The following is a 70,161-nucleotide window of genomic DNA, read 5'->3' as shown; positions in this document are numbered from 1 at the left end:
ATGCAAACGATGCCGAACTATTTTTTCTTCTATTTTTTTTTTAAGTTTTATTTTAGGCCAAATATTGCCAAAACTGCCTTGTTTGTTTTTACAACTTATCTTATCTCATCTAATTATTATAATTTTTCTAAATTTTCACACAAAATAAAATAAACAATTCAATTTTTTCAAATTTCAAAATAAAAATAATATTAAAAAAAATATATTATAATAATATTTTATTTAACTTTCATATCAATTTATCTCATCTCATCTGCAAAAACAAACGAGATATTTAGTGATTATCTTTTCCCACATGGTAGCATTACGCAGGACAGGTTGGTCCTCACATAGCTCAGCCAATTCCTTCTCAGGCAAAGTCACCACAATCAACCCTTCTTCCTCCACATTTCCCACATGATATGAGACATGAACTGGTTTTTCATCGTTGTCAAACATTGCTTATATCGATGATGACCTAGCAGGGCTTCCGGCCACCGTGCTAGGGACAATCATGTTTTCCAAGTCAATACAGATCAATTCAAGGCCAAACACCCTAAAGGGTTGTGCTAACTTTCCTTTCTCTATCTGTCAGACCATTAGGCTGTCAATCTACCTAAAATCAATTGGTATTAAGAAAGAAACACACAAATTTTAATGACATTCAACATCCAATGCTATTTTAAGAGCAGTCGATCGTAAGGAGTTTAGCTTGCAATATATTTACATACACATTAAATAACATACCTCTAAAAAGATAAAATAACGCTTGAATTTGGAATGCGCTGCCTAGTCGTACTTGGACCTGTGTAGAATCCACCAAGAACCAAAATAACTAATAATAACCTAAGCAATGACGAAGAGGAGGTTGGATAAGTATATTTTAGGCGTGGCGAGCTCTCATTCTTTGACTGTTACCAAACAAAATAAATTTTGAAAAGGTAATTTTTCGATGTATAAAGAGATTATACAAAACAAATTTATAAATTAATATGATTTAATGTCAAATGTGAAATCTAATCTAAAAAAAGAAATATCGTATCATACGAAGTTATATCAATTTCTAAATTTATTCTTATCCTATATTTTGTAACCCAAACATTTTTATTTTTGAAATTCTTTTACAAAAAAAATAAAATTAAGATGAGATTTCCCGTCACGAGTACTTCAACCTCTATTTTAAATTTCTATCCTTAAAAAAACACAATCTTATATTAAGATAAAAAGAAAATGAGCAATTAAAGTTATTATTATTAAGTTGACATGGTACTATTAAATTGGCCTCATTAATTAATAATATAAATAAAAGACAGTTAAAAAGTGATACATAAGCCATTAATGTAACACGTTCTAAAAATACTAAAAAAATGTATGTACGCACTTGCTAATGGTGAGAGATGGTAGAAAATCTACCTTCAAAATTAATATCGTTTTATATTTGGGTTTAAAATATTCAAAACTAACACGTTCTATTTGTTTATTATAATTACACAGGAATAAGGTCCATTTAATATGTATATTATGCAGCTAAAAACAAGGCTATAAATCGATTGGTCAATGAATGAGAGTCACTGGCGGCTTCTCTCTATTTGTGTCTTGTCCTACTCCCCCCCGCCCTCTCTCTCTCTCCCTCTTAAGTTCTCTGTATATATATAAGTGCAAGACACATTGAGACATCTTAAATCTTGAGGAGAGATACGCAAGTAATACAAAGATGGCAGAAGGAAACGTGATCCAAATTCCAAGGGTGAAAATGGGCAATCAAGGCCTTGAGATCACTCCCAATTTATAGAATAATGTTACATATAATCATGAAGTGCATAAGTGTTGTGCAGTCATTTTGAAAATGAGTGAAATTTATTATTAAAAAATTAATTTCTTTTTATGTAGATCCCGTATTTATTTATTTTTTTTAAAATGATTGCACGATACTTACACAGTTATGACTGCAACAATCATTTCTCAAATTTATAATCTCATTTCAAAATTTTTTTTCCAGCATATGGCGGCAGCATTTTTTTTTAATGGCAAATCCGAGCATTTCTGTTGATCAAATAAGTGTGCCGGATTGCCCATATCAAAGAGTTATGATATTACTTATCTTTAAGCTTTAATACTCTTAAGACACGCACAATTATGTGTTATATTTCAAGTGATTTTTTCTATCAAATATTTAAATGATAATCATTTAAAACATGTCATATCAAGTGATATAGGACTTATAATGACAAGAATTAATTAGCTTGAAAAATATAATTACTCATTTTAGAAACGGATCGCTCCTCTTTTTTTCCCTTTTTTTTATTTTTATTTTTATTTTTTTTCTGAATTTCAGTTTGCTCGGGGACATCCATACTTCGAATATCATTAAGTTATACTTATAAAATTACTTTATTATACTTCTTACACACTTTACTTATGTGATTGTTTAAATAAATTATTTTATATTAAAAAAATGATGTAACGAATCATATTAATAGAATATATAAAAAGCATGCAAAAGTGCAAACAGGGAATAACGGTATTTAGGTGATTCGGTCCACGTCTAACCAGTTGACTTGACTTGAGCCACGTTGTGATTTTGTTGAGTGACTTTGAACTCGGCTTTGGTTAATTTTATTGGCATGCGGTAATTGGTTTCGGCCCAACGCCAATCTACATAGTTTGAGATTCTAAGATCCCAATAATCGAAAACTTTGTAGACTGAGGACAATTCTGTCTTTTTCTTTTTATGATGATGATAAGGAAAATTCTGATTTCAGATTGTAATTAGCTTCTTGGAATTCTAATTTTTTTATTTTTTATTTTTTATTTTATATATTCCCAGGTCTCAAAGTTGGGATTTGGATGTATGGGCCTGACTGGAGCCTACAATTCTCCTCTCTGTGATGAGGATGGAATCTCAATAACAAAGTATGCTTTCAGTAAGGGAATTACTTTCTTTGATACAGCTGACGCTTATGGGCCTCATGCCAATGAGATTCTGATTGGGAAGGTGATTGTTACTGATGGAAACTAAATTTGCAGTTTTTCATGTTGTTCTGTTGTTAGCAAACTGATTAACATTTGAGGAACACATTAAAACTTTACTGACATTAACTGATCAAAGTACTTTATGTCCATCCTTCAGGCCTTGAAACAACTGCAAAGAGAGAAAATCCAAATAGCCACCAAATTTGGCATCGAAAAAGCAGTCATTTCTGATATGATTGTGAATGGAAGTCCAGATTATGTTCGCTCATGCTGTGAGGCGAGCTTGAAGCGCCTTGATGTGGCCTATATTGATCTGTATTATCAGCATCGCGTAGACATAAATGTACCTATTGAAGAAACTGTAAGTGTTTCAGCTAGATGCAGGCCTGTAATGGGCGGCTTTGCTAATTATCTTTTTTCTTTTTTTTTTTCAATCTGAAATGGTCGATTTTTCTTGAAATTCATTATTTCAGTCTAATTATGATGGGACTTAGGTGGCAAAACTGATCAGATACTTCTTATTGGTTTGTAGATTGGTGAACTTAAGAAACTGGTAGAAGAGAGAAAAGTCAAGTATATTGGTCTATCTGAAGCCAGCCCTAACACAATAAGGAGGGCACATGCTATCCTCCAATCACAGCTCTACAAATGGAGTGGTCTCTCTAGACACATGATACTGAGGAAGAGATAATTCCACTTTGCAGGTTTGTTTAATTTATAGCTCAAGTATTTACTAATTATGTTATCCAAAATTATGACTTGATGGTTTTGTGCATGCAGGGAACTTGGAATTGGAATAGTTCCATACAGTCCTCTTGGTCGTGGCTTTTTTGCTGGCAAAGGAGTCGTGGAAAGTTTGGCCACAGATAGCAGCTTGGTATAAATTTCACCAATATTTTCCCATCCATTTATTAGCTTTTAAAAATGTTTTTTTTTTTATAAGTAAATAAGTATCTTTATTGAATAGAATGAAACTAGGCAATGCTCAAGTAGACAGGAAGTATATAAAGTGAGATACCTAATTACATTCTAGTGAACTGAAAAGAAGATAGAAACTCATGAACAATCCCACCTTTCATTACAATAGCAGAAAATCACTCTAAAAGAGTGAGTATAAAAAAGTTCTAAATTTTCCCCAATGCACGCTCCTTGTTAAAATACTTATTATTCATTTTTGACCATAGACACAACATTAAGTACAAGGTATCATTTGCACGCTGCTGCCTATTCAGTTGCCTTTAGAAGGACTTGATTCCACGTGTTATTGATTCTTTTTCTTAGAGAATCTCTTCCTTAAAAGAACTTTTTGTGTAAATGCATCACTTTCATCTGTTTTTGTAAGTTGTTACATGTCTTTTAGCAATGCTTTGTGTTTTATTTTAAGAACCATACTATAATACAGAGTACTCGAGGATTCCAACACTTTTGCCTTTGAGCAAAAATATTCCCAAACTTAATTGAATCCATCTCTTTTTTTTTTTTTTTGAAGGCCCATCATCCTCGGTTCCAAGGGGAGAATTTGGACAAGAACAAGGCCAGGTCAATAGAAAGCCTTGCTAGAAAGCATGAATGCAATCCTGCCCAGCTAGCAATAGCATGGGTTCTCGAACAAGGGGATGATGTTGTACCTATACCTGGTGAGTGAATTTCACATTTTAGCCCTGACGAGTTTAAATTGGTCTAAAGTTCGCTTTGTATGATCTTTTTTCCTTAAAAAATGTGGTGGAAACAGAGTGACAATGAAAAATAATTAGCTGAAGTTCTATCAGATGCCTGCTGTAATGTTGGAAAAGCCACAAAGAACCTAGTGATATATATATATTTTTTTTCTCAACATAAATGTTCGCTCAAATCCAAGTCCTCCATTACCCTTCTCATCAATTTTGTAAACAGAAATATTTGTCTCTCAGTTATACCCTCATAGTTTGTTAGAATTGCACCTTGAGAGAAGAGAAAATGAGAAAGAAAATCGAGAGAGCAGCTGAGGCCAAAAACTGTTTGACTCCTTTCATTAATTGATGTTCTACATTACACACTATCCCTTTATATATTGCACAAACCATATGGGCACAAAGATTAAGGAAAGAGGAAAAAGACAACTAAGTTTCTATTTCTAGTATACAATCAATTCTACAAAATGTACATCAACGGTTAAAGCAACATTCTGGCACCAAAAGCATACTGCAGGTTGCTCTTGCTTTATCATGCTGGTTGCTGGTCCAACTTTTGCAGCTTGTTAGCTGCATATCCCTCTGTTGCAGTATTGACAGAGTAGCCTTTTGTTGCAGTAATAAGGTTGTATTGCTTCTCCATGGACCTTAGGACATTCGAGTTTTGTGACTCCCCCTCAAGATGGACATAGATATTTAAGATGCCCATCTTGGACAATAGAAACTGGAAATTTGCAGTGCTTAGTGCCTTAGTGAAAATGTCTGCAAGTTGAAACCTTGAAGCAACATGTAAAGGAGTGATAACCGCCAACACTTTTTCTCTAACAAAATGACAATCTAGCTCGATGTGTTTGGTCCTTTCATGGAAAACTGAGTTCTTGGTTATGTGCAAAGCAGATTGGTTATCACAGTATAGGGTGGCAGGCTTGATATGCATAATGTTAAAATCTTTTAATAAGGAAATTAACCATACTAGCTCATAGCTTGTGTGAGCTAGTGCTCGATATTCTACTTCTGCAGAAGAATGTGAGACAGTTGCTTGTTTCTTTGATTTCCAGCTAACCAAGGAATTACCAATGAAGACACAGAAACCTATTATGGATCTCCTTGTTTCTGGGCAGGCTGCCCAATCTGAGCCACTGAAGGCCTTGAGGTGTAGATCACATTGAGAGGAGAAGAGTACACCTTGCCCTATTCACCCTTTCACATATCTCAAAATTCGATGGGCAGCTTGGATGTGCACCTCACTTGGTCTGTCCATAAATTGACTGAGTATGCCTACTGCATAAGTGATGTCAGGTCTGGTTATGGTGAGGTAAATCAGTCTTCCCACAAGCCTTTTGTAGCTTGAGGGATCATTTAGTGAATCTGAAGCTGAGTGTGAAAGTTTGTGATTTGTTACTGTGGATGTTAATGAAAGAACAAGTGCTCTTATTTATATACCAAAATACTACCGTATGAAAATATGACTGTTAGGAAAATGATAAAAATTATTACCATTGAAAATTTAACCGTTAGAAAATGACAAAATACCTTACGAAAGGACAAAATTTGAAAATATGACCATTGGAATTATTCAAAAATGTTACTGTTGAGATGATCTTGATTTTCAATGAAATCTTATCACTTTGGAGAAGGCGGATTTTGAAAAAGAATCTTATTATTAAGAATGGATAACATTTGAACCTATATCATCTCTGAAAAAAAATTAATTTTTCTTACAAATCTTTGCTAGAGATCAATAGTTCAAAACATAAGAAAAAAGATTAAAAAAAAAGTCGAGTAGTTAAAAATGTAAAAAGAAATGAGTTAAAAAATGATAAAGAAAGAATAGAGAGATTATTTTAATAGAATATAGAAAGAGTATGGAACGAGATATAGGAGTTTTTGAAAAAATGAGCAATTAAAATAGGAAAAGATCATTTTGAGTAAAATTTGACAAAGTTTTTGTCTAGCCCAATGCAACTACTCTAAGGTAGAAGAACTCACCAGTTACATTACCACAAATAAACTATAAGGCATTTAGCAATAAGATTGAACTTGTCATGCATAGGACCCAACAAGAGATATTGATTCGACAAAAGACCGAACCAAGGGCTTGGGGTTGACCGAGGCAATTGCAATTGAGTATACATGATTCTCAATTGCAAACTAGTGGGACAAGCCAACAAAGGCAATCATGAACAATTGATAACAGAAAAATATTTTTACAGTTTTAAAATGTGCAAATTCCACGGAATTAATTTTTAAAAAGTTGGCAAATCTAAGATTCATATGAAAAAAATAACTTTTTAATAGTGAACTCTACTTTTTTTTTTTCAAATAGAGTATATGAGATTGTAATGAACCCAGTTAATTCATGTAATATTTCTTAAGCTTCTTTCTCTGTGTTGTAACGAGCTGGTGTAGAAATGGAAATGGTTATGCGTGGGTTGAGTAACAAAGTGCACGAGAAGTGTCTGTTGAAATGTGTAAACAAGATACAAAAGAAATGAATACTACAATGGCTATGCCTTGGGGATATTCGAGGTTCCCCAATTCCTCCAAGAAGATGAAAATGCCTTTTACAATAATGGTCTCAATCCTCAACCACGACCCCCTTCCCTTTCATACACTAGAAGATGATCTAAGGCCACGGGTCAATTCTAACTAACATTATCTAAGCCCATGGGCCACTAAACCACTTTTATTTATCGACCTAACCCACTTACTGGGATTCATAACAAATTTTCTATGGCGCTCCCTGCTTGGGATTGGACGTTGACTGAAACGCCAAGACATGCAACATAAGACTACATACCCCTCGTACATGACAGATAAGATGCAATGCACCTATGTATACTAGTAGTATGTAAAAAATAGGAGCGAAATAAGTCTTTTATATGTTGTACCAGAATAAAACTAATAATCCCAACTTCTTCATTCATAGCCTTAAATCACACTTTTTAGCAATAGAGTATTAAGCTCTTTATACACTTAACATAACAAGTATTCTATAAAGGCCTTAACAAATAAATTATTAAAGCATCTTTCTAATCTCAGCTGTTTTCAAGTGGGTCATGACTAAATCCGTTCTTTCTTCGAGTTTGAGCACATCCTTAACCTTCATCATCATCCTGACTCACTACTCCTGATCCTGCTAAAGGTTCTACCATTTCAGATTGGGAATGGTAGTGGAAACTACCACAGTGAGATTTCGAAAAATCTCAGCAAGTAAATACGCAACATACAATAGTCAACACAAGCATACAAGAGGTATATCACGAAATGTGTGCATGGACATGTACTTGACATATGCACTTGACCAAAACTTGACTTATGCACTTGTCCAAAACTTGACTTGTAACAAAGACTTTAGCTTTTTCAGAAAACTTCTTTGACTTTCTTTTTCATGTGGATCTTAATCAGAACTTGTTTTATCAAAACATATTACAAGATTTGCATCGAGTGATCCTTATCATATCACGAGATTTTTATCAAGTGATCCTTATCTTATCATGAGATTTTCATCAAGTGATCCTTATCTTATGAGCACTTATTCTTATTCAGAGGGTGGACACAACAAGGTTCCCCTTAGCACAGCGTGTTCCTGTTAGTTAACACACCATTAACTGTTTTTGCACCGTGATGAACGCATCATAAATAGAGATTCATATTAACTTGACCTTATTTTGTTGGGTTACATGTCTTATGCACCCACTAGCATTAGGCGCTTCCTCATTTTGGTATTCTTTGAAAAGAATCAATTCAAGGCTAGTCAATGATACTTTGTCAATCTAGGGATTACCACTCTATTATTAAGCACTCCATAGTGGACAGAAGAGTTCTACTAGGACATTCTCTCAATCTAGCACTTGCGATTGTGATAAAACTTTTAACCATTTTCTTTGAAAACACTTTTTCTCAAATGTATATGACATGAGACATAACCGAGCATAACATGTTCAATTCATGGCATGATAACATAGATCACATGAACTATCAAAACACATACTTGGAACTATGAAAAAGTGCCTTGGCCGAAACATATAAGTGTAAAAATATGAACAAACATCACTTAAACATGCTTCAAACTTCAAACATATTGCTAGTAATCAAATCAATGAAACAAAACATAAAATCATGGTATTTGTGTAAGATCCAAAACTTCCAAGGCATGGTATACTCGAAACATCAAGTATCACAAATTAACAAAAATGTTCTCCTTATAACCAAAACATGCTAAGGGCATTATTGTCATTTTTATCTTAAACCGAATCATACCATTCATATGTATTCATGTTCCAAGATCATATAAGCATATTCAAACAAGTAAAAAAAAGAAATAGCAATCAAAACAACCATAACAATGAAAAGATTTACATAAATATATATGAGTATTAACCAAGAGCAAGTTGAGTGTATACTTATCAACTTTTATTTGCTTACAAAGAATATGTCGAAAATCTTGAAGAGAGGCTCGGTTTGCATTGTTCTAACCAACAACTCTCGATTTTCACAATTTTAGTGTGTTAGACTCTTGATTCGAATGTGGTGTAGCTAGAGTTTAGGGTGTGTACATGAATGGAGAGGAAAAGAAGAGAAGAGGGTGAGAATTTCGTGTAAAACCTCAACTCAGAAGATGAATGGGTGTTTTTATACTAAAAAATAGCCCAAACTCTATTTTTTCTTGCTTCAGCTTTATTGCCAAGTGGATGGCCTTAGATTTTTGGCAATTGCATATTGTACAAGTGGCATAGTTGGTGCATGTGGGACAAGTGGTGCCTTTTCTGATGCATGTAGGACAAGTGGCACATTTTCTGATGCATGTGGGATAAGTGGCATCTTTTCTGATGTAGGTGGGACAAGTGGCACACTTGGCTTGGCTATAGGGAGCACAAAAGTATTCTTGAAAAGAATAATCTAGCCAAGTGGCTTGGCTCCTTGGAAAATCAAAATCCTTTTACTTTCATAGGAAATCTAAAGAATTTCCTTGCATGGGCACCATTTGTCAATGCCCCTCCATTTGTCTCTCCTTGGGAAATCCAAAAGATCCTCTGCATGAGTGACATGTGGGGTAGTATCTTGTCAAAATTTGAAATCCTAAGAGGCTCCTTGGGCATGCTCCCTCATATTGTCCAGATTCAATGAATCTCTATGACAAAATTGTCATTTGATAAATCCTAACCCTAGGCTTGAACCTTGTAGACTTGTGCATGCTTGCCAAGTGGCAAAAAATACATGTAGGATATGGGTGCGTGTTCCCCCTGCGTCCTTTTCCTCATGCACCTTTTTATTTTTTCATGTGTCTTTTCCTTTTTCCCATGTATATTTTCCTTTCTCCTGTGTTTTTTCTTTTTTACATGCATGTCCCTTACTTTTCCCTAAGCAAGAAGCTTCTTCTTCCTATGCATGTTCCCCTATGCATGTTCCCTAGGTAGCTCTCCCATTTCCTTATGTTTCTCAAGAACTTAAAACATGACATGTGGTGATGTGGTGGCTGAAACCCAAGGGTACAAGGGTAATTTTTGTGCATTGTCTTTTCCACACCCTTTTAGAACTTTTTCCTCTACTTATGCATGAATGACAAATGACAAAATGTCAGAAAATAACTTGGGTGGGCGTGTGGCTTAGGGATCCGAAAATCTCTTAGTGTTCCAATGTAAATACTTTAGAAAATCTCACATTTGTCTTCCTTATGCAAAATCTTCTTGGAACTCTTCACTAAGAATAAGTGGAGTGCACAACTCCTGGGAATTCACAAAAATTTTGTTGTGCTTGTGTAGTCTATTGGGGTTCCTGAAACTATGTCCCCCATTTTTCTCATCCATTTTTACATCCAAGTTCAATGTATCTAGATGTGAGATGTGCATGTGAGATATGTGGCATGTGAGGAGTGTGTAAGTGTGTGGTGGCTGAAAAGTTCATCTCTTCCCAAGAAGATCTTCCTTCTTCCAATGTCTTAGATATTGTGTGATTGGTCATTGTGGGTGGCAAAATGCACAAATCCCCTTTGCCCTTGCCTTGCCCTTCACAAGATTCTTCTAGAATCCTCATAGGCGTGTAGGTCATTCTTTTCTCAAGCAAGATTTTGTCATTTCCCAAGACAAAACTTTTCACCTTTCATTTGTATGCATGACACTTGGCCAACTCTCCTAGAAACCGAATCCTCACTTGCTTGTTCCACTTTTTCTTCTAGAAATCCAATGCATGCTTGACAAGTGGCATCCTTGTCTTTTCCCAAAGTTCCAAATGAGAAGTGATTTTTCAAAAATGACCAAAAGCCCATTCTTGAAGCCAAGTGGTGCCATCTCCTTGCCTAGAGGGTAAACTTGGGCTGTCCAAAGCCAAAGTCCTTAATAGGCCGAATTCATATTGGCATTTTCTTCTATTTTTCTCTTGTGGGCTTTTTTAACTTAGAACTCCAAGATCCAATCCAACAAAAATAGAAAGTGGCCTAAAGAATTCTTCCAACACTTAGCCAATAACCCAAATAAATAAATCAATAGATAAATAATATCTATAAGAGTTACAAATGGAAGCGAAAATCCCGGGTCTCACATTTCCCCCTTTAAAAAAACCTTGTCCTCAAGGTTCCTTTTCAATAAACAACTTATATAAAGTGAGGTTGTATATTCTATGGCACCAATTATAAATTCAGAAGCTCGGTAAAATTGTGAACACATGTATAACATGTTAACTTCGCCTTTCACTAGCATTCTTGCACTTCCAGAATTGCAAGGCTTAACTTGGTGAGTGAGAGGATCGACCAAAGATTTTGATGCTTCACATTCCCATGGCCAACTCCAATACTCGTGTGTATAAGCCAACTCCCAAAAAAATCTTATACAAGTACATGTCCACGTTTGATGAGCTCAATGTCTTTGTGTCTAGGTTTCTCAGAAATTAAAGAGAGGGCATCATCTAGTATTGATCTGAGGTCAAATGGGACTGCTTCCAGCTCTAACTTGCCAACCTCATTAATTAATGCTATAAGTGCCTTCCCACAGGCTTGTGTAGTTTGAGCATTATCCCTTTGAGTTGAACTCAGCTCTGTATCTAAAAGCATTGCAAGCATTCCTAGGATGCCATTCATGGGGGTTCTAATTTCATGAGAAATAGTAGCTAGAAACTGCGATTTCACAACATCTGCAGCTTTTGCTCGAACCTTCAACTCTTCTGTTTCCTGGGATTCATCTTCGACTTTAACAATGTGAATTCTTACACCATATAAGATATAACCTATTAGTAAACCAATCATAAAGAACAAAAATGCCGTGCTGAGTGTTGTCCATGACACATGTGCCTTCTGATGGTATCTACATATTATTTGATGCTTCTAGAAAAGATCTCCAAAATCAAGCTTGCTCTCATGTATACTGCCATTTTCAGAAAGAAAAATGTTTCCTATCAATGAGCAGAATTGTAAAACTAATTTAAGAGCGGTGAGTGCAATAGGGCAGTCAATCCAATAACCTTCACAAGAAAACTTCGTTTTAAGTGCCACATATAAGCTGAGGGGCCATCCTATATGGTCACTTGAATTCAAAATATCATGCCACACAGGAACATTTTCTTGACTTAGAGATGATAATTTTGTAACCTCAGTTACTACCATCTTCAATGTAATATTTGATGATGAAATGCAGCATCTGGAATTAGCAAGACCGTAGACCAAGCTGGGCCACTAGCAGCAAAGGGATTCCAAGATCCATACTCAAGTATAATTAGACCCTCCACACCATTAGCATCATTGAAACCATCAAACATCCATTCAACAAGCTGAATGTTGGCCATAACAGCACCAGGTCCACCATGAATTCCGAGGCCAAGTTCCATTTTCCCTAGACCCAAACGTTTAGATGTAACCTGCCCAGCTAATGTGCAAACATATAGGGTAAAATTCATTGTTCCAACCATTTCTAATCCACATCTTGCTTCAACATCAATATCAACACTAACCATCTTGTAAGGATCTTCGTCATCATTTATCACCACAATTAAGATTGAGAACATGACATTATCTGGTTGTAATACTCTCTCAGACCATTCATCACACATGTTACAAGAAACGATGATAGTTAACTGCTGAGGAGTACCCATAATGATCTCTCCAAATTGTGTAAATAAGTTCCTGAACTCACATTTTTTTCATGGTGGTAGGGATTCCCTCCATCATTATTTTTTTCCTTCCTTTATCAAAAGGCCTAAAAATAATATTAAGGGGCAAAACATCAAATAGCTGAGGAGCAAGATTCTTATTTACTAAAAACTTGCAACCCCATAGAAATTTCCCATTTCTCGTCACCAAAGATTGCATACTAGGTAAAAGGAATCTCATATACCTTGTTGGAAGCTCCAATTCCAATGGAAGAACCTTGACTTCTTTCTGAAATGGTCTTCTTTGAATCAACAATTGCTCCACCACAAATGAAAAGGATATTTTTATCCATCTGAATGTGATCACCACGAAGATTCTTCCAAGCTCCTTTATTCCCAGGTTCTGTACCTGACTTTTGATTGAACGAGGCATCATATATCCTTTTGTAATGGTTGTAAACAGCCACAAAAAGTACTTCAAGATGAACTTCATTTGTATAATGGTTGTCCAATATTCTGCGGCCCCAATCGAATACATTTTGGATGACGGCGCGTTGCCCTTGGTCACTCAAGGCTCCCACACTTAAGGCTTGCACCAGAGGAGTCAAGAAGCCGCCTACATTTTGGATGGCTTCCATGGAAGATGCCAAACTAGATGTGGCCCTTTGTAGTACAAGAGCACACTTTCTTCAAGAACGAATTCTTTGGAGATGGGTGGTGCTGTGGTGTTAGTACCAGTAGACCCCCACTGGAACAACCTACCGTCGTGGTGAGTGGTGAGAAAGTTGTGGCTGCTAGTGACCAGGGCCCAAACAAACTATGAGTCTAGGTATGTAATGGGGCGAACCCATTCGCCCTTCATTTCTAGAGTTGGCATAAGGTGGTTCGGTGAGCAGCTAAGGCTTGTATTTTTGGGGATGGTGGGGTCTCTGATATGTGACTGTGTTGAATATGGAGTGCCAAGCAAAAGAAAGTTTGTTGAAATGAAATAGGAAAAAATGGGTGTTGAGATAGATACCATGGGCACTGCCCTTATCTCCTTCACTTGGATTGCCTTTTTGTTTCTTCCTTCACGATTTCATCTTCATCCTTCATTCTATTTCCCTGATTCACTTTCAATTTTTGTGTTTCTTCAGTTGAATTCGTAGCTGCCAAGTCTTCTTGGTCTCGGCACTCCCCGAGAGATTGCTGCATCCTCTCGTAATTTTGCTGGATTCCATCGAGCCTTTCTGTCACCCTCAGCAATTTCTCCAAAAAATTTTCCATCAACTGTGTTGTTTGTTGAATCTTACCCCATCCATGAAGAATCGGTGACTCTAGATACCAATTGTAATGAACCCAAATAATTCCTGTAATATTTCTTAAGCTTCATTCTCTATGTTGTAACGAGCTGGTGTAGAAATGGAAATGATTATGCGTGGGTTGAGTAATAGAGTGCACGATAAGTGTTTGTTGAAATGTGTAAATAAGATACAAGAAAAATGAATACTACAATGGCTACGCCTTGGGGATATTTGAGGTTCCCCAAATCCTCCAAGAAGATGAAAATGCCTTCTACAATAATGTTCTCAATCCTCAACCACAACCCTTCTTCCCTTTCATATACTAAAAGATGATCTAAGGCCACAGGTCAATTCTAACTAACATTATCTAGGCTCCTGGGCCACTAAACCACTTTTATTTATCGGCCCAACCCAGTACTTATTGGGATTCATAATAGAGACTTGCACTTCCTAGAACTGTATCTAACATTGCTCGTTGATAAATCCCTAATTTTATTTTTTTTTCATTTGAGTCATCTCTAAGAACATTTATTCAATCATGAGAGTGTTCCCCGATCTTCACGAGCTAAAGAATTTCAATAGTTCTTATCTTGCATGTAAGAGAAGTTGAATACCGATCCTACTAATCACTGGTTAGTGGTTTGAATAATATTTTAACATCATCAGTTACTTATTGCGTAGTTTTTACATGCAACCAAAAAGCATTTGTAAGATATAATCGTACTTTTCATAATTTTTTTACATTAGAACATAAGAATTGCCTTATCAATAAAAGCAATGATAACTAAATATCAATATATAACTTTTAGTGAATTAATCAAGTAGGGAATCTATTTATAACAAGAGAAATGATATTTAAAGTTATGGAGTGCGCAAGTGTCGCACATTACTTTTAAAACAATGTCTAAGTATGAAAATTATTTTTTAAGGGTGCGAAGCACTTGCACAACTTATGACTATATTTAGCATTACTTTTAGAACAAATATATTTTAGAATTTAATGGCTTTTGTACTGCATGCATGCATTGTAAGGGTAGTGTAGTTAAAAGATAATTATTTTTTCTTTTATTTTGTCCAGGGTTCATTTGTAGTTAAAGACGGGGGTCCCTCCAAGGTCTCGAGTATTTTGGAAGAAACAGTCGAGCCTCTTTTAGAAGATGCAAATAGAGCAACAAATGGTAGTGCTTCCCCTCTTGAGGAAGCAATAGGGTCAGACAAAGTGGCATGACAAGGATCATCGAGGGGTGGAGCATATACACAAAATGTTGATGAAGGGGAGGAACCTGTAATGGTAACAGATGGAGGGGAAAACAATCATATACCTGTCAAGCAACCATTTGGCGAGAAGAGAATTATTGATTTGTCATTGGTGCCTTGTGTGGGGGAAGATTTAGAATTGTCGTTGGTGCCTTGTGTGGGGGAAGGTTTAGAGTCGGGAGTGCAGTCGGGTAATGTGGCTAGGGATAATATCATTCCCCTGGTTTCTCTTCTTCCAATTAACGATATAACGGTTCAACAACAAATTAGATTTTGAATAAAGATAATGAGTTTCTACAAACTCTGAGACTTTCATATGGAGAACATGGAGAATATGAAGACCAATTTAAAGCACTACTCACTGCAATCGAGGCGAGTCACACTATTAAAACCAAATCTAAGTTTAAGAAAAACAAGGAGTTAAAGAATCTTTCTTGGACAATCAACTATGATACTAAGGGAGCTAGCTCAAGTCGAGGGAAGGTTAAAGGGAGGGTTTTGTGAAGACGTTCTCATAGTGGGATGTTCGGGTAGAGGATTATTTTCACGGAATCTAGGGGATGGGGTCGGAGAGGTGTATTGATAGTTTTCCAATTCGGGCTTTGTGTATTTTAGGTAGGTTTTCATGGGCTTTTGGGTCATTAGGGGCTTTCTTGTATGAGCTAGGTATTTTTCTTGTATACATCTAGTATACTTGGTTGTTCCTATTGATATATATATATATATAATATTATTACTTATAAAAGAAAAAATCATGGTTCGATTTCTAATATTAAGAAAATATTTAGAATGAGAGTTTTTTTTTTTGACAGTTTTTAAAAGCACGATAGAGTGCACTGGAAAATATAAAAATAAAATTTTGTGAAATTTATTTATTTTTATTATCTATAAATAATTTTAGTGTATTTTCTTTTTTTGTCACGAAAATTATAAGAGCTAACGAAGAGATGAAAGAAATTTTGGAAGATGAAACTTGTATTTAGTTCTCACAAGGTACGGATTTGTTTAGATAGTGAGATGAGATAATATGAAATGAGATAATTTTAAATGAATTAAATAAAATATTATTATAATATTATTATTGAATTTGAAAAATGAATTACTTATTATATTTTATATAAAAATTAAAAAAAATTATAATGTTGAAATGAGATGAGATGAAATCATTTTTCTATAGATTTTATTTTCCTTGAAAAAGCTGAAAATTTCTCTTCAGTAATTTCCTCATTGTCGGACTCATTTTCTGAGTTTTGGCAAAAGAGGACTTCACTGCACTTTTTCAAATTACTAATTGTTTTTAAGCAAAACAGAAAATTAAACAACAAACAAAAAATGCAAAGATGGTAATGACATAATCGATGACGAAAAGAGAGGCTGAAAAGTGGTAGCCACTTATGTGATCACAGATTCGCGAGGTATCGGTTCCCCACGTGCTAATCACCTGCTGGCATAAGCAATGATCCCAGAGCAAAAAATATGAACAAAGACACATAAGCAATGACGAAAGGGAATCTGGATAAGAAAAATAATTGATTGGTCCATATATAAAAATATTAAATTTTTTATATTATTTTTTATAATTGAAGTGATTTCACAATAAATTATATATTTTATGCACTCAAATTATTAATTATATTAAATAGAATCTTAGGATGTTGAAATTTTGCGTATTTCTTTATTATTAAAAAATAAATTTTTTATATGTATCTAATTTTTTTAAAAATAAAAAGTACATAAATTTTAAAACCATAAATATTATTTCTCTCGTAAAAGAACGGTACGGGGGAGAAGGAATCGAGTTTCGAGTTTCGACAGTCAAACACACCATGACCTAAGCAATGACGAAGGGGAGGTTGGATAAGGATATTTCAAGTTATTACGGTATTACAAAGCTATTGTAAAGTCATAAATTTATAACGAAAAGGACAAAAACATCCTACTTCCTACTATTACTAAGAAAGGACAGATAAGAGTAGTGGCTTCTCTCTCACTCCTGTCGCTTCTCCTGCTCTCTCTATATATATACACGCACGTCTGAGACGCATTGAGACATCGAATCTTGAGTACAGAAACACTACTTCTAAAAAGATGGCACAAGGAAACGAAGTCCAAATTCCAAGGGTGAAACTGGGCAATCAAGGCCTTGAGGTAACTCCCAATTTCATTCCTTGCATACCCGTTTCAATTTTATTTTTCAAGCATGTTCAACTTGCATCTGCTCAAGTCGCATTTCTTTGAATACCAATCTGCATAGTTTGAGATTCTAAAGTCCCAAAAATTTTTGAGAACTTTGTAGACCAATGATGACAATTTTGCTATCAGATTGTGATTAGATTGTTGGAATTCCTGATTTGTTGGAACTGGCAGTATTGAATAGTTTTTAGACCATTTTTATTTGGTTGAGATGATCTTTGATGGACAAACTTCCCAAGTTTTTATTTGGTTGAGGTGGTCTGTGATTGTGAAAATGCTATATGCATGCGTGTAGACACTGGCATATGAATGGTTTCAAATGAAAAACTATGTGAATCCTTCTTTCTGCTTTGTTTCGTTTCGTTTTGTTTTTCTATTGCAAATTGATCGATTGAAATAGTGGCATATAGTCCCATACGGTGAGATAATGACATTATGACACAAGAAATGATGAGACTAGTTGGGAAACATGTATTTCTTTCTGGTCCCAAAATCAGCTTAAACATGTGCTGCAAAATTTACTTTTCCAAAAAAAAAAAAAAAAAAAAAAAAAAAAAAAAAAAAAAAAAAAGAGTAATGCTAGAGAGAAGCCACTGTAGCAGTGCACACTTTGCACTCACTACATGGCTATTTTTAGTTCTCTACTTTTTTATTTTAGACTTGGGAGATGTGTGGTCTAGATGATGCCACATCATGTGTGCAAAATGGTTGCTCCCAACAGTGGCTTCTATCTATATTTATTCTTCACTGATATATGAAAGCTGACCTTATACCATCAGCACTAAAATTCATTTTCTTCAACAGAATTAGTCTGAATGATGAAACAAATATGGAATGTATGATACATTGAATTTAAACTTCCATGGGATTTACAAATGTGCATGTCCATTGAATGGCTTAGTTCTGATGATAGTTTTATATCCCTAGCCATTATCTTTTGGAAGACATGAATTTACTCATTAACCATGAGTTTGAATGTGAAATCCCTTATCTTTGAATGAAGGAAAGGATAAAGGAAAATTAAAACTGATTTTTGGAGTTTCCAAGTTACTTTTCAGTGATCAGGATTTTCATTTGTTATTTTTATGAAATTATGGTCAAATCATGAGCCTGCAATGGCCGAGCTTCTATAGGTGCTTTTAATTGTATCAACCTCAGGGAAGAGATATGATTTAGTAGGAGGTAATCTATATAAACTTTGGCATTGTGACAAAACCCCCATGACGTTTTAGTGGAATGAAAAAGCAGTAGTGTTTATGGACTTTGTATAGATATAAATTTTGCTAAACAGATTGAGGTTGTCAAACTATTGAGGTAAAGTTGTAAGTCGTAATAGTCTCGTAATACATTTGATCAAAGGAGATCATGTGGAGTTGCGGTCTTTAAAAGAGTAGTTATTATTCTGTAATCAACGAACACCTCTTCCTTCACCAAGCCTCAATATAAGTTTGGACCTGCAGAAATAACTTCTAATCATGGAAAGACTTATTAGTCGATTTAAGTGAAAATATATATCCTTGTGTCACTAACAAGTTCTGGAAATCATGATATTAGTCTTTCATAATGTTCAAGATGCAGAATAGGTTCTAAATAATAGTTTTCTTTATTGGAATAATTTTTTGGTGCTGTTTATCACTCCAATTCATTAATTTTGACTAAATGTTGTTCATTTCTTTGTAATTCTTATTTCTTTTGTTCATTTATTCCCAGGTCTCAAAGTTGGGGTTTGGATGTATGGGCCTGACTGGAGCCTATAATTCTCCTCTCTCTGATGAGGATGGAATCTCAGTAATAAAGCATGCTTTCAGTAAGGGAATCACTTTCTTTGATACAGCCGACGTTTATGGGCCTCATACTAATGAAATTCTTCTTGGGAAGGTGTTTATTACCAAGTTTTACTTTTAGTTTCTCAAGAAGTTGGATTTTTTTAGTAGTAAACGGAGAATAAATTTGTGGTTTTTTATGTTGTTCTGTTGTTAGCAAATTGATTGTTAACATTTGAGGAACGCAATACAACTTTGTGACATCAACTGAAAAAATTATATATCCTCCAGGCCTTGAAGCAATTGCCAAGAGAGAAAATTCAAATTGCCACCAAATTTGGCATCAAAAGACTGTTGTTATCTTCTGGTATGGATGTGGACGGTAGTCCGGAATATGTTCGCTCATGCTGTGAGGCGAGCTTGAAGCGCCTTGATGTGGAATATATTGATCTGTATTATCAGCACCGGGTAGACACAAAAGTACCTATAGAAGAAACCGTACGTGAATTTTCTCTGTAATGGGTGGTTTTGCTTCTTAATTTTTGTTTTGCAGATTGAACCCGTCAAGTATATTGGTCTATCTGAATCCATTAGGTGGCAAAACTCATTGGGTGTATCTTATTGGTTTGTAGATTGGTGAACTTAAGAAGCTGGTAGAAGAGGGAAAAGTCAAGTATATTGGTCTATCTGAAGCCAGCCCAGACACAATAAGGAGGGCACATGCTATCCATCCAATCACAGCTGTACAAATGGAGTGGTCTCTCTGGACTCGTGATCTCGAGGAAGAGATAATTCCACTTTGCAGGTTTGATCAATTTATAGCCCACGTATTTACAAAAGTTTGTCTCATGTGTGCTTTCACTTGAAAGAAACCTTTGAAGAATTCCTTACCGACATGTTTATCCATTCTTGATATGAGAAATCCCATCTAGCGCTGCTTACTTGTTCAGTAGCTATTGTCTGTTAAAGTTCTGATTTGGACATTAGATTGTTTGTATTTTAAATGTGTTCTGTATCCTTTGGTTTCTGATGGGGTGTGTGTGTGTGTGTGCATGTGAGATTATTGCTTGTATTGAAGGTGTGTTTGTGTAGATTTTGTATTTCAATATATTATAATCATCTTATCCAGAATTAGAACAATACTTTTGTGCATGCAGGGAACTTGGAATTGGAATAGTTCCATACAGTCCTCTTGGTCGTGGTTTTTTCGCTGGCAAGGGAGTTGTTGAAACTGTGGCCACAAATAGCAACTTGGTATCGATTTCCCCACTATTTTTCCCCTCCATTTTTTAATTTTCAATGAATAATAATTGCCAGCATAATTCTTCTTGCAAGTATGATATTCTTCTTTCAGCGGTGCTTTACTCTTCAAAGTTGATTTGAACACACAATTTATGCATATAAAAATGTCCATTCAGTTGCCTTTAGAAGCACATCATTCTATCTGGTATTACTTATTTTTCTTAAGTTACATTTCTTTCTTAAGAGAATTTCTTCCTCAAACAACTTTTCATGTAAATGCATTGTTTTTTTCTTTTCTTATCGTCAAGTTGTTATGATTCATTTACCAATATTCTGCACTTTATTTGAAGAACCCTCTTACTTGAGGATTTCAGGACTTTTGCCTTTGGGCAAAAATGTTACCATCAATAATAAAAATTCTCAACTGAATCCAGTTCTTTTTGGTTTAAGGTCAATCATCCTCGGTTCCAAGGTGAGAATTTGGATAAGAACAAGACCATTTATACTCGAGTAGAAAGCCTGGCTAGAAAACATGAATGCACTCCTGCCCAGCTAGCACTAGCATGGGTTCTTGAGCAAGGGGACGATGTTGTACCTATACCTGGTAAGTGACTTTCACCTTTTAGCCCTAATTAGTTAAACTGATCTAAAATTCGCTTGGTTTGATGTTTTGCTTACAAACTTGGTGGGAGAAGAGAGACAGAGAAAAACAAATGCCTGAAGTTCTGTCCAATGCTATTAATACTGTTTCCTTTCCTAGTGTCTTTTTCCTTTTCCTTTCTTAAGCCATTCAAATCCAAGTCCTCCTCCATTACCCTTTTCATCAATTTTGTAAACAGAAAATTTAATTCACAGTTATACCCTAGTAGTTTTCTTTATTCTCACCTGTGATAGAGGAATACCCTCATAGTTCCTCTCCTCTCTACCCATCGTTATATGTTCTAATGGTATTAGATTTCGTTTACGTCGAGTGTGTTGGAAAATGTTACAAGAATGAATAGCATGAAAGAGATTATAAGTTTCTGTCCAATGACTTTCACCTTCTTCTCTTTCTCAAATAGATTACAATACTAAGCTATAAGTTTCCAATCATATTCATTTAGTACACACACACACACACACACACACACACAGTAGCTTCAGATTCCAGAACACTTTTGAACCGTTTTGCTGGATGAATTATCCGACGTGCCAAATCTCCTCATGGTCCATGGAGTTCTAATGCAATTTCTGCAGGAATTGTGATACTAATGCATATATCACCTTTTAAAAGATCAAAGCAAGTTGAGACAATATTACCTGCATTTTCCTCACTATTCATTGGCCTTGAACTTTTATAGGGACAACCAAGATCAAGAACCTGGATAACAATATTGGCTCTTTGAAGGTGAAACTTACAAGAGAAGCTCTAAAAGAGATATCTGATGCTGTGCCTATCGAAGAGGTAGCTGGTGGTAGAAGCTTTATAAACACGAATCATTTACAATGGAAGTTTGCCAACACTCCACCAAAGAATTAATAGTACTCTTCTACTCTGTAATCTCTACTTACACTTCAATGTATCATCACCGATAATATCTTGTATGTTAATAACTAATTGTGCCCTTCACGCTGCACAATTATCAACATGATTATGTAAACTATTTGAGAGTGATATTATTTTTGCTTGCTTTATATCACACGTTATTAGATGTTTCGGAAGTTTGTTAAGGAGTGGTTTGGATTCAGAGATTAGTTGAGATGGGTTGAAATGGTTTGTGAATAATATAATAAAAGTTGAAAAAGTTATTATATTTTGTGTTAGAATTTGGGAAAGTTGTTTTGGGATTTGAAAAAGTTGAATTGTTTATTATATTTTGTATAGAAATTTGAGAAAGTTGTAATGATGAGATGAGTTGAGGTAGATTTTGAATGCAAACGATGCCGAACTATTTTTTCTTCTATTTTTTTTTAAGTTTTATTTTAGGCCAAATATTGCCAAAACTGCCTTGTTTGTTTTTACAACTTATCTTATCTCATCTAATTATTATAATTTTTCTAAATTTTCACACAAAATAAAATAAACAATTCAATTTTTTCAAATTTCAAAATAAAAATAATATTAAAAAAAATATATTATAATAATATTTTATTTAACTTTCATATCAATTTATCTCATCTCATCTGCAAAAACAAACGAGATATTTAGTGATTATCTTTTCCCACATGGTAGCATTACGCAGGACAGGTTGGTCCTCACATAGCTCAGCCAATTCCTTCTCAGGCAAAGTCACCACAATCAACCCTTCTTCCTCCACATTTCCCACATGATATGAGACATGAACTGGTTTTTCATCGTTGTCAAACATTGCTTATATCGATGATGACCTAGCAGGGCTTCCGGCCACCGTGCTAGGGACAATCATGTTTTCCAAGTCAATACAGATCAATTCAAGGCCAAACACCCTAAAGGGTTGTGCTAACTTTCCTTTCTCTATCTGTCAGACCATTAGGCTGTCAATCTACCTAAAATCAATTGGTATTAAGAAAGAAACACACAAATTTTAATGACATTCAACATCCAATGCTATTTTAAGAGCAGTCGATCGTAAGGAGTTTAGCTTGCAATATATTTACATACACATTAAATAACATACCTCTAAAAAGATAAAATAACGCTTGAATTTGGAATGCGCTGCCTAGTCGTACTTGGACCTGTGTAGAATCCACCAAGAACCAAAATAACTAATAATAACCTAAGCAATGACGAAGAGGAGGTTGGATAAGTATATTTTAGGCGTGGCGAGCTCTCATTCTTTGACTGTTACCAAACAAAATAAATTTTGAAAAGGTAATTTTTCGATGTATAAAGAGATTATACAAAACAAATTTATAAATTAATATGATTTAATGTCAAATGTGAAATCTAATCTAAAAAAAGAAATATCGTATCATACGAAGTTATATCAATTTCTAAATTTATTCTTATCCTATATTTTGTAACCCAAACATTTTTATTTTTGAAATTCTTTTACAAAAAAAATAAATTAAGATGAGATTTCCCGTCACGAGTACTTCAACCTCTATTTTAAATTTCTATCCTTAAAAAAACACAATCTTATATTAAGATAAAAAGAAAATGAGCAATTAAAGTTATTATTATTAAGTTGACATGGTACTATTAAATTGGCCTCATTAATTAATAATATAAATAAAAGACAGTTAAAAAGTGATACATAAGCCATTAATGTAACACGTTCTAAAAATACTAAAAAATGTATGTACGCACTTGCTAATGGTGAGAGATGGTAGAAAATCTACCTTCAAAATTAATATCGTTTTATATTTGGGTTTAAAATATTCAAAACTAACACGTTCTATTTGTTTATTATAATTACACAGGAATAAGGTCCATTTAATATGTATATTATGCAGCTAAAAACAAGGCTATAAATCGATTGGTCAATGAATGAGAGTCACTGGCGGCTTCTCTCTATTTGTGTCTTGTCCTACTCCCCCCCGCCCCTCTCTCTCTCTCCCTCTTAAGTTCTCTGTATATATATAAGTGCAAGACACATTGAGACATCTTAAATCTTGAGGAGAGATACGCAAGTAATACAAAGATGGCAGAAGGAAACGTGATCCAAATTCCAAGGGTGAAAATGGGCAATCAAGGCCTTGAGATCACTCCCAATTTATAGAATAATGTTACATATAATCATGAAGTGCATAAGTGTTGTGCAGTCATTTTGAAAATGAGTGAAATTTATTATTAAAAAATTAATTTCTTTTTATGTAGATCCCGTATTTATTTATTTTTTTTAAAATGATTGCACGATACTTACACAGTTATGACTGCAACAATCATTTCTCAAATTTATAATCTCATTTCAAAATTTTTTTTCCAGCATATGGCGGCAGCATTTTTTTTTAATGGCAAATCCGAGCATTTCTGTTGATCAAATAAGTGTGCCGGATTGCCCATATCAAAGAGTTATGATATTACTTATCTTTAAGCTTTAATACTCTTAAGACACGCACAATTATGTGTTATATTTCAAGTGATTTTTTCTATCAAATATTTAAATGATAATCATTTAAAACATGTCATATCAAGTGATATAGGACTTATAATGACAAGAATTAATTAGCTTGAAAAATATAATTACTCATTTTAGAAACGGATCGCTCCTCTTTTTTTCCCTTTTTTTTATTTTTATTTTTATTTTTTTTCTGAATTTCAGTTTGCTCGGGGACATCCATACTTCGAATATCATTAAGTTATACTTATAAAATTACTTTATTATACTTCTTACACACTTTACTTATGTGATTGTTTAAATAAATTATTTTATATTAAAAAAATGATGTAACGAATCATATTAATAGAATATATAAAAAGCATGCAAAAGTGCAAACAGGGAATAACGGTATTTAGGTGATTCGGTCCACGTCTAACCAGTTGACTTGACTTGAGCCACGTTGTGATTTTGTTGAGTGACTTTGAACTCGGCTTTGGTTAATTTTATTGGCATGCGGTAATTGGTTTCGGCCCAACGCCAATCTACATAGTTTGAGATTCTAAGATCCCAATAATCGAAAACTTTGTAGACTGAGGACAATTCTGTCTTTTTCTTTTTATGATGATGATAAGGAAAATTCTGATTTCAGATTGTAATTAGCTTCTTGGAATTCTAATTTTTTTATTTTTTATTTTTTATTTTATATATTCCCAGGTCTCAAAGTTGGGATTTGGATGTATGGGCCTGACTGGAGCCTACAATTCTCCTCTCTGTGATGAGGATGGAATCTCAATAACAAAGTATGCTTTCAGTAAGGGAATTACTTTCTTTGATACAGCTGACGCTTATGGGCCTCATGCCAATGAGATTCTGATTGGGAAGGTGATTGTTACTGATGGAAACTAAATTTGCAGTTTTTCATGTTGTTCTGTTGTTAGCAAACTGATTAACATTTGAGGAACACATTAAAACTTTACTGACATTAACTGATCAAAGTACTTTATGTCCATCCTTCAGGCCTTGAAACAACTGCAAAGAGAGAAAATCCAAATAGCCACCAAATTTGGCATCGAAAAAGCAGTCATTTCTGATATGATTGTGAATGGAAGTCCAGATTATGTTCGCTCATGCTGTGAGGCGAGCTTGAAGCGCCTTGATGTGGCCTATATTGATCTGTATTATCAGCATCGCGTAGACATAAATGTACCTATTGAAGAAACTGTAAGTGTTTCAGCTAGATGCAGGCCTGTAATGGGCGGCTTTGCTAATTATCTTTTTTCTTTTTTTTTTTTCAATCTGAAATGGTCGATTTTTCTTGAAATTCATTATTTCAGTCTAATTATGATGGGACTTAGGTGGCAAAACTGATCAGATACTTCTTATTGGTTTGTAGATTGGTGAACTTAAGAAACTGGTAGAAGAGAGAAAAGTCAAGTATATTGGTCTATCTGAAGCCAGCCCTAACACAATAAGGAGGGCACATGCTATCCTCCAATCACAGCTCTACAAATGGAGTGGTCTCTCTAGACACATGATACTGAGGAAGAGATAATTCCACTTTGCAGGTTTGTTTAATTTATAGCTCAAGTATTTACTAATTATGTTATCCAAAATTATGACTTGATGGTTTTGTGCATGCAGGGAACTTGGAATTGGAATAGTTCCATACAGTCCTCTTGGTCGTGGCTTTTTTGCTGGCAAAGGAGTCGTGGAAAGTTTGGCCACAGATAGCAGCTTGGTATAAATTTCACCAATATTTTCCCATCCATTTATTAGCTTTTAAAAATGTTTTTTTTTTTATAAGTAAATAAGTATCTTTATTGAATAGAATGAAACTAGGCAATGCTCAAGTAGACAGGAAGTATATAAAGTGAGATACCTAATTACATTCTAGTGAACTGAAAAGAAGATAGAAACTCATGAACAATCCCACCTTTCATTACAATAGCAGAAAATCACTCTAAAAGAGTGAGTATAAAAAAGTTCTAAATTTTCCCCAATGCACGCTCCTTGTTAAAATACTTATTATTCATTTTTGACCATAGACACAACATTAAGTACAAGGTATCATTTGCACGCTGCTGCCTATTCAGTTGCCTTTAGAAGGACTTGATTCCACGTGTTATTGATTCTTTTTCTTAGAGAATCTCTTCCTTAAAAGAACTTTTTGTGTAAATGCATCACTTTCATCTGTTTTTGTAAGTTGTTACATGTCTTTTAGCAATGCTTTGTGTTTTATTTTAAGAACCATACTATAATACAGAGTACTCGAGGATTCCAACACTTTTGCCTTTGAGCAAAAATATTCCCAAACTTAATTGAATCCATCTCTTTTTTTTTTTTTTGAAGGCCCATCATCCTCGGTTCCAAGGGGAGAATTTGGACAAGAACAAGGCCAGGTCAATAGAAAGCCTTGCTAGAAAGCATGAATGCAATCCTGCCCAGCTAGCAATAGCATGGGTTCTCGAACAAGGGGATGATGTTGTACCTATACCTGGTGAGTGAATTTCACATTTTAGCCCTGACGAGTTTAAATTGGTCTAAAGTTCGCTTTGTATGATCTTTTTTCCTTAAAAAATGTGGTGGAAACAGAGTGACAATGAAAAATAATTAGCTGAAGTTCTATCAGATGCCTGCTGTAATGTTGGAAAAGCCACAAAGAACCTAGTGATATATATATATTTTTTTTCTCAACATAAATGTTCGCTCAAATCCAAGTCCTCCATTACCCTTCTCATCAATTTTGTAAACAGAAATATTTGTCTCTCAGTTATACCCTCATAGTTTGTTAGAATTGCACCTTGAGAGAAGAGAAAATGAGAAAGAAAATCGAGAGAGCAGCTGAGGCCAAAAACTGTTTGACTCCTTTCATTAATTGATGTTCTACATTACACACTATCCCTTTATATATTGCACAAACCATATGGGCACAAAGATTAAGGAAAGAGGAAAAAGACAACTAAGTTTCTATTTCTAGTATACAATCAATTCTACAAAATGTACATCAACGGTAAAGCAACATTCTGGCACCAAAAGCATACTGCAGGTTGCTCTTGCTTTATCATGCTGGTTGCTGGTCCAACTTTTGCAGCTTGTTAGCTGCATATCCCTCTGTTGCAGTATTGACAGAGTAGCCTTTTGTTGCAGTAATAAGGTTGTATTGCTTCTCCATGGACCTTAGGACATTCGAGTTTTGTGACTCCCCCTCAAGATGGACATAGATATTTAAGATGCCCATCTTGGACAATAGAAACTGGAAATTTGCAGTGCTTAGTGCCTTAGTGAAAATGTCTGCAAGTTGAAACCTTGAAGCAACATGTAAAGGAGTGATAACCGCCAACACTTTTTCTCTAACAAAATGACAATCTAGCTCGATGTGTTTGGTCCTTTCATGGAAAACTGAGTTCTTGGTTATGTGCAAAGCAGATTGGTTATCACAGTATAGGGTGGCAGGCTTGATATGCATAATGTTAAAATCTTTTAATAAGGAAATTAACCATACTAGCTCATAGCTTGTGTGAGCTAGTGCTCGATATTCTACTTCTGCAGAAGAATGTGAGACAGTTGCTTGTTTCTTTGATTTCCAGCTAACCAAGGAATTACCAATGAAGACACAGAAACCTATTATGGATCTCCTTGTTTCTGGGCAGGCTGCCCAATCTGAGCCACTGAAGGCCTTGAGGTGTAGATCACATTGAGAGGAGAAGAGTACACCTTGCCCTATTCACCCTTTCACATATCTCAAAATTCGATGGGCAGCTTGGATGTGCACCTCACTTGGTCTGTCCATAAATTGACTGAGTATGCCTACTGCATAAGTGATGTCAGGTCTGGTTATGGTGAGGTAAATCAGTCTTCCCACAAGCCTTTTGTAGCTTGAGGGATCATTTAGTGAATCTGAAGCTGAGTGTGAAAGTTTGTGATTTGTTACTGTGGATGTTAATGAAAGAACAAGTGCTCTTATTTATATACCAAAATACTACCGTATGAAAATATGACTGTTAGGAAAATGATAAAAATTATTACCATTGAAAATTTAACCGTTAGAAAATGACAAAATACCTTACGAAAGGACAAAATTTGAAAATATGACCATTGGAATTATTCAAAAATGTTACTGTTGAGATGATCTTGATTTTCAATGAAATCTTATCACTTTGGAGAAGGCGGATTTTGAAAAAGAATCTTATTATTAAGAATGGATAACATTTGAACCTATATCATCTCTGAAAAAAAATTAATTTTTCTTACAAATCTTTGCTAGAGATCAATAGTTCAAAACATAAGAAAAAAGATTAAAAAAAAAGTCGAGTAGTTAAAAATGTAAAAAGAAATGAGTTAAAAAATGATAAAGAAAGAATAGAGAGATTATTTTAATAGAATATAGAAAGAGTATGGAACGAGATATAGGAGTTTTTGAAAAAATGAGCAATTAAAATAGGAAAAGATCATTTTTGAGTAAAATTTGACAAAGTTTTTGTCTAGCCCAATGCAACTACTCTAAGGTAGAAGAACTCACCAGTTACATTACCACAAATAAACTATAAGGCATTTAGCAATAAGATTGAACTTGTCATGCATAGGACCCAACAAGAGATATTGATTCGACAAAAGACCGAACCAAGGGCTTGGGGTTGACCGAGGCAATTGCAATTGAGTATACATGATTCTCAATTGCAAACTAGTGGGACAAGCCAACAAAGGCAATCATGAACAATTGATAACAGAAAAATATTTTTACAGTTTTAAAATGTGCAAATTCCACGGAATTAATTTTTAAAAAGTTGGCAAATCTAAGATTCATATGAAAAAAATAACTTTTTAATAGTGAACTCTACTTTTTTTTTTTCAAATAGAGTATATGAGATTGTAATGAACCCAGTTAATTCATGTAATATTTCTTAAGCTTCTTTCTCTGTGTTGTAACGAGCTGGTGTAGAAATGGAAATGGTTATGCGTGGGTTGAGTAACAAAGTGCACGAGAAGTGTCTGTTGAAATGTGTAAACAAGATACAAAAGAAATGAATACTACAATGGCTATGCCTTGGGGATATTCGAGGTTCCCCAATTCCTCCAAGAAGATGAAAATGCCTTTTACAATAATGGTCTCAATCCTCAACCACGACCCCCTTCCCTTTCATACACTAGAAGATGATCTAAGGCCACGGGTCAATTCTAACTAACATTATCTAAGCCCATGGGCCACTAAACCACTTTTATTTATCGACCTAACCCACTTACTGGGATTCATAACAAATTTTCTATGGCGCTCCCTGCTTGGGATTGGACGTTGACTGAAACGCCAAGACATGCAACATAAGACTACATACCCCTCGTACATGACAGATAAGATGCAATGCACCTATGTATACTAGTAGTATGTAAAAAATAGGAGCGAAATAAGTCTTTTATATGTTGTACCAGAATAAAACTAATATCCCAACTTCTTCATTCATAGCCTTAAATCACACTTTTTAGCAATAGAGTATTAAGCTCTTTATACACTTAACATAACAAGTATTCTATAAAGGCCTTAACAAATAAATTATTAAAGCATCTTTCTAATCTCAGCTGTTTTCAAGTGGGTCATGACTAAATCCGTTCTTTCTTCGAGTTGAGCACATCCTTAACCTTCATCATCATCCTGACTCACTACTCCTGATCCTGCTAAAGGTTCTACCATTTCAGATTGGGAATGGTAGTGGAAACTACCACAGTGAGATTTCGAAAAATCTCAGCAAGTAAATACGCAACATACAATAGTCAACACAAGCATACAAGAGGTATATCACGAAATGTGTGCATGGACATGTACTTGACATATGCACTTGACCAAAACTTGACTTATGCACTTGTCCAAAACTTGACTTGTAACAAAGACTTTAGCTTTTTCAGAAAACTTCTTTGACTTTCTTTTTCATGTGGATCTTAATCAGAACTTGTTTTATCAAAACATATTACAAGATTTGCATCGAGTGATCCTTATCATATCACGAGATTTTTATCAAGTGATCCTTATCTTATCATGAGATTTTCATCAAGTGATCCTTATCTTATGAGCACTTATTCTTATTCAGAGGGTGGACACAACAAGGTTCCCCTTAGCACAGCGTGTTCCTGTTAGTTAACACACCATTAACTGTTTTTGCACCGTGATGAACGCATCATAAATAGAGATTCATATTAACTTGACCTTATTTTGTTGGGTTACATGTCTTATGCACCCACTAGCATTAGGCGCTTCCTCATTTTGGTATTCTTTGAAAAGAATCAATTCAAGGCTAGTCAATGATACTTTGTCAATCTAGGGATTACCACTCTATTATTAAGCACTCCATAGTGGACAGAAGAGTTCTACTAGGACATTCTCTCAATCTAGCACTTGCGATTGTGATAAAACTTTTAACCATTTTCTTTGAAAACACTTTTTCTCAAATGTATATGACATGAGACATAACCGAGCATAACATGTTCAATTCATGGCATGATAACATAGATCACATGAACTATCAAAACACATACTTGGAACTATGAAAAAGTGCCTTGGCCGAAACATATAAGTGTAAAAATATGAACAAACATCACTTAAACATGCTTCAAACTTCAAACATATTGCTTAGTAATCAAATCAATGAAACAAAACATAAAATCATGGTATTTGTGTAAGATCCAAAACTTCCAAGGCATGGTATACTCGAAACATCAAGTATCACAAATTAACAAAAATGTTCTCCTTATAACCAAAACATGCTAAGGGCATTATTGTCATTTTTATCTTAAACCGAATCATACCATTCATATTGTATTCATGTTCCAAGATCATATAAGCATATTCAAACAAGTAAAAAAAGAAATAGCAATCAAAACAACCATAACAATGAAAAGATTTACATAAATATATATGAGTATTAACCAAGAGCAAGTTGAGTGTATACTTATCAACTTTTATTTGCTTACAAAGAATATGTCGAAAATCTTGAAGAGAGGCTCGGTTTGCATTGTTCTAACCAACAACTCTCGATTTTCACAATTTTAGTGTGTTAGACTCTTGATTCGAATGTGGTGTAGCTAGAGTTTAGGGTGTGTACATGAATGGAGAGGAAAAGAAGAGAAGAGGGTGAGAATTTCGTGTAAAACCTCAACTCAGAAGATGAATGGGTGTTTTTATACTAAAAATAGCCCAAACTCTATTTTTTCTTGCTTCAGCTTTATTGCCAAGTGGATGGCCTTAGATTTTTGGCAATTGCATATTGTACAAGTGGCATAGTTGGTGCATGTGGGACAAGTGGTGCCTTTTCTGATGCATGTAGGACAAGTGGCACATTTTCTGATGCATGTGGGATAAGTGGCATCTTTTCTGATGTAGGTGGGACAAGTGGCACACTTGGCTTGGCTATAGGGAGCACAAAAGTATTCTTGAAAAGAATAATCTAGCCAAGTGGCTTGGCTCCTTGGAAAATCAAAATCCTTTTTACTTTCATAGGAAATCTAAGAATTTCCTTGCATGGGCACCATTTGTCAATGCCCCTCCATTGTCTCTCCTTGGGAAATCCAAAAGATCCTCTGCATGAGTGACATGTGGGGTAGTATCTTGTCAAAATTTGAAATCCTAAGAGGCTCCTTGGGCATGCTCCCTCATATTGTCCAGATTCAATGAATCTCTATGACAAAATTGTCATTTGATAAATCCTAACCCTAGGCTTGAACCTTGTAGACTTGTGCATGCTTGCCAAGTGGCAAAAATACATGTAGGATATGGGTGCGTGTTCCCCCTGCGTCCTTTTCCTCATGCACCTTTTTATTTTTTCATGTGTCTTTTCCTTTTTCCCATGTATATTTTCCTTTTCTCCTGTGTTTTTTCTTTTTTACATGCATGTCCCTTACTTTTCCCTAAGCAAGAAGCTTCTTCTTCCTATGCATGTTCCCCTATGCATGTTCCCTAGGTAGCTCTCCCATTTCCTTATGTTTCTCAAGAACTTAAAACATGACATGTGGTGATGTGGTGGCTGAAACCCAAGGGGTACAAGGGTAATTTTTGTGCATTGTCTTTTCCACACCCTTTTAGAACTTTTTCCTCTACTTATGCATGAATGACAAATGACAAAATGTCAGAAAATAACTTGGGTGGGCGTGTGGCTTAGGGATCCGAAAATCTCTTAGTGTTCCAATGTAAATACTTTAGAAAATCTCACATTTGTCTTCCTTATGCAAAATCTTCTTGGAACTCTTCACTAAGAATAAGTGGAGTGCACAACTCCTGGGAATTCACAAAAATTTTGTTGTGCTTGTGTAGTCTATTGGGGTTCCTGAAACTATGTCCCCCATTTTTCTCATCCATTTTTACATCCAAGTTCAATGTATCTAGATGTGAGATGTGCATGTGAGATATGTGGCATGTGAGGAGTGTGTAAGTGTGTGGTGGCTGAAAAGTTCATCTCTTCCCAAGAAGATCTTCCTTCTTCCAATGTCTTAGATATTGTGTGATTGGTCATTGTGGGTGGCAAAATGCACAAATCCCCTTTGCCCTTGCCTTGCCCTTCACAAGATTCTTCTAGAATCCTCATAGGCGTGTAGGTCATTCTTTTCTCAAGCAAGATTTTGTCATTTCCCAAGACAAAACTTTTCACCTTTCATTTGTATGCATGACACTTGGCCAACTCTCCTAGAAACCGAATCCTCACTTGCTTGTTCCACTTTTTCTTCTAGAAATCCAATGCATGCTTGACAAGTGGCATCCTTGTCTTTTCCCAAAGTTCCAAATGAGAAGTGATTTTTCAAAAATGACCAAAAGCCCATTCTTGAAGCCAAGTGGTGCCATCTCCTTGCCTAGAGGGTAAACTTGGGCTGTCCAAAGCCAAAGTCCTTAATAGGCCGAATTCATATTGGCATTTTCTTCTATTTTTCTCTTGTGGGCTTTTTAACTTAGAACTCCAAGATCCAATCCAACAAAAATAGAAAGTGGCCTAAAGAATTCTTCCAACACTTAGCCAATAACCCAAATAAATAAATCAATAGATAAATAATATCTATAAGAGTTACAAATGGAAGCGAAAATCCCGGGTCTCACATTTCCCCCTTTAAAAAAACCTTGTCCTCAAGGTTCCTTTTCAATAAACAACTTATATAAAGTGAGGTTGTATATTCTATGGCACCAATTATAAATTCAGAAGCTCGGTAAAATTGTGAACACATGTATAACATGTTAACTTCGCCTTTCACTAGCATTCTTGCACTTCCAGAATTGCAAGGCTTAACTTGGTGAGTGAGAGGATCGACCAAAGATTTTGATGCTTCACATTCCCATGGCCAACTCCAATACTCGTGTGTATAAGCCAACTCCCAAAAAAATCTTATACAAGTACATGTCCACGTTTGATGAGCTCAATGTCTTTGTGTCTAGGTTTCTCAGAAATTAAAGAGAGGGCATCATCTAGTATTGATCTGAGGTCAAATGGGACTGCTTCCAGCTCTAACTTGCCAACCTCATTAATTAATGCTATAAGTGCCTTCCCACAGGCTTGTGTAGTTTGAGCATTATCCCTTTGAGTTGAACTCAGCTCTGTATCTAAAAGCATTGCAAGCATTCCTAGGATGCCATTCATGGGGGTTCTAATTTCATGAGAAATAGTAGCTAGAAACTGCGATTTCACAACATCTGCAGCTTTTGCTCGAACCTTCAACTCTTCTGTTTCCTGGGATTCATCTTCGACTTTAACAATGTGAATTCTTACACCATATAAGATATAACCTATTAGTAAACCAATCATAAAGAACAAAAATGCCGTGCTGAGTGTTGTCCATGACACATGTGCCTTCTGATGGTATCTACATATTATTTGATGCTTCTAGAAAAGATCTCCAAAATCAAGCTTGCTCTCATGTATACTGCCATTTTCAGAAAGAAAAATGTTTCCTATCAATGAGCAGAATTGTAAAACTAATTTAAGAGCGGTGAGTGCAATAGGGCAGTCAATCCAATAACCTTCACAAGAAAACTTCGTTTTAAGTGCCACATATAAGCTGAGGGGCCATCCTATATGGTCACTTGAATTCAAAATATCATGCCACACAGGAACATTTTCTTGACTTAGAGATGATAATTTTGTAACCTCAGTTACTACCATCTTCAATGTAATATTTGATGATGAAATGCAGCATCTGGAATTAGCAAGACCGTAGACCAAGCTGGGCCACTAGCAGCAAAGGGATTCCAAGATCCATACTCAAGTATAATTAGACCCTCCACACCATTAGCATCATTGAAACCATCAAACATCCATTCAACAAGCTGAATGTTGGCCATAACAGCACCAGGTCCACCATGAATTCCGAGGCCAAGTTCCATTTTCCCTAGACCCAAACGTTTAGATGTAACCTGCCCAGCTAATGTGCAAACATATAGGGTAAAATTCATTGTTCCAACCATTTCTAATCCACATCTTGCTTCAACATCAATATCAACACTAACCATCTTGTAAGGATCTTCGTCATCATTTATCACCACAATTAAGATTGAGAACATGACATTATCTGGTTGTAATACTCTCTCAGACCATTCATCACACATGTTACAAGAAACGATGATAGTTAACTGCTGAGGAGTACCCATAATGATCTCTCCAAATTGTGTAAATAAGTTCCTGAACTCACATTTTTTCATGGTGGTAGGGATTCCCTCCATCATTATTTTTTTCCTTCCTTTATCAAAAGGCCTAAAAATAATATTAAGGGGCAAAACATCAAATAGCTGAGGAGCAAGATTCTTATTTACTAAAACTTGCAACCCCATAGAAATTTCCCATTTCTCGTCACCAAAGATTGCATACTAGGTAAAAGGAATCTCATATACCTTGTTGGAAGCTCCAATTCCAATGGAAGAACCTTGACTTCTTTCTGAAATGGTCTTCTTTGAATCAACAATTGCTCCACCACAAATGAAAAGGATATTTTTATCCATCTGAATGTGATCACCACGAAGATTCTTCCAAGCTCCTTTATTCCCAGGTTCTGTACCTGACTTTTGATTGAACGAGGCATCATATATCCTTTTGTAATGGTTGTAAACAGCCACAAAAAGTACTTCAAGATGAACTTCATTTGTATAATGGTTGTCCAATATTCTGCGGCCCCAATCGAATACATTTTGGATGACGGCGCGTTGCCCTTGGTCACTCAAGGCTCCCACACTTAAGGCTTGCACCAGAGGAGTCAAGAAGCCGCCTACATTTTGGATGGGCTTCCATGGAAGATGCCAAACTAGATGTGGCCCTTTGTAGTACAAGAGCACACTTTCTTCAAGAACGAATTCTTTGGAGATGGGTGGTGCTGTGGTGTTAGTACCAGTAGACCCCCACTGGAACAACCTACCGTCGTGGTGAGTGGTGAGAAAGTTGTGGCTGCTAGTGACCAGGGCCCAAACAAACTATGAGTCTAGGTATGTAATGGGGCGAACCCATTCGCCCTTCATTTCTAGAGTTGGCATAAGGTGGTTCGGTGAGCAGCTAAGGCTTGTATTTTTGGGGATGGTGGGGTCTCTGATATGTGACTGTGTTGAATATGGAGTGCCAAGCAAAAGAAAGTTTGTTGAAATGAAATAGGAAAAAATGGGTGTTGAGATAGATACCATGGGCACTGCCCTTATCTCCTTCACTTGGATTGCCTTTTTGTTTCTTCCTTCACGATTTCATCTTCATCCTTCATTCTATTTCCCTGATTCACTTTCAATTTTTGTGTTTCTTCAGTTGAATTCGTAGCTGCCAAGTCTTCTTGGTCTCGGCACTCCCCGAGAGATTGCTGCATCCTCTCGTAATTTTGCTGGATTCCATCGAGCCTTTCTGTCACCCTCAGCAATTTCTCCAAAAAATTTTCCATCAACTGTGTTGTTTGTTGAATCTTACCCCATCCATGAAGAATCGGTGACTCTAGATACCAATTGTAATGAACCCAAATAATTCCTGTAATATTTCTTAAGCTTCATTCTCTATGTTGTAACGAGCTGGTGTAGAAATGGAAATGATTATGCGTGGGTTGAGTAATAGAGTGCACGATAAGTGTTTGTTGAAATGTGTAAATAAGATACAAGAAAAATGAATACTACAATGGCTACGCCTTGGGGATATTTGAGGTTCCCCAAATCCTCCAAGAAGATGAAAATGCCTTCTACAATAATGTTCTCAATCCTCAACCACAACCCTTCTTCCCTTTCATATACTAAAAGATGATCTAAGGCCACAGGTCAATTCTAACTAACATTATCTAGGCTCCTGGGCCACTAAACCACTTTTATTTATCGGCCCAACCCAGTACTTATTGGGATTCATAATAGAGACTTGCACTTCCTAGAACTGTATCTAACATTGCTCGTTGATAAATCCCTAATTTTATTTTTTTTTTTCATTTGAGTCATCTCTAAGAACATTTATTCAATCATGAGAGTGTTCCCCGATCTTCACGAGCTAAAGAATTTCAATAGTTCTTATCTTGCATGTAAGAGAAGTTGAATACCGATCCTACTAATCACTGGTTAGTGGTTTGAATAATATTTTAACATCATCAGTTACTTATTGCGTAGTTTTTACATGCAACCAAAAAGCATTTGTAAGATATAATCGTACTTTTCATAATTTTTTTACATTAGAACATAAGAATTGCCTTATCAATAAAAGCAATGATAACTAAATATCAATATATAACTTTTAGTGAATTAATCAAGTAGGGAATCTATTTATAACAAGAGAAATGATATTTAAAGTTATGGAGTGCGCAAGTGTCGCACATTACTTTTAAAACAATGTCTAAGTATGAAAATTATTTTTTAAGGGTGCGAAGCACTTGCACAACTTATGACTATATTTAGCATTACTTTTAGAACAAATATATTTTAGAATTTAATGGCTTTTGTACTGCATGCATGCATTGTAAGGGTAGTGTAGTTAAAAGATAATTATTTTTTCTTTTATTTTGTCCAGGGTTCATTTGTAGTTAAAGACGGGGGTCCCTCCAAGGTCTCGAGTATTTTGGAAGAAACAGTCGAGCCTCTTTTAGAAGATGCAAATAGAGCAACAAATGGTAGTGCTTCCCCTCTTGAGGAAGCAATAGGGTCAGACAAAGTGGCATGACAAGGATCATCGAGGGGTGGAGCATATACACAAAATGTTGATGAAGGGGAGGAACCTGTAATGGTAACAGATGGAGGGGAAAACAATCATATACCTGTCAAGCAACCATTTGGCGAGAAGAGAATTATTGATTTGTCATTGGTGCCTTGTGTGGGGGAAGATTTAGAATTGTCGTTGGTGCCTTGTGTGGGGGAAGGTTTAGAGTCGGGAGTGCAGTCGGGTAATGTGGCTAGGGATAATATCATTCCCCTGGTTTCTCTTCTTCCAATTAACGATATAACGGGTTCAACAACAAATTAGATTTTGAATAAAGATAATGAGTTTCTACAAACTCTGAGACTTTCATATGGAGAACATGGAGAATATGAAGACCAATTTAAAGCACTACTCACTGCAATCGAGGCGAGTCACACTATTAAAACCAAATCTAAGTTTAAGAAAAACAAGGAGTTAAAGAATCTTTCTTGGACAATCAACTATGATACTAAGGGAGCTAGCTCAAGTCGAGGGAAGGTTAAAGGGAGGGTTTTGTGAAGACGTTCTCATAGTGGGATGTTCGGGTAGAGGATTATTTTCACGGAATCTAGGGGATGGGGTCGGAGAGGTGTATTGATAGTTTTCCAATTCGGGCTTTGTGTATTTTAGGTAGGTTTTCATGGGCTTTTGGGTCATTAGGGGCTTTCTTGTATGAGCTAGGTATTTTTCTTGTATACATCTAGTATACTTGGTTGTTCCTATTGATATATATATATATATAATATTATTACTTATAAAAGAAAAAATCATGGTTCGATTTCTAATATTAAGAAAATATTTAGAATGAGAGTTTTTTTTTTGACAGTTTTTAAAAGCACGATAGAGTGCACTGGAAAATATAAAAATAAAATTTTGTGAAATTTATTTATTTTTATTATCTATAAATAATTTTAGTGTATTTTCTTTTTTTGTCACGAAAATTATAAGAGCTAACGAAGAGATGAAAGAAATTTTGGAAGATGAAACTTGTATTTAGTTCTCACAAGGTACGGATTTGTTTAGATAGTGAGATGAGATAATATGAAATGAGATAATTTTAAATGAATTAAATAAAATATTATTATAATATTATTATTGAATTTGAAAAATGAATTACTTATTATATTTTATATAAAAATTAAAAAAAATTATAATGTTGAAATGAGATGAGATGAAATCATTTTTCTATAGATTTTATTTTCCTTGAAAAAGCTGAAAATTTCTCTTCAGTAATTTCCTCATTGTCGGACTCATTTTCTGAGTTTTGGCAAAAGAGGACTTCACTGCACTTTTTCAAATTACTAATTGTTTTTAAGCAAAACAGAAAATTAAACAACAAACAAAAAATGCAAAGATGGTAATGACATAATCGATGACGAAAAGAGAGGCTGAAAAGTGGTAGCCACTTATGTGATCACAGATTCGCGAGGTATCGGTTCCCCACGTGCTAATCACCTGCTGGCATAAGCAATGATCCCAGAGCAAAAAATATGAACAAAGACACATAAGCAATGACGAAAGGGAATCTGGATAAGAAAAATAATTGATTGGTCCATATATAAAAATATTAAATTTTTTATATTATTTTTTATAATTGAAGTGATTTCACAATAAATTATATATTTTATGCACTCAAATTATTAATTATATTAAATAGAATCTTAGGATGTTGAAATTTTGCGTATTTCTTTATTATTAAAAAATAAATTTTTTATATGTATCTAATTTTTTTAAAAATAAAAAGTACATAAATTTTAAAACCATAAATATTATTTCTCTCGTAAAAGAACGGTACGGGGGAGAAGGAATCGAGTTTCGAGTTTCGACAGTCAAACACACCATGACCTAAGCAATGACGAAGGGGAGGTTGGATAAGGATATTTCAAGTTATTACGGTATTACAAAGCTATTGTAAAGTCATAAATTTATAACGAAAAGGACAAAAACATCCTACTTCCTACTATTACTAAGAAAGGACAGATAAGAGTAGTGGCTTCTCTCTCACTCCTGTCGCTTCTCCTGCTCTCTCTATATATATACACGCACGTCTGAGACGCATTGAGACATCGAATCTTGAGTACAGAAACACTACTTCTAAAAAGATGGCACAAGGAAACGAAGTCCAAATTCCAAGGGTGAAACTGGGCAATCAAGGCCTTGAGGTAACTCCCAATTTCATTCCTTGCATACCCGTTTCAATTTTATTTTTCAAGCATGTTCAACTTGCATCTGCTCAAGTCGCATTTCTTTGAATACCAATCTGCATAGTTTGAGATTCTAAAGTCCCAAAAATTTTTGAGAACTTTGTAGACCAATGATGACAATTTTGCTATCAGATTGTGATTAGATTGTTGGAATTCCTGATTTGTTGGAACTGGCAGTATTGAATAGTTTTTAGACCATTTTTATTTGGTTGAGATGATCTTTGATGGACAAACTTCCCAAGTTTTTATTTGGTTGAGGTGGTCTGTGATTGTGAAAATGCTATATGCATGCGTGTAGACACTGGCATATGAATGGTTTCAAATGAAAAACTATGTGAATCCTTCTTTCTGCTTTGTTTCGTTTCGTTTTGTTTTTCTATTGCAAATTGATCGATTGAAATAGTGGCATATAGTCCCATACGGTGAGATAATGACATTATGACACAAGAAATGATGAGACTAGTTGGGAAACATGTATTTCTTTCTGGTCCCAAAATCAGCTTAAACATGTGCTGCAAAATTTACTTTTCCAAAAAAAAAAAAAAAAAAAAAAAAAAAAAAAAAAAAAAAAAAGAGTAATGCTAGAGAGAAGCCACTGTAGCAGTGCACACTTTGCACTCACTACATGGCTATTTTTAGTTCTCTACTTTTTTATTTTAGACTTGGGAGATGTGTGGTCTAGATGATGCCACATCATGTGTGCAAAATGGTTGCTCCCAACAGTGGCTTCTATCTATATTTATTCTTCACTGATATATGAAAGCTGACCTTATACCATCAGCACTAAAATTCATTTTCTTCAACAGAATTAGTCTGAATGATGAAACAAATATGGAATGTATGATACATTGAATTTAAACTTCCATGGGATTTACAAATGTGCATGTCCATTGAATGGCTTAGTTCTGATGATAGTTTTATATCCCTAGCCATTATCTTTTGGAAGACATGAATTTACTCATTAACCATGAGTTTGAATGTGAAATCCCTTATCTTTGAATGAAGGAAAGGATAAAGGAAAATTAAAACTGATTTTTGGAGTTTCCAAGTTACTTTTCAGTGATCAGGATTTTCATTTGTTATTTTTATGAAATTATGGTCAAATCATGAGCCTGCAATGGCCGAGCTTCTATAGGTGCTTTTAATTGTATCAACCTCAGGGAAGAGATATGATTTAGTAGGAGGTAATCTATATAAACTTTGGCATTGTGACAAAACCCCCATGACGTTTTAGTGGAATGAAAAAGCAGTAGTGTTTATGGACTTTGTATAGATATAAATTTTGCTAAACAGATTGAGGTTGTCAAACTATTGAGGTAAAGTTGTAAGTCGTAATAGTCTCGTAATACATTTGATCAAAGGAGATCATGTGGAGTTGCGGTCTTTAAAAGAGTAGTTATTATTCTGTAATCAACGAACACCTCTTCCTTCACCAAGCCTCAATATAAGTTTGGACCTGCAGAAATAACTTCTAATCATGGAAAGACTTATTAGTCGATTTAAGTGAAAATATATATCCTTGTGTCACTAACAAGTTCTGGAAATCATGATATTAGTCTTTCATAATGTTCAAGATGCAGAATAGGTTCTAAATAATAGTTTTCTTTATTGGAATAATTTTTTGGTGCTGTTTATCACTCCAATTCATTAATTTTGACTAAATGTTGTTCATTTCTTTGTAATTCTTATTTCTTTTGTTCATTTATTCCCAGGTCTCAAAGTTGGGGTTTGGATGTATGGGCCTGACTGGAGCCTATAATTCTCCTCTCTCTGATGAGGATGGAATCTCAGTAATAAAGCATGCTTTCAGTAAGGGAATCACTTTCTTTGATACAGCCGACGTTTATGGGCCTCATACTAATGAAATTCTTCTTGGGAAGGTGTTTATTACCAAGTTTTACTTTTAGTTTCTCAAGAAGTTGGATTTTTTTAGTAGTAAACGGAGAATAAATTTGTGGTTTTTTATGTTGTTCTGTTGTTAGCAAATTGATTGTTAACATTTGAGGAACGCAATACAACTTTGTGACATCAACTGAAAAAATTATATATCCTCCAGGCCTTGAAGCAATTGCCAAGAGAGAAAATTCAAATTGCCACCAAATTTGGCATCAAAAGACTGTTGTTATCTTCTGGTATGGATGTGGACGGTAGTCCGGAATATGTTCGCTCATGCTGTGAGGCGAGCTTGAAGCGCCTTGATGTGGAATATATTGATCTGTATTATCAGCACCGGGTAGACACAAAAGTACCTATAGAAGAAACCGTACGTGAATTTTCTCTGTAATGGGTGGTTTTGCTTCTTAATTTTTGTTTTGCAGATTGAACCCGTCAAGTATATTGGTCTATCTGAATCCATTAGGTGGCAAAACTCATTGGGTGTATCTTATTGGTTTGTAGATTGGTGAACTTAAGAAGCTGGTAGAAGAGGGAAAAGTCAAGTATATTGGTCTATCTGAAGCCAGCCCAGACACAATAAGGAGGGCACATGCTATCCATCCAATCACAGCTGTACAAATGGAGTGGTCTCTCTGGACTCGTGATCTCGAGGAAGAGATAATTCCACTTTGCAGGTTTGATCAATTTATAGCCCACGTATTTACAAAAGTTTGTCTCATGTGTGCTTTCACTTGAAAGAAACCTTTGAAGAATTCCTTACCGACATGTTTATCCATTCTTGATATGAGAAATCCCATCTAGCGCTGCTTACTTGTTCAGTAGCTATTGTCTGTTAAAGTTCTGATTTGGACATTAGATTGTTTGTATTTTAAATGTGTTCTGTATCCTTTGGTTTCTGATGGGGTGTGTGTGTGTGTGTGCATGTGAGATTATTGCTTGTATTGAAGGTGTGTTTGTGTAGATTTTGTATTTCAATATATTATAATCATCTTATCCAGAATTAGAACAATACTTTTGTGCATGCAGGGAACTTGGAATTGGAATAGTTCCATACAGTCCTCTTGGTCGTGGTTTTTTCGCTGGCAAGGGAGTTGTTGAAACTGTGGCCACAAATAGCAACTTGGTATCGATTTCCCCACTATTTTTCCCCTCCATTTTTTAATTTTCAATGAATAATAATTGCCAGCATAATTCTTCTTGCAAGTATGATATTCTTCTTTCAGCGGTGCTTTACTCTTCAAAGTTGATTTGAACACACAATTTATGCATATAAAAATGTCCATTCAGTTGCCTTTAGAAGCACATCATTCTATCTGGTATTACTTATTTTTCTTAAGTTACATTTCTTTCTTAAGAGAATTTCTTCCTCAAACAACTTTTCATGTAAATGCATTGTTTTTTTCTTTTCTTATCGTCAAGTTGTTATGATTCATTTACCAATATTCTGCACTTTATTTGAAGAACCCTCTTACTTGAGGATTTCAGGACTTTTGCCTTTGGGCAAAAATGTTACCATCAATAATAAAAATTCTCAACTGAATCCAGTTCTTTTTGGTTTAAGGTCAATCATCCTCGGTTCCAAGGTGAGAATTTGGATAAGAACAAGACCATTTATACTCGAGTAGAAAGCCTGGCTAGAAAACATGAATGCACTCCTGCCCAGCTAGCACTAGCATGGGTTCTTGAGCAAGGGGACGATGTTGTACCTATACCTGGTAAGTGACTTTCACCTTTTAGCCCTAATTAGTTAAACTGATCTAAAATTCGCTTGGTTTGATGTTTTGCTTACAAACTTGGTGGGAGAAGAGAGACAGAGAAAAACAAATGCCTGAAGTTCTGTCCAATGCTATTAATACTGTTTCCTTTCCTAGTGTCTTTTTCCTTTTCCTTTCTTAAGCCATTCAAATCCAAGTCCTCCTCCATTACCCTTTTCATCAATTTTGTAAACAGAAAATTTAATTCACAGTTATACCCTAGTAGTTTTCTTTATTCTCACCTGTGATAGAGGAATACCCTCATAGTTCCTCTCCTCTCTACCCATCGTTATATGTTCTAATGGTATTAGATTTCGTTTACGTCGAGTGTGTTGGAAAATGTTACAAGAATGAATAGCATGAAAGAGATTATAAGTTTCTGTCCAATGACTTTCACCTTCTTCTCTTTCTCAAATAGATTACAATACTAAGCTATAAGTTTCCAATCATATTCATTTAGTACACACACACACACACACACACACACACAGTAGCTTCAGATTCCAGAACACTTTTGAACCGTTTTGCTGGATGAATTATCCGACGTGCCAAATCTCCTCATGGTCCATGGAGTTCTAATGCAATTTCTGCAGGAATTGTGATACTAATGCATATATCACCTTTTAAAAGATCAAAGCAAGTTGAGACAATATTACCTGCATTTTCCTCACTATTCATTGGCCTTGAACTTTTATAGGGACAACCAAGATCAAGAACCTGGATAACAATATTGGCTCTTTGAAGGTGAAACTTACAAGAGAAGCTCTAAAAGAGATATCTGATGCTGTGCCTATCGAAGAGGTAGCTGGTGGTAGAAGCTTTATAAACACGAATCATTTACAATGGAAGTTTGCCAACACTCCACCAAAGAATTAATAGTACTCTTCTACTCTGTAATCTCTACTTACACTTCAATGTATCATCACCGATAATATCTTGTATGTTAATAACTAATTGTGCCCTTCACGCTGCACAATTATCAACATGATTATGTAAACTATTTGAGAGTGATATTATTTTTGCTTGCTTTATATCACACGTTATTAGATGTTTCGGAAGTTTGTTAAGGAGTGGTTTGGATTCAGAGATTAGTTGAGATGGGTTGAAATGGTTTGTGAATAATATAATAAAAGTTGAAAAAGTTATTATATTTTGTGTTAGAATTTGGGAAAGTTGTTTTGGGATTTGAAAAAGTTGAATTGTTTATTATATTTTGTATAGAAATTTGAGAAAGTTGTAATGATGAGATGAGTTGAGGTGGATTTTGAATGCAAACGATGCCGAACTATTTTTTCTTCTATTTTTTTTTTAAGTTTTATTTTAGGCCAAATATTGCCAAAACTGCCTTGTTTGTTTTTACAACTTATCTTATCTCATCTAATTATTATAATTTTTCTAAATTTTCACACAAAATAAAATAAACAATTCAATTTTTTCAAATTTCAAAATAAAAATAATATTAAAAAAAATATATTATAATAATATTTTATTCAACTTTCATATCAATTTATCTCATCTCATCTGCGAAAACAAACGAGATATTTAGTGATTATCTTTTCCCACATGGTAGCATTACGCAGGACAGGTTGGTCCTCACATAGCTCAGCCAATTCCTTCTCAGGCAAAGTCACCACAATCAACCCTTCTTCCTCCACATTTCCCACATGATATGAGACATGAACTGGTTTTTCATCGTTGTCAAACATTGCTTATATCGATGATGACCTAGCAGGGCTTCCGGCCACCGTGCTAGGGACAATCATGTTTTCCAAGTCAATACAGATCAATTCAAGGCCAAACACCCTAAAGGGTTGTGCTAACTTTCCTTTCTCTATCTGTCAGACCATTAGGCTGTCAATCTACCTAAAATCAATTGGTATTAAGAAAGAAACACACAAATTTTAATGACATTCAACATCCAATGCTATTTTAAGAGCAGTCGATCGTAAGGAGTTTAGCTTGCAATATATTTACATACACATTAAATAACATACCTCTAAAAAGATAAAATAACGCTTGAATTTGGAATGCGCTGCCTAGTCGTACTTGGACCTGTGTAGAATCCACCAAGAACCAAAATAACTAATAATAACCTAAGCAATGACGAAGAGGAGGTTGGATAAGTATATTTTAGGCGTGGCGAGCTCTCATTCTTTGACTGTTACCAAACAAAATAAATTTTGAAAAGGTAATTTTTCGATGTATAAAGAGATTATACAAAACAAATTTATAAATTAATATGATTTAATGTCAAATGTGAAATCTAATCTAAAAAAAGAAATATCGTATCATACGAAGTTATATCAATTTCTAAATTTATTCTTATCCTATATTTTGTAACCCAAACATTTTTATTTTTGAAATTCTTTTACAAAAAAAATAAAATTAAGATGAGATTTCCCGTCACGAGTACTTCAACCTCTATTTTAAATTTCTATCCTTAAAAAAACACAATCTTATATTAAGATAAAAAGAAAATGAGCAATTAAAGTTATTATTATTAAGTTGACATGGTACTATTAAATTGGCCTCATTAATTAATAATATAAATAAAAGACAGTTAAAAAGTGATACATAAGCCATTAATGTAACACGTTCTAAAAATACTAAAAAAATGTATGTACGCACTTGCTAATGGTGAGAGATGGTAGAAAATCTACCTTCAAAATTAATATCGTTTTATATTTGGGTTTAAAATATTCAAAACTAACACGTTCTATTTGTTTATTATAATTACACAGGAATAAGGTCCATTTAATATGTATATTATGCAGCTAAAAACAAGGCTATAAATCGATTGGTCAATGAATGAGAGTCACTGGCGGCTTCTCTCTATTTGTGTCTTGTCCTACTCCCCCCCGCCCCTCTCTCTCTCTCCCTCTTAAGTTCTCTGTATATATATAAGTGCAAGACACATTGAGACATCTTAAATCTTGAGGAGAGATACGCAAGTAATACAAAGATGGCAGAAGGAAACGTGATCCAAATTCCAAGGGTGAAAATGGGCAATCAAGGCCTTGAGATCACTCCCAATTTATAGAATAATGTTACATATAATCATGAAGTGCATAAGTGTTGTGCAGTCATTTTGAAAATGAGTGAAATTTATTATTAAAAAATTAATTTCTTTTTATGTAGATCCCGTATTTATTTATTTTTTTTAAAATAATTGCACGATACTTACACAGTTATGACTGCAACAATCATTTCTCAAATTTATAATCTCATTTCAAAATTTTTTTTCCAGCATATGGCGGCAGCATTTTTTTTTAATGGCAAATCCGAGCATTTCTGTTGATCAAATAAGTGTGCCGGATTGCCCATATCAAAGAGTTATGATATTACTTATCTTTAAGCTTTAATACTCTTAAGACACGCACAATTATGTGTTATATTTCAAGTGATTTTTTCTATCAAATATTTAAATGATAATCATTTAAAACATGTCATATCAAGTGATATAGGACTTATAATGACAAGAATTAATTAGCTTGAAAAATATAATTACTCATTTTAGAAACGGATCGCTCCTCTTTTTTTCCCTTTTTTTTATTTTTATTTTTATTTTTTTTCTGAATTTCAGTTTGCTCGGGGACATCCATACTTCGAATATCATTAAGTTATACTTATAAAATTACTTTATTATACTTCTTACACACTTTACTTATGTGATTGTTTAAATAAATTATTTTATATTAAAAAAATGATGTAACGAATCATATTAATAGAATATATAAAAAGCATGCAAAAGTGCAAACAGGGAATAACGGTATTTAGGTGATTCGGTCCACGTCTAACCAGTTGACTTGACTTGAGCCACGTTGTGATTTTGTTGAGTGACTTTGAACTCGGCTTTGGTTAATTTTATTGGCATGCGGTAATTGGTTTCGGCCCAACGCCAATCTACATAGTTTGAGATTCTAAGATCCCAATAATCGAAAACTTTGTAGACTGAGGACAATTCTGTCTTTTTCTTTTTATGATGATGATAAGGAAAATTCTGATTTCAGATTGTAATTAGCTTCTTGGAATTCTAATTTTTTTATTTTTTATTTTTTATTTTATATATTCCCAGGTCTCAAAGTTGGGATTTGGATGTATGGGCCTGACTGGAGCCTACAATTCTCCTCTCTGTGATGAGGATGGAATCTCAATAACAAAGTATGCTTTCAGTAAGGGAATTACTTTCTTTGATACAGCTGACGCTTATGGGCCTCATGCCAATGAGATTCTGATTGGGAAGGTGATTGTTACTGATGGAAACTAAATTTGCAGTTTTTCATGTTGTTCTGTTGTTAGCAAACTGATTAACATTTGAGGAACACATTAAAACTTTACTGACATTAACTGATCAAAGTACTTTATGTCCATCCTTCAGGCCTTGAAACAACTGCAAAGAGAGAAAATCCAAATAGCCACCAAATTTGGCATCGAAAAAGCAGTCATTTCTGATATGATTGTGAATGGAAGTCCAGATTATGTTCGCTCATGCAGTGAGGCGAGCTTGAAGCGCCTTGATGTGGCCTATATTGATCTGTATTATCAGCATCGCGTAGACATAAATGTACCTATTGAAGAAACTGCAAGTGTTTCAGCTAGATGCAGGCCTGTAATGGGCAGCTTTGCTAATTATCTTTTTTTTTTTTTTTTTTTTTTTTCAATCTGAAATGGTCGATTTTTCTTGAAATTCATTATTTTAGTCTAATTATGATGGGACTTAGGTGGCAAAACTGATCAGATACTTCTTATTGGTTTGTAGATTGGTGAACTTAAGAAACTGGTAGAAGAGAGAAAAGTCAAGTATATTGGTCTATCTGAAGCTAGCCCTGACACAATAAGGAGGGCACATGCTATCCATCCAATCACAGCTCTACAAATGGAGTGGTCTCTCTGGACACGTGATATTGAGGAAGAGATAATCCCACTTTGCAGGTTTGTTCAATTTATAGCTCTAGTATTTACTAATTATGTTATCCAGAATTATGACTTGATGGATTTGTGCATGCGGGGAACTTGGAATTGGAATAGTTCCATACAGTCCTCTTGGTCGTGGCTTTTTTGCTGGCAAAGGAGTTGTGGAAAGTTTGGCCACAGATAGCAGCTTGGTATAAATTTCACCAATATTTTCCCATCCATTAATTAGCTTTTAAAAATGTTTTTTTTTTATAAGTAAATAAGTATCTTTATTGAATAGAATGAAACTAGATAATGCTCAAGTAGACAGAAAGTATATAAAGTGAGACACCTAATTACATTCTAGTGAACTGAAAAGAAGATAGAAACTCATGAACATTCTCACCTTTCATTTCAATAGCAGAAAACCACTCTAAAAGAGAGAGTATAAAAAAGTTTCAAATTTCCCCCACTGCACGCTCATTCTTGTCAAAATACTTATTATTCATTTTTGACCATAGACACAACATTAAGTACAAATGTATCATTTGCACGCTGCTGTCTATTCAGTTGCCTTTAGAAGGACTTGATTCCACGTGTTATTGATTCTTTTTCTTAGAGAATCTCTTCCTTAAAAGAACTTTTTGTGTAAATGCATCACTTTCATCCGTTTTTGTAAGTTGTTACATGTCTTTTAGCAATGCTTTGTCTTTTATTTTAAGAACTATACTGTTAAGAGGTGGCTTGAATTTAGATGGAACAGTGCATGTGTCGTAGGTTCGCTCGAGTGAAGGTTCACTTGGCTCGAGCAAAGTCAGACAGAGAGCTTCGCTCGACATTCGCTCGACACTCAGCTCGAGCGAATTCAGGCAGAGAGCTTCGCTCAACCCTCACTCGACATGCAGCTCGAGCAAAATCCAAGTCAGAGAGCTTCGCTCGACCCTCGCTCAACACCCAGCTCGAGCGAGTTCAGGCAGGGAGCTTCGCTCGACTCTCGCTCAGCTGTTGGCTTGGTGAAGTGCAGAAAACCTACATTCGCTCGACACTCGCTTGAGTGTTCACTCGAGCCAATGTTCACAGAAGGGAATTTTACTGTTCCTATAAATACCAAACGGCGCCCACTTCTTCCAAAGACTTCAGAAATCACTTTTTTGTCTAGTTTTTAGTGTTTTCTTGAGAGAGAAGTCTAGAGTGAGTTTGAGAGATAACTTCCTTGTGAAGTTTTGTTGTATTCATCTATACTCCATCTTTGTTGATAGTGAAATCTCCGATACCGACCCCACCAGTGGACGTAGGCTCATTTTGAGTCGAACCACTTAATTCTTGGTGTTCTTTCTGTGTGATTGTCATCAATTTCTTTTGTTTATTTCCACTACTATACTTCGAGTTAGTCTTAGATCTATAGTTATTCCCAACAAACTGGTATTAGAGCTTGGCTCAGGGTGATCTGGAGGGATGGCTATGGCTAAGTTTAAAGTGGAGAAATTTGACGGTCAGAACAGTTTCAGTTTATGGCGCATCAAGATGAAGGCTTTACTGCGACAACAGGGCTTGTCAAAAGTATTAGAAGTGTCGGTATCTGACGATTCTCCGGCTCATTCGAAAGAAGAAGAAGAAAAGGTACACAGTACTATTCTTTTGTCACTATCTGATGGAGTTTTAAAGAGAGGTTGCTGACGAGGAGACTGCAACTGGTCTCTGGTAGGCACTAGAGAATCTATACATGAAGAGATCTCTCACCAATCGGTTGTATTTGAAACAACGGTTATACACTCTCAAAATGAAGGAAGGTACTCTTATTTCTGAACACCTAGATGAATTTAATAAAATCATTATGAATTTGAGGAACATAGATATTAAGCTTGAAGAAGAAGATCAAGCGTTAATTATTTTATGTTCATTACCCACATCTTTTGAGAACTTTGTGAATTCCATGTTGTATGGTAGAAATACAATTTCCTTGGTAGATGTAAAGTCTGCTTTGAATTCTAAGGAGTTGAGGAATAAATTGAGTGTGAAGAACACTAATGAACAAGCTAGTGGCTTGTTTGTTAAGGGGTCCTCAAGCAGGGGTAGATCGAATGACAGGGGTTCAGAGAAGAATAAGGGAAAATCCAGGGGCAGTTCACAAACAACGTTTAGTAAGAAAAACGTCAAATGTCATTATTGCCATAAGTTTGGTCACTACAAGAATGAGTGTCCAAAATTGAAAAACAGAGAGGATGACACTAGTTCATCTAATGCCATTAGTGTTGCTGATGATAGGTCTAACGACCTAGATCTTGTTCTAGCAATTAGCGACTCAAGTAGTCGCTTTAGTGACAAGTGGGTCATGGAATCAGCTTGCACTTTCCATATGTGTCCCAAGAGGGACTGGTTCACTAACTATGAATCGGTCAACGGAGGCTCCGTTTTGTTAGGGAATGATATGGGTTGTAGAATTGCTGGAATTGGTTCAGTCAGAATTAAGATGTTTGATGGAATTGTCCGGACATTGTCTAATGTTCGACACATTCCAGAGTTGAAAAAGAATCTTATTTCTTTGGGTACTCTTGATTCTCTAGACTACAAGTACACTAGTGAAGGTGGAGCTATCAGAGTCAGTAAGGGCTCTATGGTTGTGATGAAAGGAGATAAGACAAATGGTCTTTATTTCCTTCAGGGCTCTACAGTGATAGGTGCAGCTGCAGTGTCAGTTTCAGATGATCCAGATTCAGATGTCACCCGTTTGTGGCATATGCGTTTGGGTCATATGAGTGAGAAGGGGATGTCAATTTTGAGTAAGCAGGGTTTGCTATGTAATCAGAAGATACGGAAACTGGATTTCTGTGAACACTGTGTGTTTGGAAAACAGTGCAGGGTTCAGTTCTCTACAGGGGTTCACAGAACCAAAAGTTCTGTGGACTATATTCATTCTGATCTTTGGGGCCTATCTTCCGTCTCGTCAAAAGGTGGAGCTCAGTATTTGCTTACGTTCATTGATGATTTCTCACGGAAGATTTGGGTTTACTTTCTGAAACAGAAAAGTGATGCATTTGTTAAAGTGGAAAGTTTTGATTGAAAATCAAACGGGCAAGAAAATCAAGCGACTTCGCACTGACAATGGTATGGAGTTTTACGGAGGTGAGTTTGATGAATTCTGCAGAAATGAGGGTATTGCCAGACATCGTACAGTTAGACATACTCTACAGCAAAATGGGGTAGCTGAACGGATGAACAGGACTCTCTTGGAGAGAGCCCGCAGCATGCTTTCTAATGCAGGCTTGGCTAAGGATTTCTAGGCTGAAGCAATCAACACAGCCTGCTTCTTGGTCAATCGTTCTCCAGCCACAGCGATTGGTTTGAAGACTCCGAATGAGGTATGGTCTGATACTCCTGCTGATTATTCAAATTTGAAAGTTTTTGGTTGTCCTGCATATTTCCATGTTAATGATGGAAAACTTGAGCCAAGGGCAAAGAAGGGCATATTCATTGGGTATGCCAGTGGGGTGAAGGGATTCAGGTTGTGGTGTACTGATCCTAAATCACCCAAGTTTGTGATCAGTAGGGATGTCACTTTTGATGAAAAATCCATGCTTAGTCCGAGAAAGGAGATTACTGAGTCTACAGGACAAAAACATGATGTTAGAAAGCAGGTGGAGTTTCAGGTGGAAGCACCACAAGGGCTGCCCAGTGGCGCCCAAGATCATGCTATTGTAGATGAGCATGATTCTGATTCGAGTAGCGGCGCACAAGGTGAGCAAGACTACAATATAGCGACTGGTAGACAGAGGAGGCAGATTAGACCACCTCAGAGATATGCTCATGCAGATATGGTGATGTATGCTCTTACTACAGCAGATAATTTTGTTGGTCAGGAGCCTTCCAGTTATTCAGAAGCTGTCAAGAGCGCAGAATCTGCACAGTGGTGCGCAGCTATGACTGAAGAGATTGAGTCTCTTCATAAAAACCAAACATGGGGTTTGGTTTTGTTGCCAAAGAAGGTGAAGACTGTTGGCTGCAAATGGGTCTTCAAAGGAAAAGAGGGAATCCAAGGTGATACAGATGCAAGATACAAGGCACGCTTAGTTGCTAAGGGCTTCAGTCAGAGAGAAGGCATCGACTTCAATGAAGTCTTCTCTCCAGTGGTGAAACACAGTTCGATCAGATTACTACTTGCTTTAGTAGCATTGTATGACTTAGAGTTGCAGCAACTTGATGTTAAAACAACGTTCCTCCATGGTGAGCTTGATGAGACCATTTACATGCATCAGCCATAGGGATTCATTGTTGAAAACAAGGAAGATCATGTGTGCAGATTGAAGAAATCTTTATATGGTTTGAAGCAGTTGCCAAGGCAATGGTATAAGCGGTTTGATTCCTTTACGATTGATCATGGTTATTTGAGAAGTAACTGTGATAGTTGTGTTTATCATAAGGAATTATTTGATAAGTCTTTCATTTATTTGCTATTATATGTTGATGATATGCTTATTGCTGCTAGAAGCATATCTGACATAGGTTTGTTAAAGACCCAACTCAGAAATGAGTTTGAAATGAAAGACTTAGGTGCTGCGAAGAAGATTTTGGGAATGTAAATCTTCAGAGATAGGAAAGCTGGAAAGTTGTACTTGTCCCAGGGAAAGTACATTGAGAAAGTGCTTCAGAGATTTGGGATGTTTGATTCCAAACCAGTAAGTATACCACTTGCTACGCACTTTAAGCTTTTAGCTAGCCTATCTCCTCAGACAGATGAAGAGGAACTGTTCATGGCTAGTGTTCCTTATTCAAGTGCAGTCGGCAGCATCATGTATGCAATGGTTTGCACCCGCCCAGACATTTCACAGGCCGTGAGCGTAGTTAGCAGGTATATGGCTAATCCGGGTAAGACTCATTGGCAGGTTGTGAAATGGATACTCAGGTATTTGAGGGGAACCATGAACTTTGGGTTAATATTTGATAGAGATGTCGATCTCAGTTCTAAAGTTACTGGTTTTGTTGATTCTGATTATGCTGGAGACTTAGATAAGAGAATATCATTGACAGGATATGTTTTCACTCTGTGTGGGTCAGCTATTAGTTGTAAAGCAACACTGCAATCCACTGTTACTTTATCAACTACCGAGGCAGAGTACATGGCAGTAGCAGAGGCTGTTAAGGAGGCCATTTGGTTGAAAGGTTTGGTCAATGATTTGGGTTTACAGCAAGATGGGATCTCAGTATTCTGTGACAGTCAGAGTGCAATACATTTAACCAAAAATCAAATGTATCATGAGAGAACGGAGCACATTGATGTCAGGTACCATTTTCTCAGAGAGATTGTTATAGAGGGTGCTATACAGATTCTGAAGATTGCTACTACAGAGAATCCAGCAGATATGATGACTAAGCCAGTTGCAGTATACAAGTTCAAACTTTGTTTGGACTTGATTGGAGTTCGCATTTTGTTATTCCCGTAAGGGATTTGATGGTGGGGATTGGTTTTGTGGTCAAAGGTTTTTTGTGTTTTGGCAGAGTTCAAGCCAAGGTGGAGATTTGTTAAGAGGTGGCTTGAATTCAGATGGAACAGTGCATGTGTCGTAGGTTCGCTCGAGCGAAGGTTCACTTGGCTCGAGCAAAGTCAGACAGAGAGCTTCGCTCGACATTCGCTCGACACTCAGCTCGAGCGAATTCAGGCAGAGAGCTTCGTTGACCCTCGCTCAACATGCAGCTCGAGCAATATCCAAGTCAGAGAGCTTCGCTCGACCCTCGCTCGACACCCAGCTCGAGCGAGTTCAGGCAGCGAGCTTCGCTCGACTCTTGCTCAACTGTTGGCTTGAGCGAAGTGCAGAAAACCTACGTTCGCTCGACACTCGCTTGAGTGTTCGCTCGAGCCAATGTTCACAGAAGTGAATTTTACTGTTCCTATAAATACCAAACGGCGCCCACTTCTTCCAAAGACTTCAGAAATCACTTTTTTGTCTAGTTTTTAGTGTTTTCTTGAGAGAGAAGTCTAGAGTGAGTTGGAGAGATAACTTCCTTGTGAAGTTTTGTTGTATTCATCTGTACTCCATCTTTGTTGATAGTGAAATCTCCGATACCGACCCCACTAGTGGACGTAGGCTCATTTTGAGTCGAACCACTTAATTCTTGGTGTTCTTTCTGTGTGATTGTCATCAATTTCTTTTGTTTATTTCTGCTACTATACTTCGAGTTAGTCTTAGATCTACAGTTATTCCCAATACATACTACAATACAGAGTACTCGAGGATTCCAACACTTTTGCCTTTGTTCAAAATATTCCCAAACTTAACTGAATCCATCTCTTTTTTTTTTAAAGGCCCATCATCCTCAATTCCAAGGGGAGAATTTGGACAAGAACAAGGCCAGGTCAGATAGAAAGCCTTGCTTGAAAGCATGAATGCAATCCTGCCCAGCTAGCAATAGCATGGGTTCTCGAACAAGGGGATGATGTTGTACCTATACCTGGCGAGTGAATTTCACATTTTAGCCCTGACGAGTTTAAATTGGTCTAAAGTTCGCTTTGTATGATCTTTTTTCCTTAAAAAATGTGGTGGAAACAGAGTGACAGTGAAAAATAATTAGCTGAAGTTCTATCAGATGCCTGCTGTAATGTGGAAAAGCCGCAAAGAACCTTGTGATATATATATATATATTTTTCTCAACATAAATGTTCGCTCAAATCCAAGTCCTCCATTACCCTTCTCATCAATTTTGTAAACAGAAATATTTGTCTCTCAGTTATACCCTCATAGTTTGTTAGAATTGCACCTTGAGAGAAGAGAAAATGAGAAAGGAAATCGAGAGAGCAGCCAAGGCCTTTCATTAATTGATGTTCTACATTACACACTATCCCTTTATATATTGCACAAACCATATGGGCACAAAGATTAAGGAAAGAGGAAAAAGACAACTAAGTTTCTATTTCTAGTATACAATCAATTCTACAAAATGTACATAAACAGTAAAGCAACATTCTGGCACCAAAAGCATACTGCAGGTTGCTCTTGCTTTATCATGCTGGTTGCTAGTCCAACTTTTGCAGCTTGTTAGCTTCATATCCCTCTGTTGCAATGTTAACAGAGTAGCCTTTTGTAGCAGTAATAGGGTTGCATTGCTTCTCCATAGACCTTAGGACATTCTAGTTTTGTGACTCCCCCTCAAGATGGGCATAGATATTTAAGATGCCCATCTTGGACAATAGAAACTGGAAATTTGTAGTGCTTAGTACCATAGTGAAAATGTCTGCAAGTTGAAACCTTGAAGCAACATGTAAAGGAGTGATAACCTTGGCCAACACTTTTTCTCTAACAAAATGACAATCTTGCTCGATGTGTTTGGTCCTTTCATGGAAAACTGAGTTCTTGGTTATGTGCAAAGCAGATTGGTTATCACAATATAGGGTGGCAGGCTTGATATGCATAATGTTAAAATCTTTTAATAAGGAAATTAACTATACTATCTCATAGCTTGTGTGAGCTAGTGCTCGATATTCTACTTCTGCAGAAGAACGTGAGACAGTTGCTTGTTTCTTTGATTTCCAGCTAACCAAGGAATTACCAATGAAGACACAGAAACCTGTTATGGATCTCCTTGTTTCTGGGCAGGCTGCCCAATCTGAGTCACTAAAGGTCTTGAGGTGTAGATCACATTGAGAGGAGAAGAGTATACCTTGCCCTATTGACCCTTTCACATATCTCAAAATTCGATGGGCAGCTTGCATGTGCACCTCACTTGGTCTGTCCATAAATTGACTGAGTATGCCTACTGCATAAGTGATGTCAGGTCTGGTTATGGTGAGGTAAATTAGTCTTCCCACAAGCCTTCTGTAGCTTGAGGGATCATTTAGTGAATCTGAAGCTGAGTGTGAAAGTTTGTGATTTGTTTCAATAGGTGTGCTTGTTGTTTTGCACCCAATAAGCCATGCATCCTCTAAGATCTCTAGGCAGTATTTTCTTTGGCACAAGTGGATCCCAGCCTCTGACCTTGCAATTTCTAATCCCAAGAAAAATTTGAGGATGCCAAGGTCTTTAATTCTGAATTGAGAGTGTAGGTGGGCCTTTACTTTATCAATTTCTTTGATGTTGGAGCTGCCTATGACTGTCATCAACATAGACAAGCAAGGCTATGAAACCATCCTCATTGTTTCTAGTGAAGAGAGAGTAATCTGATTTTGAGGGTTGGAACCCAATGGAGGCAAGGGATTCAGAAAATCTGGAGTGCCATTGCCTAGAAGCTTGCTTGAGTCCATAGAGTGATTTGTGGAGTTTGCAAACCAGCTTTCCCTTGGTGGTGGACTCCCCCTTACTGTGATAACCAGGAGGCAATTCCATATATATTTCCTTATCCAATTTGCCATGAAGGAAGGCATTGTGCCCATCTAATTGATAAAGGTGCCAATTGAGGGTAGTAGCTAACGCAAGAAACGCAAGAAACGCAAGGATAGTTGTGAGTTTTGCAACTGGACTGAAAGTTTCTTGGTAGTCGAATCCTTCGTTTGAGTGTAGACTTTTGCTACTAATCTAGCCTTAGGCCTCTCTACTATACCATCAGACTTGAGTTTAATCTTATAGACATATTTGCATCCCACTGCCCTTTTTCCTTCAGGCAACACAGTGATTATCCAGGTATCATTCTCCTCTTGGCAATACTTAGACTTAGCAGCTTCTTGGTAGGTTTGAGGTTCTCGAAGGAGGGAGAGTGAGAGAGGAAAGGAATGGTGATGAGGGGAAAGATTTTTGTAAGAGAGGTAGTGATGGAGAGAATGAGCAGTAGGGATATGAAGTGAATGTGAAGATGGGTTGGTATGAGCTATCTGGCAGTGATAATCATGGAGATAAGCAGGTGCATGTCGAGTTCTGTCAGACCTTCTGAGGGTGATAGGTGTTGTGTTGAGTTGTGGAGAGGCAGGTTGTGTTCATCATTTTGTGAGGTAAATTCAGTGGTGTTGTTTTCAGTAGGGGTTGAGGGAGTGAAATGTTGGGATGTGAAGGGAGAGGAGATGGATTCTTGTATTGGTATTGGAAGGACTAGGTTTTGAGTTGGTGGGGTGGTATCAAAAGTTTGGTGTTGAAAAGGGAAAAATGACTCATAAAAAACCACATCCCTTGAGACAAAACAAGAGTGATCTTCAAGATCATAAACTTTGTATCCTTTGATTCCAGGTGGGTAGCCTATGAAAATATATTTTCTTGCTCGAGGATCCAGTTTACTTCTATGGTTCTTGACAGTGGATGCAAAGCATAGACATTCAAAGACCTTTAAGTGAGAATAGGAGGGAATGGATGAGAAGAGGGTTTCATAAGGAGACTTATTGTTGAGGACAGGTGTAGGAATTCTATTGATGATGTGTGCTGCAGTCAACATAGCATCTTTCCAAAATTTGAGTGGAAGGGAAACTTGAAAGGAAGGGCTCTGGCAGTGGAGAGAAGATGTTGATGCTTCCTCTCCACCACCCCATTTTGTTGAGCGGGTGTAGATGCAAGTTCTTTGGTGTAAAATGCCTTGTGAATTATAGAAGTCCGACATTTGAAATTCCAGACCATTGTCAGACCTCACTTGCTTAATTTTGGCATCGAATTGATTTTTAATCATGTGAATGAAATTCTGTAGGATATTTCTTGTTTCAGATTTGAACTTCATTAGGTAGACCCAAGTGACTCCAGTTTTGTCATTCACAATGGTTAGAAAGTATTGATGGCCTTGAATGGAAGGATGAGAGTATGGCTCCCAAATGTCACAGTGAATTAGTTCAAAAGGAGTAGATGTGGAAATGGAGCTCAAATGAAAATGTTTCCTTTTTTTGTTTAGACAAATGACAGATTGTGCATTGCATATCACTATTACATTTTACATTAGGAACATGTTGGATTGAATAACATTCATCCTTTGATCGGATACATGTCCTAATCTAAAATGCCACAGATCAAAGTTTTGTAGTTGACTAGAGCTTGAGTCTTCATTGTTGGTGTGCTGACTAAAAGTTTCTGTGTTTGATGGAAGGCCTTGAACAGCATGACAGGAAAGGGGTTGAGGTATGAGGAAATAGAGGCCATTGGAAACTTCAGCAAGACTATTCGTCATCCATGAAGATAGGTCCTGTATGAAGCAAAATTTCTCGAGAAAAATGATGTAAAGAGAAGAATCTTAGGTGAGCTTGCTGGCAGATATAAGATTGAAGGAAAAAATGGGCACACATAAGACATTTGTGAGGGTGAGTTTATTTGAAATTTTAACAGTGCCTATATGTTTCACCTCAGCATATGTTTTGTTTGGAAGGTGCATCTGAGTGTGTTTCTTACAAGTGATGGTGGTGAGCAGTGAAATGGAGCAGACCATGTGGTCTGTGGCTCCAGTGTCGAGGATCCATTGTGGGTTTTATTTTTTATTGTTTCTTGCAGAAAAAAATGGCATGCTTGTAAGACAGTTTCTATGTGAGGGGTTATACTTGCCATGTTGGAGGAATGATAGCTAGGAGACTTGGCATCTGTGGCTGTTTGGAGGTCAATGCTAGAATGGTTGGTTGGCATGTTCCTCTCCTTTGAGTTGAGCTGAAAAGTCTAAGCATTGAGAAGAGCTGCCACCTGCTGAATCTGTGCCTTAGTCAAAGGATGTTGTGGGGCACTCGAGCTGTTGTTTTCTTGGTTTTGAGCAGCAGCCTGGTTTGCTGAGTGAGTGTTTGGTCCATTAGTTGAGTACCCAGGTTTGGACTTGGTGAATTTGAAGTTGGGTGGGAATCCAACTAGTCGATAGCATTTCTCTCTTGTATGGCCCATCTTGCCATAGTGGTAACAAGTAATGTTTGTCTTGTCTTTCTTCTTGGCTTGACCATGGTAAGTAGCCATCACTGATGGTTCATTTGGGGGCATCACAAGGGATCTAGCCTCCCTTTGTCTTTCTTCCTGCAACACTAGAGAAAAGACTCCATCTAATGAGGGTATGGGACTCATAAGAATAATCTGACCTCTAATGGCATCATAGGTATCATTCAACCCCATTAAAAACTTGAAGATTGAATATGTTTGTTGGACTTCTCCTATGGATTCTAAGGCTTTACAAGTGCATAAGCCACCTGAACTGTAACGCTCGTCCTTGTGGTGGGTCTTTTTATAAAATATTTTGAGAAAGGACGACAGGAATTACCATCCAATTTAAAACTTTTTGCTTCTTCCCAGGGTGCAAGACTCTATGTTTATAAAATAAAAATGTGCTTTTACAATAAAAGAGGTTTACAGCGGAAAACATCATTTTTAATAATAAAAGGCCTCTCTTACATTTAAGCCTCGTGCCTAGACTTCTGTGCTCTTCCCCATGGGTCGTGTTCGTCCCGTGCTTCATTTCCTTCCCTGTGGGGGGGAGAGACATGCATAAAAACTAAAATGAGTCGAAGACTCGTAAGCATTACTTCAGGCAGTTAAAATATAATAACGTAGGTTTTCATTCATGCATTCATCATTCGTACATACTATACTTACATGCATGCGTGCATACATGCGTTCGTTTGAAAACATCACTGGACGGGATTTTCCTTTCTTTTCGTAAAACGTGTCACTCGTTAGTGTCTTCATTTCTTAAAGTGATTTTGTGCATGCGTACATACGTATATACATACATTCTTTCTTTTCACTTTCATAGGCCGGTACACACTGTTACGCCCCGTGTGTTAGGGTTAGCGGCCCTTTGACCTGGATTCCGCCCTTGGCCACAGGTTGGGAATCCCTTTTCATAGGGGGTAGCACTGGGTGCACTACCAGTACTACTTACCTGGCATTGCAATCTGCCTATTCATTGGTACCCTTTCATTCATTCATGTGGCCATTACGTATCTTCATACATTTCATAGTTTCATTCATTCTTTCATTCATTCATTCATGCCAGCTTTGAAGAGCTGGAGCTTCATTCATTCATGCCAGCTCTGAAGAGCTGGAGTTTTCTTTCATTCAGTTCTTTCTTTCATTTAACATGAGAAAACATCATTTCTTGAGCATGGGCTCGAACGTCCTCTTTCATGATGTCCACGAGCATCACCTCGTGGCATTTACAAAAGTATTAGTTCGTACCGTCCATAAAACATAAAGCACGGGCTCAAACTTTGCCTTTCACAGGGTGCAAGACTCTACGTTTATAAAATAAAAATGTGTTTTTGCAATAAAAGAGGTTTACAGCAGAAAACATCGATTTTAATAATAAAAAGGCCTCTCTTACATTTGAACCTCGTGCCTAGACTTTCGTGCTCTTCCCCATGGGCCATGTTCGTCCCGACGCGTACTTCATTTCCTTCCCTGTGGGGGGGGGGGAGGGACATGCATAAAAACTAAAATGAGTCGAAAACTCGTAAGCGTTACTTCATGCAGTTAAAATATAATAACGTAGATTTTCATTCATGCATTCATCATTCGTACATACTATACATACATGCATGCGTGCATACGTGTGCTCTTTGAAAACGTCACTGGACTGGATTTTCCTTTCTTTTCATAAAACGTTTCACCCGTCAGTGCCTTCATTTCTGCAAGAGTGCAGTGCCTTCATTTCTTAAAGTGCGTTCGTGCATGCGTACATACGTACATACATACATTCTTTCTTTTCACTTTCATAGGCCGGTACACACTGTTACGCCCCGTGTGTTAGGGTTAGCGGCTCTTTAACCTGGATTCTGCTCGTGGCCACAGGTTGGGAATCCCTTTCCATAGGGGGCAGCACTGGGTGCACTACCAGTACTACTTACCCGGCATTGCAATCTGCCCATTCATTGGTACCCTTTCATTCATTCATGTGGCTGTTACGTATCTCCATACATTTCATGCTTTCATTCATTCTTTCATCCGTTCATTCATGCCAGCTCTGAAGAGCTGGAGCTTCATTCATTCATGCCAGCTCTGAAGAGCTGGAGCTTTCATTCAGTTCTTTCTTTCATTTAACATGAGAAAACGCCATTTCATGAGCATGGGCTCGAACGTCCTCTTTCATGACGTCCACGAGGATCATCTCGCGGCATTCACAAAAGTATAGTTTGTACCATCCATAAAAAATAAAGCACGGGCTCAAGCTTCACCTTTCGCGGCATCCGTAAGCATCACCTTGAACGTCGGCCTTCGCGGCGTCCAGGAGCATCACCTCGCGGCGCTCTCGACGACATCGGACCGTAAGATCCACGAAGGCGTCGGCTCAAGCTGGTCTTTCGTGCATTTACATCAGTTTGTTTTCTTTGAAAATACGTACAATAGATTCATCTTATAGTCATCCATTCGCATGCGTACAATTAATAACTTTGGGTGCGTAAAAAAGGACTTTCATGGAAGGGCCGTACGTACATATACGTTTGAAAGCTTGGCATCTTCTTTCGTAAACATTTTCTTAAAGATAAAAGCTTTTCCTTTTCGTTTCGTAATTTCTAGAAAACTCCAGAAGGCATGAATGTAATACTTACCTGGACTCCATGCTACTTTCATACCATGCAGTCCATTCATGCGGGTGTCAGCTGGCAACCTACATGCATACATAACCTTAACGTCATCCTCAATCTAGTGCATAAGCAACTTAACTATAAATAGAGCTACACTATACTTAGAACACTCTCTTTCTATCTCGTACACTTACGTGCCCTTTATTATGTTAAAACCTTCAGGGACCCATTGCGATCACCGCATCTTCCAACTCAGGTCTTGCCTCGAGTGCTCATTCACTAAAGTGAACCAATGATTCACCCTAGGATTAAGACACTAAGACCTCTGTCTTATTCTCTTTATTGAACTTATCTTGATGCATGATTCAGACCAACTAAGTCACGCATCCCAATCTTAGACAATACACCCGTCACTACCTCCACACATCTTAGCCCATACTAATCCTCATTTCCATCCATACAAGCCACACGTCTTTAAGCCAACTCTGAGGCTTAAGCACTGTGTAACTGTGCTCAGAACAGATTACCCATTACATATGGTGAATCCGTCCGGCACATGTGTCTAACCAGATTACACATGTACCTTACCACTTTATCACCTAAAATCAACATATAACATGTTGATCATCTGCTCTTAGGGATGAGGGCCATACTCCGATACCAACATTCTCTTAACTCTGCTAGCATGACTCTTCATGCTATCCGTCTCTTCGTACAATTCATCCTAACACTTAACGTGACAAGACTCCGTTCACAACTACGCCTTGCGTCATGTCACATAGCTCGAGACTACTCTCAAGCTTCACCGTGACCTTGACACGTCACCTGACATCCTGTTACGTCACTTCTACGCCAACTTCTAACTCATCACGAGTACGGTTCCTCACGTACTCCTGTCACATCATGACATCTCGTCACGTTCCCGTTACGCCATTTCTACAATAACTCTTCACCCATCATAAGCTTGACTGTCAGGAACCACGTCACTTCGTAACGTTGCCCAATCATGCTTCCGCTGCGTACTCTTACACTTGTTCTGCTACTTCACTCATACTCTTAGCCATAAGTCCATCACGATGACACTTGTCACCATAGACTACAGGCTACACCATAACTACTTCGGGACATTGTTCCACAATTCCTGATACTATTCACCACGTTCTATGCCCATCAACTACACAACCATCCTTATCTCTGCGACACGCCACATGGAGTGTCCCTGCCTTGTGGAGTACACTCTACGTATACTCCATTTCCACACGCTACAACCTATCATCAATATGGCATACCCGCCATACGATGCATCATTCCACCACATGGAGTACACTTCGCGTATACTCCATACATGTTTCGCCACATCACCATTACAGCATACCCGTCGTATGGTGCATCGCTCACTACATGGAGTACACTCTGCGTATACTCCATACACGTTACGCCACATCACCATTGCGGCATACCCGCCGTATGGTGCATCGCTCCACCATAAGGAGTACATTCTACATGTACTCCCTTCATACACACCACGCCACATCACCATTATGGCGTACCCGCCAAATGGTGCGTCACTCCATTACATGGAGTATACTCCACGTGTACTCAAATCACATACCACGCCATACAGAGTACACTTTACGTGTACTCTTCCCAATCCACAATACGCCAGGAGAGTATATTCTACAAATACTCTCTTTATATCACACTACGCCACACACAAACTACACTCAGCGTGTACTGTTCCCACTCCACATGCCACGACATCCATATAGCACATGCCCCACAACTACACTGCACAGCACAACCACGCCATCATTACAACACAAACTCCACAACTGCATTACACAGTACAGTCCATAACACTTCACAGCGCACTACACAATATGCCCAACACTTCACATACATGACACATCACATCACCACACTACACCGATATGCCCAACACTTCACAGTACATCACACCTCCATACTACACAGTCATTCCCCTAATACTAACAGCATAGTCCACAACCTAGTCCACTAATCAATATCTAACATAATTAAAAGGGATAGAAAGTTATACCATCGACGGGATAACCCGTGTGTTGCTCACTGATCGTCACAGCCGATGACGTCGAAGAGGTCGTACGTGGCGGCTAACCCACGTACGTTGACTGTTTGGGAGTTTGGATAGCTAAGTGTGGTCCTGGAAGGGCTCATGAAGGCCTTGTGTTGGTGGCTATGAAGGGCGGTACACAGTGTACCTAACCGTGTACAGTGGCAGTCAGTCACATGCAGTGACTGTCCATCACGTGCAGTGATTACCCACCACGTAAAGTGGTGGTTTGACCCTATGGCTCGGCTAAGGGAGGTGCGGTGGATCTCGTGGTGGCGTCGAGGTGGATCTGACGGTGGCTCACGACGGCGGATCTGGCCGCACAATGGGTGAGAGGCCGTGGGAGAGTGAGAGAGAGTGTGCATGCATGGGTGACAGATTGGGGCCATGGGAGGTTGGGTTGGCTTGGTGGTGGCCTAAGGAGACTGATGATGGTGGTTACACACCGTGGGTGGTGGTGCACGGCGGTGCACGACGTGCAACCCGTGTGTGTGTGAGGGAGGCCGTGCATGCGTGAGGGGGAAACCCATGCATGGAGAAAAGGCTACTGGCCATGGGTCACGTGAAGGAGGAAGGGGGAGGTAAGGGGAGGTCCATGGTGGCCGTGGGTGGCCGTGGGAGTCACGCACGGTGGCGCTAGAGGTCGCGCACGGTGAAGCCGTGCGTGGGTCTCTTGTGCGTGCATGCTATAGGGAAGGTGGCTACATGGGAGGTGTTGGTTTTGCTGGAGGGTGGTGGCCGGTGGTAGAGGAAGCTGCTGTGGGAGTGGTGGCGCCGTTGGGCGGCGCACGGCTGCGCTACGTGCATCAAGCCCATTCGGGCTTTGCACTTCCAGCAGAGAGGAAGAGAGAGCGTAAGGGAGAGGGGCTGCTGTGGATGGATTCGCCAGAGGGAGAGGAGTGCGACGGTTCTGGCGGTGAGAGCTGCTGACCCACGGCAGGGCCGGGCTAAGGCATGGAGTAGTTCGGGCGTAGGAGCTGCGTACAACGTACGCCGAAGGAGAGAGGGAGGAGAGAGAGAGGGCTAGGAAAAAGTGAGGGAAAAGAGAGAGGGGGTCTGGGTATTTAACCCAGTCCTTTCGTCTTGGGGTCCTAAAAAAGATCTAACGTTGAGATATTAAAATACTGATTTGAAAATACGTAAACGTTAACTTAATTAAAAGCACTCAGAGGAATTAAGGTAAATATTATTTTAAACTAACTTTAGTTTATAAAATAATATTTCTTCATCATTAATAAATGATGAAGTCTTATTTAATATATTTAAAAAGATGAAACCATTTAATTTAATTAAAGCTTTCAACATAATTTAAATCCCATAATATTTTAAATAACTGGAATCATTTTAATAATTAATATTAAAATGATCTCCGACAATTATAATATTTTAGAGCTCTTCAAAATATTATAATTGTCTCATTTAAAAACAAGTTTAACTCAACGATATTGGAAATACCTCATATAAATATTTTCAGTACATTTTAAACACTGGGCATGCCTTAGAAGTCACCTAATATCTCAAGAGGCACGTTGTCATGGTTCAGCACACATGACGATGCTCGCAGTCGCCAGAAAGAATAGCAGACTGTTGCATAATTCCATCATCAAAATTTGCTTACATCGGAAAGGAGGAGCCTTATGTAAGAAAGAGATAAGCTTACGTAAGAAGAAAGGAGCGGGGGTTACATGAACAATGGGGTAGTGGCCTATAATTGTGCAGTTCTTCCCACACTGCATTAAGTTGGGTAAAGTAGTCACTCACAGATTGTGTTCCTTGAGTGATGGACCCTAGTTGCTGTTGCAGTTGATAGATGCGCACATTGTCAGGTTGTGCAAACCTAGCTTTAAGCTTATCCCAAACTTCTTTGGCTGAGCTCACATATAGAACATTAGATGCAATTTCTTTTGAGATTGAGTTGAGAATCTAAGATAGGATAAAGTTGTTACAGCGGATCCAAGGCACATAAAGGGTGTTGGTGAGTGCAGGAGTTTCAATGCTTCCATCCAAAAAACCAAGTTTGTTTTTTATGGAAATGGCTAAGGTGAATGAGCGATTCCAAGAGAGGTAGTTAGGCCCTGTGAGGTGAGGTGTGACCACCATAGTGTTGGCATTATCACTGTGGTGCAAAAAGAAGGGGCTGTTGGGGTCCTCAGATGGGGAAGGTTTATGTTGTGTTTTGGCCTCAGCCATGGGAGCAATAAGCTACAAGTAAGATGATGACGATGATGTTTGATGATAGAGATGAAACAAGCAGGTCAGATCCGCTCTGATACCATGTTAGAATTGCACCTTAAGAGAAGAGAAAATGAGAAAGGAAATCGAGAGAGCAGCTGAGGGCAAAAACTATTTAACTCCTTTCATTAATTGATGTTCTACATTACATACTATCCCTTTATATATTGCACAAACCATATGGGTACAAAGATTAAAGAAAGAGGAAAAAGACAACTAAGTTTCTATTTCTAGTATACAATCAATTGTACAAAATGTACATAAATGGTAAAGCAACATTCTGGCACCAAAAGCATACTGCAGGTTGCTCTTGCTTTATCATTCTGGCTGCTGGTCCAGCTTTTGCAGCTTGTTAGCTGCATATCCCTCTGTGGCAATGTTGACAGAGTAGCCTTTTGTAGCAGTAATAGGGTTTCATTGCTTCTCCATGGACCTTAGGACATTCGAGTTTTGTGATAGTTTCTCTCTCCCACTGCCAGGAAACTTTGAATTACATGGTTGGGATGAAGAATGCTAGGTCCATTCATTTGTTATTATAACATTTGGTTTTTTGAAATATCTTCTTCTCTCTTTCATTAAGAACGTTAGAATACTAATTTGCAAGTTTCCAATCATATTCATTTAGTACACATACAGTAGCTTCAGATTTCAGAACCCTTTGGAACTAACTGTTGTGCAGGATGTATTATCCGAAATTTAAATCTAGAATCCAAAGCTCAATTTACACTGCAATTTCTGCAAATTGTGATACTAATGCGTGATTGCTTGTATCTTTTTTAAAAAAAGAAATCTAGTTGGGACATTCACCTGCATTTCCTCGCTATTCACATTGGCCTTGAACTTTTATAGGGACAACTAAGATCAAGAACCTGGATAACAATATTGGCTCTTTGAAGGTGAAACTTATAGGAGAAACTCTCAAAGAGATATCTAATGTTGTACCCATCGAAGTGGTAGCCGGTCGTAGAAGCTATACAAACTCGGATCATTTAGAATGGAAGTTTGCCGACACTCCCCCAAAGAAATGATCCTCTTTATTTACACTTCAATGTATGTTCGCTTGGATAATAATGTCTTTTTAGTGAACTGAAGTACAAAATTTATGTTAATGACAAATTGTGTAATGCATTCTACACAATTAGCAGCATGGTTATGTAAACGTTTTGAGAATGATATTAGTATTGTTTGCCTTATATCACATGTTATTTGATGTTTTAGACTTTTGTTGACCTCTATTTTCAAGGAACTTGTGGAATAAATTTTATTTTTTAATGTTATTGTTAACGTCGTGTTTCGTACACCTTTGGGCTAAACTCCAACAACTCAAGTATTTAAAAATGAGCCTGCAAAAGATAGAGAAGACTGTGGCCTGAAAGGGTGTCTTAGGGGCCTGGTAACCTCCGATGCCACAGTTAGTTAGTAAATATTCTTGGAAGTTTATCAATAATTGAAGGAGTCTAGGTATCAGAGAGATATTCTCGTACCTGGGATCTGCTATTTATATCATACGTCTGGGGGTTTAGATCGTGACTGCTCCCATGAAGTCTGCATTCCCCGTACTATTTCTCGCCTTAGAATCTTTAAATGTGGCGTGGCTTTTGCAACGGCGTCATTAATGTGGTGTGTTGTCTGGGTGGTGGAGCCATTAATTCGGCGTGGTTCTCTGACGTCCTTCTCTCAGTTTGTCTCCCCTCTGGTCCATTCGTACATTCTCTGTCAGTAGATCAATGGCTCCCCGTATATCACGCATGTTGTGCGGGTGGGTAATTGAGGATTGGACACTACTTGAGGAGTCCTCAGATAGACGAATCCCATCCCCTGTAACACCATTCCTCCTGCAGGTTGTGGTCAAAGGAGCTTTCCTGTGGGCCAAGTTAGAGACTATTTACCCTGGTCTAGGCTTTTGATCTTGCTTCTTTTTAATCCACAGACTTCTTGGGTTTAGTGGAGAAAATTTCCTCATTGCTAAGGTCGGGATCCTTATTATGTTGCTCTGAAGCCTAGGGAGGCTCCCGTTGATTGGCGTTTCTGGCAGTGTTCCAATCTTCCTTGATGGTCTCACATTTTCATAACGTCTTTTCAAGTTCATTAATGAGGGGGTGTTAGGTGGATTTTTGTGTTTGCATTGCTTCGTAGCCTACATTCCCAGAATTTGATGTGGCGCGTACTCCTGTTGCCTTGGTGAGTGAGAGTCTAACCTTCATTTTCTTCTTATATAACATGGGAGGGGGGCGTGTTTCCCACCTACTATGCTGTGTTTGTCCCGCTATTTTAGTCCTCTCAATGTTTCTTTCCTTCGACTAATCTTCTTTGCTACTTCATATGCTAGTGATGATGGCCTTTAAAAAATCCATTCAACCCAATGTTTTCAGTGTGGGCTCTGCTGATAAAGGGTCGTTGTTTGGGGCCAGTGGATGGTGCTCAACTACCACCAAATCAATGTTGGCCTCCTTGGCTCTCACTTACAAAGTACCAGAGTTTGCCTCCTTCAAAGCTCCTAGCCCTGACGAGGGTGTTGTCGATGCAGAGGGTCATTCCACCATGGTGGCCCTATACCCATCCATGTTTGCATGCAGTCTGAGGCTGCCATTCCCTCACCCCATTCGTGACCTTCTAGACTGCCTAGGGTTGGCTCCTTCCCAACTGCACCCGAATGCATGGAGACTGCTGATGTGCTACAACATTATATTACGGTATGCTTTGTTGGAATCATTCTCGAATGATGCTTACCTTACCGGTTGTGAATTTCTTCTTACCAATAAGGTGCTACGGCATAAGGGGAATGTATGTAGTTTCAGAGTGATACACGCTCTAATCACCCTGGAGCTGAGGTTTCGCAAGGTGAAAGACTGGTCTCCCAAATTCTTCTTTGTGTCTAGCTTCAAATGGGAGTTTCTGGTAGGCTAGGTAAATCACCGTGAGTTTCCAATACGGACGAGCTAGGGAAAAATCCCAGAAGACAAAGCTATGCGTCCATCAGCCACCTCTTAAGAGGCGCGACGCATTGCAATTGTACGAGAATGGGTGCAGAACAATCCTGAAACCCTCATTTCTGAAGAGATTTTAAGAAGCTCTCTGCCTTCTTTGGGACACTTTCCTTCCGATAATAGGCCGGTTGTCGCCCGACCTCAAATCCCTTTAGCTCAGAAGTGTTCTTCAGATCTCCCTCTGTCAGACAAGAGGAAGAAAACCTGCCAGGGGAGTGCCCTAAACGAGAGTAGGCCTTCTCCCGGGGCTCAAGACTCCTTATCCCTGGGATTGGCTATCTTGGAGGCCAGCCGTCCCATTGCTGTGGTGGTTCCAACGCAGGTGCTGGTAGGTGAACTGGCGAGTGATCTTCCCACAACGCCTTTATTAGTGGTCACTGTTGAGGCGTCCGAGGTTGAGGTTGAGATGGACGCACTCCTCTAGGGCATCTTTGCGATCACTACTCCTCACAAGGGGTAACATTCTTCTTCATGGATCTTACCTCCTCCTTCTTCTCTTTCGGTCGTCAGTAGTCATTCTCTTTATGTTGCAGATGAGGGGCATCGGTGGCTACTTCTAACAACCGCGTGGAGATAGAGGATAGTATAGCAGGCAGGCCCCTTCTGACGTGGTAGCTCTTTGGGGTCCGAAAAGTCCAGTTGCATACTGTCACAACCCCATCCCAGGAAGGACGGGATCTTGACTTACATGCCTTTTCTTTCTTTTTCATCATTTTCTTTTTCTAATAACATGTGATTGGCATGGACATGACACTCGTGCATTCCAAATTTTTCATTTAATAAAAGGAAATACCTAATGGACATTCTATTTGAACATTCATCCATAAGGGACTCTCAGAGTCCATCCCAAAATATACATAACATAACCTATCATTCGTAACATAACTGTCCTTGTTAGGGAAGGTCCTAAGCGTTTGCCTCTCTCTCTGCAGTAATGCCTTGCTCCCCAGCCTTTTCATCATTACCTGGACGTTTAAAATATTTAACACAAAATGAGTCAAATACTCAGTAAGTAGTACACCATGTAGTGAACATACTAGGCATCTATTCTTTTCTTTTGAAACATGCATACATAAACATTTTCGCTATTCTTGACAATGCTTTCATGCATAACAGTTTAAGGAATAAGCCATACTTTCATGCATA

The 70,161-nt window shown here is 37.2% G+C and overlaps 2 protein-coding genes and 3 pseudogenes across 2 annotated transcripts; all 5 read left to right on the top strand.

The window, feature by feature from the left end:
- The first annotated feature begins 1,693 nt into the window (after positions 1-1,693).
- LOC121260755 lies at positions 1,694-4,597 on the top strand (annotated as a pseudogene).
- A 12,601-nt stretch (positions 4,598-17,198) lies between these two features.
- LOC121260785 (probable aldo-keto reductase 1) lies at positions 17,199-22,112 on the top strand. Its single transcript, XM_041162802.1, has 7 exons — positions 17,199-17,389; positions 19,145-19,312; positions 19,489-19,695; positions 19,830-20,002; positions 20,355-20,451; positions 20,890-21,043; positions 21,780-22,112. The coding sequence occupies exons 1-7, from the start codon at positions 17,330-17,332 to the stop codon at positions 21,956-21,958; spliced, it is 1,038 nt and encodes a 345-aa protein (XP_041018736.1). The 5' UTR covers positions 17,199-17,329; the 3' UTR covers positions 21,959-22,112.
- Positions 22,113-24,041: 1,929 nt separating this feature from the next.
- On the top strand, positions 24,042-26,945 carry LOC121260656 (annotated as a pseudogene).
- Positions 26,946-39,544: 12,599 nt separating this feature from the next.
- LOC121260668 (probable aldo-keto reductase 1) lies at positions 39,545-44,457 on the top strand. Its single transcript, XM_041162616.1, has 7 exons — positions 39,545-39,735; positions 41,490-41,657; positions 41,834-42,040; positions 42,175-42,347; positions 42,700-42,796; positions 43,235-43,388; positions 44,125-44,457. The coding sequence occupies exons 1-7, from the start codon at positions 39,676-39,678 to the stop codon at positions 44,301-44,303; spliced, it is 1,038 nt and encodes a 345-aa protein (XP_041018550.1). The 5' UTR covers positions 39,545-39,675; the 3' UTR covers positions 44,304-44,457.
- A 1,932-nt stretch (positions 44,458-46,389) lies between these two features.
- On the top strand, positions 46,390-67,056 carry LOC121260669 (annotated as a pseudogene).
- Positions 67,057-70,161: the final 3,105 nt, after the last annotated feature.

The sequence above is a fragment of the Juglans microcarpa x Juglans regia genome, chromosome 4D, assembly GCF_004785595.1.
Source record: "Juglans microcarpa x Juglans regia isolate MS1-56 chromosome 4D, Jm3101_v1.0, whole genome shotgun sequence".
NCBI lineage: Eukaryota > Viridiplantae > Streptophyta > Magnoliopsida > Fagales > Juglandaceae > Juglans > Juglans microcarpa x Juglans regia.
The sequence above is the reverse complement of the archived record's forward strand: the minus strand, read 5'-3'. Positions and strand labels throughout refer to the sequence as shown.

Coding starts and splice junctions, on each gene's coding strand:
- LOC121260668 (XM_041162616.1), top strand. CDS start 39,676: ATGGCACAAGGAAACGAAGTCCAAATTCCAAGGGTGAAACTGGGCAAT. Junction 42,797..43,234: donor TGGCCACAAATAGCAACTTG/GTATCGATTTCC, acceptor TTTTGGTTTAAG/GTCAATCATCCTCGGTTCCA. Junction 43,389..44,124: donor CGATGTTGTACCTATACCTG/GTAAGTGACTTT, acceptor GAACTTTTATAG/GGACAACCAAGATCAAGAAC.
- LOC121260785 (XM_041162802.1), top strand. CDS start 17,330: ATGGCACAAGGAAACGAAGTCCAAATTCCAAGGGTGAAACTGGGCAAT. Junction 19,313..19,488: donor ATGAAATTCTTCTTGGGAAG/GTGTTTATTACC, acceptor TATATCCTCCAG/GCCTTGAAGCAATTGCCAAG. Junction 20,003..20,354: donor GAGATAATTCCACTTTGCAG/GTTTGATCAATT, acceptor TTGTGCATGCAG/GGAACTTGGAATTGGAATAG.